The 72,089-nt window shown below is 39.1% G+C and overlaps 3 protein-coding genes across 3 annotated transcripts in view; all 3 read left to right on the forward strand.

The window, feature by feature from the left end:
* LOC140928481 (uncharacterized) overlaps nt 1–5,708 on the forward strand; it is a 35,950-nt gene extending 30,242 nt beyond the window's left edge. Inside the window, exons 3-4 of the mRNA XM_073378233.1 lie at nt 4,304–4,370; nt 5,096–5,708. Coding sequence (XP_073234334.1) covers nt 4,304–4,370; nt 5,096–5,445 — 417 coding nt within the window. The 3' untranslated portion in view covers nt 5,446–5,708. The remainder of the gene's footprint in view (nt 1–4,303; nt 4,371–5,095) is intronic.
* A 12,859-nt stretch (nt 5,709–18,567) lies between these two features.
* On the forward strand, nt 18,568–41,335 carry LOC140928477 (proto-oncogene tyrosine-protein kinase receptor Ret-like). Its single transcript, XM_073378230.1, has 7 exons — nt 18,568–18,743; nt 27,936–28,148; nt 28,459–28,673; nt 30,520–30,560; nt 31,100–31,196; nt 39,783–40,009; nt 40,099–41,335. Exons 1-7 carry the CDS (start codon nt 18,609–18,611, stop codon nt 40,278–40,280), a joined length of 1,110 nt encoding a protein of 369 aa, XP_073234331.1. The 5' UTR covers nt 18,568–18,608; the 3' UTR covers nt 40,281–41,335.
* Nucleotides 41,336–60,659: 19,324 nt separating this feature from the next.
* Nucleotides 60,660–64,801, forward strand: LOC140926109 (uncharacterized). Its single transcript, XM_073375905.1, has 4 exons — nt 60,660–60,713; nt 61,607–61,749; nt 62,353–63,281; nt 64,230–64,801. The coding sequence occupies exons 1-4, from the start codon at nt 60,660–60,662 to the stop codon at nt 64,799–64,801; spliced, it is 1,698 nt and encodes a 565-aa protein (XP_073232006.1).
* Nucleotides 64,802–72,089: the final 7,288 nt, after the last annotated feature.

Genomic DNA, 72,089 nt, shown 5'->3' on the forward strand with positions numbered 1-72,089 from the left:
GATAACTTTTAAAGGCAATTCAGCTTCCGCGAAGTTCAATACTGTCGATATTGCCAGGAGCCCTGCACCCCTCAAGCGCGACCCCAAGAAAAACCAGGTGACTTCGTGATGAGCCTTTCAAAATCCACTGTGTTAGAGGAATACAAGGATTGTTTTGACAAGATCGGCAGATTTCCAGACGACAAATATCACATCCAGACAACCCTGAGGCAGTAGTCCACCCCATCGCGTTCAGTACCGGTTCACAAATTACCACTGTATAAAGCCGAATTGGATAAGATGATCACAGAAGACATCACCACAGACGTGACAGAGCCCACCGATTGGGTTAACTCGATTGTCTGCAATGTCAAAGAAAAATCAGATGGAAAGGAGAAGGTCAGACTGTGCCTAGACCCCATGGACTTGGATAAGAAAATTTGGCGAGAGCATTACTACAGCAGGAGAATTGACGAATCCTCCTCCTGCTTCATGGAAAATAATTTTTCTCCGTAGTGAACACGACAAAAGGCTACTGGCACGTAGAGATTGCATTGACCACGATTCCAGTACGCTATGTACTTTCAATACGCCAGTTGGTCGTTACAGGTTCAGACGCCTACCGTTCGGCATAGTTGTGTCCCAAGACATCTTCCAACGACGATTGGATGACATTTACAGGACTATACCTGATGTCACGGGAATCACAGATGACATCATCGTTTTTGGTTCCACACAAGAAGAGCGTGACGAAGCCTTCCTAAACATGTTAACTGCCACTCGAGACAACAACTTCAGCCTCAACTCAGGGAAACTATAGTTCAAGCAGCAGAGTGTAGATTTAGAATCTTTTTCCACAGATTTATTTATAAGTACCTTCATTTAGCAAAAGTCAAACGAGATTGAATATTGACTTAACTTGTTATGAAGCTCCAATAATGTCTTGCAAGGTCACGGGAGTTTTTAACCTCAGAAATACTGATGTCTCGGATTTTCGCAGGTCGGAAACTCCATTTTTTACCCAGCAGATTTGTAATTAGATATGTTACTCTCTTGGAGAAGTTCCTGCAGTCCTTGAGTTAAGTGGTCGTAACCAACTAAAGTGTGTGACGTCCACACTGACTGGAAAATCCAATTCCGCTGCCGCTATGTTCGACGCTTCATTTCTTTTAGCCATGACCTTATCCTCAGCAATCCTTTAAACGAATTTACATATCACAGCGTTCGGTCTGTTGAAGCTGCGCGAGGAGGAACCCGATGAGCGATATCAAAATCATTTAATTTGCTGTAACATCCTCGACTCCCAGTGCAGAAAAAATTTTCCGGCAGATTTGCGTTGTTTGTTCGGAGGTTTCGTTCTCTGCTACGACCGGTAATCGAACGATTTTAACGTTGTATTGTTAACAGTAGTCTTCAAAGACGTCAAGAGATTTCGTACTTCGATCGCAAAGTATAGATATCTCATCAACTCTCTTTGTCAGCCGCTGGATTTGTTTAGTGGCAGCAATTTTAAAAGAAGTAAAGACGTCAAACTGATCAGACATGAATTATACAGAGTGTTTTTTGCCTGGTGACATTTCGTCATGCATCTTCTGTCCAGTATGCTCCCCGCTCTTAGTTGAAGCTTGCAGCTGCGCTTGCGAAATTTCTTCAGTAATTTTCTTCCATTGGTTCTTTATATCGAAAGTTTCTTTTCGTAACGCTTGGTTTTCTTTCCTTAGTTTTTCTGTCCCGGTAATAGTTGAAATATTTAATAAAGACCCTATAGCGATCTACAACTTAACACGTCTGAACAGTGCGCTCTCGGCACCAGTAATGCATTCCCTTGTTGAGACCGACCACTCACCACTAGCAGAGATCTTCAAGGAAAACATCGTCGACGCTCCTGCACAACTGCAAAGACTGCTCTTGAGATGCCTGGAATTTGAAATTGAAGTCAGGTACCGGCGCCAAGAGAACATCCCTGTCACTGATGCCCTGTCACTCGTGTGTCTGAAAAAAAGAAGAACGTACCTTTGCGAGTCAGAATAGTGAGTGGTGCAAACCTGACTTCAACATCCACGTCCTATCCTATGAGCATCGATTTGTTGAGGTCAGCGGTAGCAAAGGATCAGTCAATACACGTGTTAAAAAATCGCCTACAAATGGATGGCCAAGCCAAAGGATTGAGTGCCCAAAGGAATTATGGGAATACTGCAATCACAGGTGTGACCAAACCTAGGAGGATAGCCTGATTCTCAAAAGCGATAGAATAGATAGGATCTGCGAGGATGGGTTCTGGATTTAATTGACAACAGCCATCAAGGAGAAAGGAAATGCCTGCTTCTTGCTAGGCAGTCTGAATTCTGGACCAGCATCTCAAGTGACATCCGCGAGATAGTAAAGCGTGTGAGCCGTGTAACAAGTACCAACAAGCACAACAGAGACTACCAACAATCCAACCCAATCCAACTACCTACGAGATCATGATAGAAGCTGTGCAGTGATATCTTCGAGTTGAATGGGTCAAAATACATGACGATTGTGGACAATTACTCAAAGTGTCCTATCCTTACGCCCCTTAATTACATGTCAGCGTCCACCATATCAGATCATTTCACGAGCGTACTTGCAGAATACGGCCTACCATCTTTCATCGTGGCTGAATTTGGAAGCCAGTTCATTAGCAAGAAATTCAAGAATTAGTGCAAACAGAGTGGCATCATTCTAGCTTTTAGTTCTCCCTACCACCATGAAGCAAAGAGCCTAGCAGATCAGAATGATTATTAAGATTATTAAGTTATTATTAACTTCAAGTCCATATGGAAAAAAGCAATTGAAAGTAAGCAGTGTCCTCGTGCCGTCCTTTGGATGTACAAAATCACTCCCCTCGATGATCATTTGCCATCACGTTACGAGCTTCTGTTTGGCAGAGGTCCAAAGGCAGTCCTTCCAAGCAGTGATTCCAGTCTACAATCACAGAATCCTATCAAAGATCATCACCGAGAAGCCAGTTAGTGGAAACAAACAAAGCAGGCAGGTTTCTACAAGGGGCAACAAACTGTGATAAACAAGCCTTCAGCAGCAACGAGCCAGTGTACGTCTGAAACTCGCTCAAGCACATCTGGGAACTCGGCAAGGTCTTTAACTTCCCGAAGCCTAGCAGGGAACCAAGAACATGCATAGTTGAAATAAAAGGCAAACTTTACCAGCGAACAAGGGGATATTTGCGACCACGAGTCATCCAGACACCCCATACAACTTCTAGGGAGTACGCTGAATACGCCCCCGTATCATTCATTTCCCAAGAGACACCGAGAGTGGTGGTCAGTCAGCCCACAGCTGAAATGCAAGTGACTCCACACTCATTTGAGACAACTGCCTCAGCATCATCTGCAGTACCCGCGGTAGGACCCGAAACCGACAAGCTGCCTCAACACAGTCTGCGCTACCCGCCGTGGAACCCTATACCATTCAAGTCCCTATAGTTCACTCAAATCCGGGACAGACTCCGAATTAGTCTCACTTCCAACAGCGAAGCCACACGACAAGGTCTGGGCAAAAGACTCAGGTCCCAGCAAAGGTTAAGGAGTAATGATCACTCCTTGATCAACAATTTTATTCTTAGGGCTTGAATAATTTTTTTATTGAACAGTTTCACGCTACAATGATTACTAGCGAACATTTGACATTTTGTTTTAGACTTAAGCTTAAGCTTCGTTATTGTTGAATTTTAGCGTTTGCTTAGTTTTTTTGTACATCTGTACAAAACGGGGGATCGGCAGATGCCGTAATGGTACCGCGCGGGCCTGGCCAATATGGCAATCACGTTGTGTTGAATACGTAGGACAAATAGAACCCAAATAGAAACTATTTAAGGTTGAATCATGTTGAGGAGGGAATAAGAGCCAACTCGCCTTTGACTTAGAATCGCTCAGGCGGTTGTAACGTAATTATGCAAGTCATATTTCCTGCCGCTTTCATTGTCCAAACTATCAGAGGATACTAAGATTGAATCCTTTCCAGCTTTTTTGGGACACACGATCTGTGCGTTTCTCTAGACACTGATCGGGAAAAAAAAGGGACTCCTAGTTTGAAAAATTCATTTTCGGTTTTTTCGTTGTTTTTCTCAAAACAAAATCTTAAATTCCACTGATTTTCTTAAAATAACGTTTAAGGATCCCGTTATGTATTATTATTCTCATTATATATATAAATTATAATTGGCCCAAAGCTCACCTTTATTTTTATCATATATATATTTTTTTGAAAAGCTAGAGGATAAGGAATATTGAATCCCTAATAAGACTGTTTATCTTAGATAAAAACTTGTGTTGTCTTTCAGGTTACACCAATGTATGAAAACAGATATATCCAGAAGATAGAAAGTGAAGTAATGGAAACTGCACCAGGTTAGATAATAACGACCCTAGGAAAGCATTGATTGAGTTTGTGGAACAAGACCTGAACCTTGAGTGCACTGACCCTTTTCCGTTAAACCGAAAAAGACCGTACAAAACTTATTTACAAGTTTAATGACGACGGTTGGCACATATGAACGGAGACATAATTGTGTTCACTGTTACATACTGATCCAAGTATTGCAATAATCGATTCCACCATTTATTTCAGTCGTAAGTAGGAAAACTTGGCCTCGTACTACGAATTTACGTTTGCCCTATGACTTAAAAGCGGTTTTAAACGGAGACATTAAGACACGTTAAGGTGAACAGGTAGGGGTTACCCAGGCACACATCCAGGGTAGTTAACATTTACATGGGGAAACCAGAAAATGTGGTAAGAAAATCAAATGGTTCGCGCCATTCCGTTTGGGAATCTTCTCTTTTTCAGTCTGTTCAGCTGATCTGGAGATACTTTGTGGTAGGTCGTTCTCCCACCACCTCAAATTCTATAGTTTTATGTTTATGCACAAAATTCCAGTAGGTGGTTTGCGTAAATGGCAAGCACCCCTAGGTTACCTGGTAGAACGATTGGGGAGATCATGGTCTGCTTAAAAAAAAACCTACGTGGCAAACATGTTCTCCTACCCGTAGGCAAACGCGGTGAATCCTAAGGTTCCTAATTTCTATATTATCTTTCCCTAACTTTGAAATGCAATACAACACCACTTACCTAGCACCAAGGGCGGAGCTGTTAACAGTTCTTGGACTGAAGAACGAGGAACTAGTTCCCAGTTCCTCTGCCTCATTCAGCACGGTAGTAAAATGGGAGAAACCACTTTTTACACTAAGCAACGTCAGCTATTACGTATACGGTACTACCGAGGAAATCAAGGGGCAGATGAAACGAAGAGCTATTCGTCTCAGCAACAAGAATACAACGGTGAGTTACTTTTTTGTTGCTGCTGTCAGCAAGCCGACATATGAGAGCATTAACTGCGACGAAACTTTGAATAATTCAATTATAACAAATTCGATTACACGTTCATTCCAAATAGGAATTAAAGGCGCCTGTCCAAAAAATTAAACATATCGCGGCAAAGGTTGAAAATTCGATTTTATTTCATTTAGATAGGCTACGGTATAACTAAAATAATTGTATGTTTTATTTTTCGGTGAAATATGTTTTTATTTCAAAGGTAAATGGAAGTAACCAAAATCCGTTCAAATTGCCATTTGAGGCGCTCAACTATTACGCGGGTTTGATAGCCTCGCGTGCAAATTAAAACAAATCATTTTACCGAATTAAAATATTGTTACAGTCATCTTTTAAAACTTCTAAATATCCGTGAAAATGATTTTGGAAAACAGTTCGTTGTTCTTTGTATATAGAATAATTCAATTTTTAAGGCATACAGTTTGCTTCAACAAAAGTTAGGTGTGAAAAAAAAATTCACAATGTGCGAAACATTCAAATCGACTAAGCTTCTGCTGGTTGAATGTTAGAAGGACGATCTACAGACTACTGTAAAAAAAAAAAAAGAAAAATTGGGCAAATCATTACAAACGACGCGAGAGCTTTTCAAAATCCTTGAAAATACAGATATTTGACTTTTTGCGGTCAACTGACGCCGGCTTTGATGTTGCGAGTCAGACCGGCAAATACAAAACGCACATTAATAGGTAAAAATGAGCATATGGAAAAATAATAAAAACGTTTAAACCTTACAATCTGCTGTAAAAGATGGGTCCTAGGACATTTTCGCACAATTCTCGCGGTCGTTCGTCGCATAAAGTGCAACGTGCAATTTACACTGCGACAACTGTCAACGGGTCGCTAAAAACAATGATCATTCATTTTATTATTCACTCATTCATTACTGCGTCTATGATTGGTTTAATTCGCCTAGCAAATTCTTCGTAACCAGGTTGCAATGACCAAATCTGGAAGACGTTTGCCGACGGCAGTTGTACAGAAATCGAGAGAAAAGGGGAAGGCGGAACGCGCGGTAGTTCAGCTGTGTTGGCAGATCGTCAAAAATTCTGGAAGATTTAACTCACACGTTTGCGAAGACAAAATAGCCGTACTACCGGCTAAAAACCTATTAATGATAGCAAAAATACCAATGAACGGACGAAGAATGTCTGCTAAAATAAACATCTATTCATAAGTTAAAACTGCCAAGGAACAGACAAATATTTTGAAGACTGAAACTTTATAAATGGGTTGAGGTAAGCATGTTTTGTTGAAACTGGAAATGAAATAAACTAATTATTAGATTCAGCTCTACATGGTATGAAGAATTATGCAGATCGATGGGGGGGGGGGAAGGGTTGGGTGATGAGGGATTATCCGCCCATAATTAGGGCTAGGAGACAAAGGAAATTTAAAAATATACATAGATATTTACCTAGGTAAAAAAATTTCCCTGAAGTTAATTGTGACCTATTACATAAAGGAAGCAAAATAAAAACGGGTTTTTACAGCAGTTTTCGTTCCAATTTGTTTGTTTGTTTGTTTGTATATTCTTTACAGACAGAAACCAGTGTCATTATAGATGGAATTTACCAAAACGAGACGGTCGAATTTCAGGTGAGCGGATGAAGGGTGGCCTACTAAGTTTGAGTCTTTGCAAGTCTGCATTACCAACAACTTTTGTTTGATATCGTTAGGGCCGAAATTTTACATTGTTATTAACAGGTAGTCTGGTAACTCTAGGGGTTTGGCTATTGGGAAGAGGCGATTATTACTTAAATAAGCACCTGTTTAGGAGAGGGGGCCATTTAAAAGGCCCTTATTCTAGTATCTAACTAAAAAAACCCTTCTCTCCCAAACTTGGGTGCTGCCCGTGCAAATGACTTACTAAACGCTTCAGAGCACGCGGGCATCAAAATCAGAACGCATGGGCACCAATATCCGATTTGTCGTTGAGAAGGTGGTTCCTTAATATGCTTTGGTTTATCCAGTGCTAGTGGGCATTTACTGAGTTTTTATTTGTCCTTTTTGTTAAACGTATGAAAAAAATTTTCAGTTTCTTTATTTTGTGGTTTATCCATCTAGTTAATAAGTTTGTGAGTTAGTTTGCTATTAAGAGCCATTTTCTGAGGAAATCGAGAATCGCAAGACACTCGTCAAAAAATCGAATTTTTTATTATTTTGCCAAAACATCCCTTTTAGTGACCTAATTTAAGGAAAAATAGTTTTGGGTTCAAACGATTCATTTTAAAGGAGAAATTAAAAAAAGTTTAAAAAATCGATTTTATTCCTGTTTTTCGAACAAAACACGACAGGATGCAATGGCAACTTCGAGAGAAGGGTGAACGCGTAAGAAACATTCCCTGACACTGACACTTCACCGAATTATTATTTTGTTCTTACTCTTGAAAACCTTAGAAGAAAAATTGAAAAACAATGTCTTATATTTTTATAATCGACAAGTCTAAAGAGGTCATATTTGTGACGTTAGACATGCTAGAAAACGAAGGCCAACTTTGACTATTAAAAAAGGCCTCTGGTATATGCCGCTTGATCATAAAATCAATATAAAATGGAACCTTGGCTTTTGTACTAACTTACTGGAAAGTTTTAGCTCTGGAAATCAAATATCATCCTGACACTAAAGCAAGCGGTGAGAGCAATTGAATTGGGAAATTTATGCAAATTAGACGGCTTGCAGACGGTTGTCAAACTAAAAGAAAGGTTTTACATGAAAGGATTACTCACCATTGCTTGTAACACGTTTTTACGGCAAGGAAAGTTATTTCCAACTTCTGTTGCGTCGGTTTGAGTCACAAAATCCATAATTTTAAGCCAAAAGGTCCAAAAGACAAACGCACGTTTGCTCAGCGACTGCGCCAGAATCCGGCCGTGAATCGAAATGAAGTCACAACACGTCACTGCGGTCCTTTAGAAGCAAGAGTTGCAAGAGTTTTTACTTCAGTCAGGAGGCCAAAAGATTGAAAATTCATCGCAAACTAATGACTTCGATTTTGAAAACCTTTCATCACTTCAATCGTTCGCCGGCTGATAATAAACATCACACAAGATCGTATGACCTTTGGCGTGTGACCGGAAATCGGTCACACCCTCAAGTCACGTTAGCATACTGTCACGAATTTCGATTTTTCACGTTTGCTTTCGACAAAAAATAGACTCATCGAAATAAAATCAGGCCTGCTTTATTTATTTATTTATTTTTAAATTTCTTTTATAGCCTGCAGAACTTGTTCCCCATGCATCGCGCGTGTCTCGCGCCCCCAGTCCGCTTCGCAGTGCTAGCGTGAAAAGCGCAAAAAACTGAAATTGACTCCTGTTCTGCAGTTGATTTCTTTTATAGACACCTTCTAGGCATTGACAGGCTGTGAAAAAAGTGTATTTTTATTATTATTATTATTTTTTGAAGTGCTACATCATTTTCCTATAAATTTCAAACGTGACTGCTAAAAGACTGTTTGCAACCCATGGATGGAGAAAAGCTGTGCCGGAGAGAAGGTCAACCTCCCAGCCGAGCCAACTTTTGCGAGCGTTTATATGAGGAAAAAACTGACCACTTTGTCCGAGTCAACAGTGCTTGCGCATGCTGTCTTTGTCTAGCCTTGACCGTGTTGTCCCAACTACAATCGGCGACAAAATTGTTGAGACAAATAGGGATACTTCGGAGAACAAACGAATCCGCACCCTCCCCTGTCCCCTCCATTCAAAGTTGGGGTGTTTGTTGTTTTCTATAGGTAGCTAGAACAAGGGCACAACATTGTACGGAGGGGATGGGGGAGGAAAGCTATATTTCCTCCTTTTGAAGTTCATAAAACGTAAAAAAGCCTACTTTTGGGCGAAGTGTCTCAACTCATTTTGTCGCCGATTGTAGCTGGGCGAGCCAAAGTGGAGAAATATTAGCCGGGCTGGAAGGGTGAGGCCACCACTACCGGCTCAGTGGAGGGCTGACTTCCGGAAGCCCTCAACTCCGCCCACTACTGGTAGTAAGGCGTCTATCCGAACCAACCTTTTGTTTCTCATGTAAATGGTTTACCAAGTTTTGTAAGGAAATGGAGGAAAAGTTGGCTCGCCCAGGGTAGCTTGGGAGGTGAGTAAACACCAGATAACCCCAATAATAAGCACAAACTTTGATTGTCAGTTAGATGTCTACTATTTTAAGTAAGCGACCTGCATGTGATTGTCGCATCCATGCCCCCTTCCAGATCCCCTTTATTATCGGTAAGCCTCTGATAGGTCAAAGTTATACAGTCGTACCTCCCGTAAGCGACCACCAAAAATGCAAAGACTTAGTGGTCCCTAACGGGAGGTGGTCGTTTAGAAGAATCGGACCACATGGGGTCTATTCCGAGAAGAGGTCCAGGCACATTCTATTAAATGGCGGTGTAACAAATTCCTGGCAAAATATTATCTTTTACCTCTTTTGACAAATACAGCTTTTAAATCATGCTCAATTTAAAGAGGGATTCAGGTGAGTGAGATATAGAATAGTCTAGAATCACAACATAATCTTCACTTTGTTGGCTACATCTACTAAGTTAGGATATGTGTAGTTCCACGATGTCGCTAAAGGTCTTCAAATTTTCTAAGGAACATAGTGCACACAGCAAAAATAGAGAGCAGAGAATGCGTCAATTGGTCGCTTATGGAAAACAATTAACCGTGACGCCCAAAAAGTGGTCGCAGTCACTTACAGAAGGTGGTCGTTTACTGGAAGTTCCAACTGTAAGGCCTTGACTGGGAAAATTTGGTCTTTTGGATTGGCAGTCGAACATGGAGGTTGGACTGTGTAAGCCACCATCACCTCACTGTGAGTGACGAGAGCCAGGAAAGTATAGTATACACTCCCTTAGGATACACAGAATCGTTGTTTTGAGGTCCCGTTTAGCGAAATGGATCATTCAAGGGAGGTGTTGAAGTCCCATAGTGAAATTTATAAGGTTTATGGGTTTTTAGTGCAAGACGAAACACAATACTTAGGGCCCTGTTGTTCAAACGTTTAACAACAAGAAATCACTATCAAGCGAATAAGAAGAAGCAGGGTGAAAGCGTTAGTCCCGGGGGCGTTAGTCAACTTTTCGAACATACAGCCCCTCAGTCACTCTCCTCCGCAGACTTACCCTGGGCGACCAGGATAGGGGAATATAATACTCGACCTTCCTTGCATCATCGCGAGAGCCTATAGCCTTCACTTTCTTTTGGCTCGTCCTACAATCCTACCCAACGTTCGTGGGACAGGAAGGTCTGCTTGCGAGGCTTGGGAATCTAGGGAGACTATGGTAGCATGGTGCAAATAGCCAGGATGAGCTACTTTGTCCACACGAACCAAGAGGATTGGGTCTGCTAAAAGAAATCAGGTGTAGCTTTCTGTGATAAGTAATATTCCAACAGTATAGGATCATAGTTTGAAGCCATTTCACAATCACTAGTTTCCGCGCACCTCTACCGGCGAGTTGTGGACAAAAGCAGCTGATAGCTGTATGCGAACCTTTTTTCCACAAAATGGTTTCTGGGTTTTCGCATTCGACAGTGTCATGTATTGATTTTTTTTAATCGTAGTCGAGGTCTTTTTAATTATATACTGTCTATCTGACTGACTGTTTCTTTGTGTTTTTTTTTTCTGGTAATAACAGGTTTCATAATTTGGTCGTGGTTGGGGTTATAGGCTCCTGATCGTGAGCAAATAGCGAAAAAATCAACAAGCAAAACCAAAAGTAAACTGTAGCGTTGAATCCGTTGGCCGCGGAGAATTGGTATTATTCTGCAAGTTCTTTACTACAGCAAGAGAGTATACTCCCTTGACTATGGGACATTGGGCCGGGGGAACTTAGTATTTTGACCCGGCATAGGGGAGGAGGGGAGGGGGAGGGGGTACTCTGGCCAGATTCCAAGTCACGGGGATGATCGAAGTATGTTTTTTTCTTAGTTTGAAAATATTTTGAACAATTTTTTTTTTTTAGCTGTGGCTTTACTTAAGTATTCAAAATATTCGTTCTTTTTTGGTCTTAATTTTCGCTTCCACGGATCACTCACGACACTTGGAATCCGAGGTACCCCTCCTGTTTAGTACTTCGAAAGTAAAAAAGCTGTTTCAAAGCCTAGTAGGTAAATAAAAGAAAAATAAATATGCATGGCTGTTTCTACTGCGATGAGAGGATTTCTTGTCAAAAAATATGAAAACTGTATTAAAATTGCCGACAACAGCTACGAAAATTTCGTGACAGCATGATGACGTGACTAAAGCGTGTGACCAATTTCCGGTCACACCAAAGGTCATACGATCTTATGCGATGTTTATTATCAGCCGACGAACGATTGAAGTGATGAAAGGTTTTCAAAATCGAAGTCATTAGTTTGCGATGAATTTTATTCCTTTTGCCTCCTGACTGAAGTAAAAACTCTCGTAACTCTTGCTTCGACGTGTTGTGACTTTATTTCGATTCACGGCCGGATTCGGACGCAGTTGCTGAGCAAACGTACGTTTGTCTTTTGGCTAAAAATTATATATTTTGTGACTCAAAACGACGCAAAAGAAGTTGGAAATAACTTTCCTTGCCGTAAAAACGTGTTACAAGCAATGGTGAGTAATCCTTTCATGTAAAACCTTTCTTTTAGTTTGACAACCGTCCGCAAGCCGTCTAATTTGCATAAATTTCCCAATTCAATTGCTCTCACCGCTTGCTTTGGTGTCAGGATGATATTTTATTTCCAGAGCTAAAACTTTCCAGTAAGTTAGTACAGAAGCCAAGGTTCCATTTTATATTGATTTTATGATCAAGCGGCATATACCAGAGGCCTTTTTTAATAGTCAAAGTTGGCCTTCATTTTCTAGCACGTCTAACGTCACAAATATGACCTCTTTACACTTGTCGATTATAAAAATGTAAAGCATTGTTTATCAAATTTTCTTTTAGGATTTTCAAGAGTAAGAACAAAATAATAATTCGGTGAAGTTTCAATGTCAGGGAATGTTTCTTACGCGTTCACCCTTCTCTCGAAGTTGCCATTGCATCCTGCCGTGTTTTGTGCGAAAAACGAGCATAAAATCGATTTTTCAAACTTTTCCTAATTTCTCCTTTAAAATGAATCGTTTGAACCCAAAACTATTTTTCCTTAAATAAGGTCACTAAAAGGGATGTTTTGGCAAAATAAAAAAAAATTCGATTTTTTGACGAGTGTCGTGCGATTCTCGATTTTCTCAGATAATGGCTCTTAAGTATTGCAAATGTGATTAGAGTGTTATTATTAGAGTGGCTGTAGTCAAAATCCTGACCATGAAATGCCGTCTTTTTTCTTATCAGGTCACTCCTGTTTTCGACGCGTCCGTCGTAACGGGAGTTGCTGCTAAGATTTCCATTGTTGGAACAGAACCAAGTAAGAAATTTGTGGCGTATATATTGTATGTAACTGTCCTCCAACCATGAAAAAAAAAAAACAAAACAAAACAAAAAAGAAGGGAATGATAAAGTTGGTCAGAATCTTCAAGATTGTGATCTTGTTTCATCTTCACCGAGATTTAGGTCTTCAGTGAATTTTGGCAGTCTGGTTAGCAGTCTTCAATCGGCTTTAGCGGAATACTGCCAGTTTGAAACATTGAAGTTGTCGTGTTAAACCATAAACCAGCGACGACTTCTAACTTTAACAGTTCTATACAAATTTGAGCGGTACATGAGCTTGCTGACAAAGCTCAACACTGGAAAATGTACGAAGAATATTTAGACAGAGGTTCGTTGATAACTGTGAACTAGGCCTGTTTCCTTATTAGTCGGATATTTGTTGTTGTTCCTGGTCTTTGGTGTGACATTGAGTGAACATAAGGCGCCTATAGATCACTGTAAGGAAAGCCCTCAAAGACTATTTTCTTTCCTGTAAATTGGTTGGTTACCGAAATGTGCTTTAAGAAGATAATAAAACCAACTGGAAAAGATTTCTTCCAGTTACTTTCTTCTTTTGTTTTAAATAATAAATTTTGATAGTCTGATGATGAGTCTCAAAAGGATCATTTTTCCCGAAAACCAAAGCTTGGATCTAGATTATGTGATACATATCTTAAGTTTTTTTGTTGTTGATAATGGTCTATTAGGCCTGTTGCTTGCTCTCAATTAACCCTCGTCCTACAAAGTGGGGTCCAATGAGACCCCAGGTGATTATCAACATTTACCATGGCTCACATGGTTGGACAACGTGTTCGAGATTTAAGCAATTTGTCCTCATGTATCAATCTACTCTTTTTCATGTTCAATCAAAACCTCATTTTCTGAATGAAAAACAAACGAAAACATATTCACAATTCCCCCCACAAACATAGATTAGTTTGTCACTCAAAAGATGTCAGTCTCGAAGAGCCTTCGTGCAAGGAATGAAAATAACATTTGCAGTAAAACCTAAGTGTAAACTCGCGAGCCTAATCAATCAACAAAAAATCTCACCTTCTTCGACCTCGACAACAGTTATTTTATGAAATAAAAGAAGAAAAGCTTTCAATTTGACCAAAAAACTATAAACTTATAAAGCTCAAGGCGGTTAGCTTTCGCAGACAGTGCTTCAGCAAACAGCATGAGAAGATAAGGTCATCACGACTCTTCCTGGTCAAAACACACTATAGACAAGTCTTTTCGCTATTAATACGATCAATGCTGTTCATAATGTTACCTTTCCGGCAGTCCAAAAACGTGCGAAATACGAAAACCGGAAGTAAATTTCCACTTGCATAGTAACCGGGTAACCTAGCAACGAGATACGGTAATGGGCCCTTAACGTTTAATAAGCATTATTTTTATTATGGGGTCCGTTTTGACCTTAGTTGGCATGATTTGTATGCAAAATAGGTTGGTAAGATGTGGGTTAAAAATTACCAAACAATCTCTTGGCAGCTCCTTTTTGCTACTCTTTGAGCTATTTCACGGCGGTGGCTGCTGTTCCCAGTCTCAGATGCCGCGTTTCCCTTGTCTAGCGGAAGGAAACGAGATTTTACGGCAGTTAGAAAGCTAAAAAAGCAAAACGTTAGTAACGCCTGACACCTTGTACCTATATTCATTCGTTGTTACTGCTTGATTACGACACCGTCAAATTTTCTAATGCGACGTAGAAAAGGCGACAATCTTTGTCTCTCTGTCCGTGTTTATATTATCATCCCCTTATATGCCAGAGGATTTGGAATAATTCATTAAAGTTGAGACGAAAAAAAAAAAAACAAACAAACAAATTCACGTTTTCGCTATTTTCGCAGTAACATTTTTTTTGTAAACAAGCAATGCTGTATGTTTAACCGACTTAGGCTTGGGTCAAACGCCTTGCATAGGCCGAACTCAATTAATTTGTATTGCAAAGCCAGCAAAGAGAAAAACCTGCTTCTACATTTTTATGTAATTTTGTATTATTTTATTTTATTTTTTTATAGTTTCGGCTAAATTAGGTTTAGTCGCGTTTGAGCCCAACAGCCGAAATTAACATCTTTAGTCGACTCAAACTGTAAATATAAAGTAAGTTAGGCTCATACGAAGTGTGGGGTTTACCCAGGTTCTAAAAACTTTATTTGTACTGTTTTTGAAATGTTTTGACTACAAAAAAGGAAATTCACCAGGATCAAACCTCGGGATTTTGTATGGTTATCTCTCTCCATTACCAAACCCAAGTGCTTGAATTCCGAAAAATGTCTGCGCCTACTATAATTAAATGCCTTTCATAATTGATCCATCTATTATATGACACCTTAGCCCTCTCTTGAACTTTTAACGTAGACTCGGCTTTGGCATTTGGCTTGGTGCTTTGTAAGACTACTATTATGTATCTTTATTGTAGCTTGGCTTAGTTACCAACGATGGAATATTAATCGACCTTTATAACTCGCATCGCTTGTCTACAAAAGAGAAATATGACGTCGTGGTATCTAAAACTCCCTAGTTGCTGATACTCTATGTTATTTCATTACCAGAGGCAGACGAGGCACTTCTCACGGGTTTTTATACGTCTGGTTTAATTGCTGGACTTGTGATTGGTTTTCTGCTCGTGACCTTTATTTGTATGACCTTCATCTGGCGTTGCTGGAGAAAACAGAAGATGTTAAAGAAAAAAAGCCTTATTCCAGGGTAAAGAATACTACATGTCTTCATAATCTAAAATTAGACGTGCGAAAATGTTTCCAAGGAAATCGAAGGACGATAAAATTAAGAAATTCAAGTTTTTAAAACACGGCTGCATTGGGTAATGCGAACTAAAAACTGCTTCTAAGCCAGTCTAAACAGGTGATTTCTTAAATCGTTTTCTTACCAAGAACGAGCTCAAAAATTGGGCGATAGACCTCTTGAGAATCATTCCTAATTTTTGTTTTGTATGAACGAAAAATTAAAAATTGATTAAAGGGGCTTGTATGCCAGTTTAAACCGGGATCTTTAAAATAGGTTGTAATTAATCTTCTGATTTAAAATTATTTTTCTACATATACTTGGTCTCCATTCGTAACCTTTATAACTTTTGCAACAGTAAATTTGCAACAGTTAATTCTTACCTCCTTTTTTTTTTTCACAGGAAAAATAGGTTGATAACTGATAATTGGGAAGTAGATGGAGACCTTGTGACCCTTGAAGATGAGATTGGAGAGGGAGCCTTTGGTAAGGTGTACAAGGGAACTCTAGTTAAACCAACCAGCTCTTTACACCAGAGGTTCTGTTTGAAGCCGTGCAAGAAAACTTCGAAAACTATCAGTGGAAGTGAAACATACGTGGTTGCAGTAAAAATGCTTCATAGTGAGTAACAATTATTCCTGGTATTAAAATATATAAGATAAAGTGGATGAAAAATATCAAGTTCACCAACGAGAATGCCACTTGGGAGTAAGGATCCAAGAGGATTCAAGGATTTAAATACTACTCTTGAATGTCACTAAGAGATCTACTTCAATTTCTCATATGTCTTGCTGTTTATTTGCCGCACAAACGTTTTGCCCTTCGGGCTTCGTCAGTGTACAAAACAGGTTTAACCAGGTTTTCATGTTTTACTATTTTGTACACTGAAGAAGCCCGAAGTGCGACACGTTTGTGCGGTAAATAAACAGTAAGACATGTGAAAAAGTTTGGAGTAGGCCTCTTTTACATTCAAGATTATTTCATTATATATATAATTAATTCATTTGTAATCAGAAGGAGCAACTACTTTCATCATAGATCGCTTAAATGTCTTTCACTGAGGCATATGCTCTACGGTAAAGTGCTACACAAGCTCTTTCGAATAAGAAAGTAATTTTTTTATGAGGTCAAATTGAAGCCACACTCAAGAATGTGACTTAAGTCATTATAGATGTAAAGCAATGGTGCTGACTACAAACAGCAAAAATCCTTTTTACGGCTTAACAGTCCAGTGTAAGCCAAAGGTATTTCTGAAAGGCCTGATTTAATGATGAGCTGACGGCCGTTTTTAGGTCCTTGGTGGCAATTTACTCTAGACAGGGTCAGGAACCAATAAGATTTGTGTAACATATGTTTATTAATAAATCTGACTGGATTTGCTAAAACGTGGCTAAAGAAATTTCAAGAGCATTTTAACAATTTGACATCTAAGTCGAATAGAAGGCGGTTAAAAGTCCCTAGCTAAGGCTTTAGAATGGCAACTTTATTGCTAGCAATAGACGATAAAGTTCTCTCGCAGAAGCACAGGCGGCCCAAGCTCACTACACGAACGAACGTGACTCTTGCTTGCGAGCGGTGTGTTACAAACGGCTATTTACAAAGGATTGTATGGGATGTAAACTGTTTTTCTTAAAAGTGCGAAAAAATGTTATGTTTTTAAATAAAATCGACATACCTTATTGTTGTTTGCCGGCGTCTCAGGCCGTTTTGAAGTGTTTTCGGCGAGTTAGCGCTATTTTGGTGTGGAACACCAAAATAGTAGTGAGCTTGGGCCGCCTGTGGCAGAAGGTAACAGGATCTTGCGATGAAATAAACATTTGAAACGTCCAGAAATTATGACCTTTTGGTCAGTCTAACCATGAGGCCGGCATAGCTAAGTGTCTGCCGAAAACAGATTAAGAATCCACAATCTTCGAGCACAGAATAGGCTTTTAAGACAAAATCACCGAAACTAAACACTCACGAGCTCAACCACATACCTGATTTTTGTCTGCCAACGCCTTCGATAAAGCACACAAAAAATGACTTTCGCGGCAATCAAAACACTTCCGAAAACCACTCATAATATTTCCACATTTAAAACGGGCGAAACGTCGTCAAATTACTCCGAAAAATCCTCGTCTTCTCCACACACATCGGCGCATGGAAACTCTTCTCCACTCACACAGTCGATTTATTCAAGATCACGGATGTAAACCACCGGTTGAAAAGGAGACATACAGTATAACAATTTTTAACTACGTCTTTGGCCTGGTCAGAAATCGGCATCAATTTTCATCTCGCAGAATAGATTTCACCCCTAAAACCTACTTTCAGCCTGTACTTTGTCAACAACGGTTAGAGCGTCGACTTGAACATAGTTTTCGCATCGTAAAACAACTTCCATTTCACTTCGCACCACAGCAGATTCAAGAATAAAACAAAACAGGTAAGATTTTATCTCTTGTTTAGTTGCCATTAGCAAATTGCAAATAAGAGCGTGGGTTCCCTATGCTAGTTGTGAGAATTAATCCTTCATAAGGCTTAATGATGCCTTCCGGAAACCTTTGCTCAAGGCAGCCAAAAAAATTCCAAGACAACCCACTGCGAGAGCCGAGTTTAGTCTAATATGCGCGCTGATTTCAAATTGACATAGGGAGAATTATGGGAAGTTTTGAGAAACATTTTTTTTGGGGGGGGGGAGCGGGGGGGGGGGGAGGAAGAGGGGGTAGGTTAATAGCCAGTGAGAAACTCATCAAAGTCTATGTACTGCAGCCTATTCAGTAAATATTCGGTACAAATTAGATAAATAAAAAGTAACCGACAAAAAAAAAAAAAGAAACATGCTTCACTAAAAGACTCAGAGAAGGTATATGAGAGAGATTTCTATAGGCATGTTTTTGCAAATCCAGTCAGATATACATATATTATATATATATATATATCAAAGCTCGCAATATGATGCCTTTTCGTCTCAAGTCCGAGATTACTTTCCCCAAGCTTTGAATGCGGCCTTCAACTTTGTCTGAGCAAAAACCCTTGCCGATAAAACCGGACCAGAACCGAGCCAGAGAAAAACATCCATCATTTTCCCTTTTTCCATCAGGTATGCCAGATGAAAGTGTACAGCAAGAATTTCTCGACGAAATTCAGTTGATGAAGGCGGTGGGGTCGCACAAGAATATTGTTAACATGGTTGGCTGTTGCACTGTGGAGGAACCCATGTTTTTGTTAGTTGAATATGCCCCTTACGGTGATCTTCTGCATTACCTCAGAAATCATAGAAAAAAGGTATTTGTATCCTCTTTCAATTTATTCATGTTTTGAAGTTGCCTTACCTTTGTTAGGGCGATTCTGAGATAGGGGAGAGGGTACTCTCTTAACTGACAGGCACGATCCTAGAGATGTTTAACACAGTGATCTTGTCATAGCCGTAATCTGCTTATAACATTCAAAACGAACTCGAACCAAAAACGCTTTTAGTTTAGCATTAAGAATCGAGATTTCATAGAGTATATACTTCGCTTATTACAAATCGCTTGGTAATTGTTGTTTATTCAGATTTGCCTAGAAAACACTCTATGTTGTTAAGGTTAATGATCGGTATTGCTTTAGAAAATTGGAAAAGAAAGCTGCTTAAACATTTAAGTTTCTTGAAGCTTCAGTTCCTAACGAACTTAGTGTAAACACAATCTACACAATCTCATCAAGACACAGCACCATATGATGAGTTACCAACGAGTTCTCTACGAGCATTTACAGTGTGAAGATTGAACATATTTGAAGAGTTCCAGTTCTGTTGAAGTGATTTCTGCTTCGCTCTACGGACAAGTTATTAATATTGGAGACCTTAAGATCGAGGTTTGGTTATTTTACTGCAAACGTCAAACTGCGGTTTGCGGTTAACAGTTTCACGTTACCCGTCTGCCCATATTTGGGACTTAAGAATCACGAGTGGTAGCTTGCGGCTGCCATGTTTGTTTTTATTCATCCACTTACTTCTATTTTAGCTGAGAAATTGTCTTCAAAATTACTTTTTTGAAATAAAACTCGATAATCAATAAGCAAAAGAGTTCTAAAAAGTCGTATTTATTCTTAAACGTGGGATTGTGGTATTTTAGGGTACAAGAAACCTTGCGGTAAATCACTTGCCTCTGGAGCGTGGCCTAGCCGTACAAACGTGAACCTCAAACCGCAAACCTGACAGCAAGGCTCTGGTCACGTGACTTCCTGACGTTCGCGGTTCGCGGGAAATGTCGGGAAAACCTCAATCTTAAGGTCTCTGTTAAAGAATCTGTACCTCTGGCATTGTTTGTGACGTCGTCCACGCAGCTAGTGTTCTACGGATTCCTACTCCTATTCCATCCTTTAGTTATTTGAATTATCCCTTCTATTATCCGTCTACTTATCCAGCGCAACGCCGCGCATTTCGTGAGAGTTAACGTCCCAGAACACCCTAAAAACCTAACGTCACATTGTGAATAAAGTTTAATGAACCGTGTCTCATATATGAGGCTTTAGGAGAAGCAAAATAGACGGAATCAAATGCAAATTTCTAACAGTATTTTTCTTCTTACGTCTTGGCTTAAATGTCATAAGTTCTTTAAACTAGCTCCAGCATCAGAGATTATAGTGGAGCCTTTACACGTGAGAGCGGAGCACCATACCTAAGATAATTTGAGAATGTATCCATCCGAGAAAATTTGGTTATGACGTCAGTGTACGACCGAACGCTGACCGTACAGACTCTGGCAGAAGGAGAAGGGAGTTCGGAGTCAGCCCGTCGGGGGAGGATTATGTTTTAGCGTAGCCCCATGGCTAAGAAAATTTGGTTCTTTCTACTGGTAGTAAGCTAGTGCAAGGCTAGTGTGGGATGGCCTATTGCACATTCATGTGATAATCAAGTGACAGCTGTCAAAACAAGGTATCCGCTGACAAGTATCAAATGACCTTATCGCGGGCTCAAGATTTGACCCATTGAGGTTAAGTGTTTTGAAGACTTCCGCTGACAAGTTTTTGGGTGTCAACTGATCACAGGCTCAAGATTATTTTTTAACGCATACAGCACATGAAATAAGTTGTGCTTATGAGCAGGCCGTCGGACTTCAGGCGCGAAAAGTCAGCCTTTTTACAGGTAGGGAAGGCAGTTTCTATTCAATAATTTTTCTCCTGGACCTTACTACCGAAAAAAAAATTTGACTTTGTTTAGCATGGTCACGCGTTGGTCACTCTCTTCGTCCCATTCTTATCTCAGATTGGTCAAAATTTGACAGGTGAGCATTAGTTTACGTGGAAAATTTATGCAGCATCTGGAAACTTGTTTACTGATAGCTCAAGCTGACAAAGTTTTTTGTCGTCTGATCTCATTATGTTTTATCCGTCTTTTTGCACTGGAGCTACAAATGAAATACATCTGCTATCAAAAGTCTTTTGTTATTCATGGCTGACGTGTTTATTGTGTTTTTGGTTAAGAAATGCTCCGCTTGCGAAAAATGTAAGCGGAAATCATAGTTTTCAAAATTAACCTTCTCTTCGTACTTCACCTTGCTGGATGCGTGAGCGGGTTCAAAAATCTTGTAAAGCGATTCTGGCCTTACTTGATGCCGGGCTTTCAGAAGCTGCATCTCGACTGGTCAGCTTATGTAAATCTCATGTTTGTTTGTTTATTTGTTGTTTTTTTGGTTTTACGACCTTTCAAGAAGTCGAGCGTTGTTTATGCCGGCAACTTTGACACGTTTTTAAGATTTGAGACAATAATATGACATAGTACAGAACTTAAATAGTCTTAGACATTTTCTGGCCGAAAGAAAACGGTGTAAAGAATATTTGGTTATCTTATTGGTTATAAAAAGAGAGCTTTGAAAGATATTCTTGCCTCGAGTTCATCTTGAAAAATAGCAAACATGGCGAAGCCGGCTTAAAACTTGGCAGAAAATCTGTAAGGTTTCATTCATGACTCAGGATTTTCAGGGACACGACACTCTCAAATTATACATATCTTCGTGAATAAAGATTATTTTCCTTTTAAATGTTTCATTAAATTATATTATTTATCTTGATTGTTTGTCAAAATCTCTTTCTTATTGCTCTGTCGTTTGTTTTCAGTGGAACGTGAATCGCATGCAGGAGTACTCAAAATGCCACGCGTATCAAATAGTTTAAAAGATTATGGTGTTTCAGAAGTAAAATGCAAACGAAAATGATTCCGAGAACTCTTCCTGGAAGGTGTGTTCAATTTTTTGAAAAAACTATTTGTTTTATTTTGAACTCTATTGACGGGTTACAAGTGTGGCGCTTGGCAAAATTCAGAAATCGGAAGTGGCTGATCGGATGGGTTATTTTGGAAATTGAATTACATGTAAAATAAGATTTCTTTTCCGAACGTTTTTGCTTAAAGCCCATTATTACCCGTCTTAGTACATAATGGCAGATTGACCTGACTGAACAGTCCCTTCTAATAGTGAATTCTTTATATAAAAGAGGTTCAAGTTTTTGTTGTTTTTATAATTTGCTGTGCAAAGGAAGCGCGTGCTTCGGTCGTCCTGGATATTGGATGAGCGCAATTTGTCTTGTAAGGTTATTCTGTGAAAAACTGAAGAATTATAAGTAAAGCAATGCAAAAGGTGATATAATCTCTGTTCGAGGTCTGAACGATAAACAAACAACGCCTGATAGTGTTTATCTAAGAGGTGATGAAGGCTGGTTATTACGCGCTAAAGTAAACTCGTAGCGACCCACCCACAAAAAATCCGGCCTGAGTTTTCATGTTGGCCTTTCCTTTGGTCAGAGATAACACCGAGAAGTTATGACTAGTAAATTGGCTGCCACCGAGGAACCTAGTGTCTTAATGGCGTTTATAGCTTAAAATTATATTTCGCGGGGACTGTCCAATTAAAATAAAGTTGGTTTTATAGGTGGGAAAATAGGTTATTTTGCTTGGGAAGAATTTGTTTCCTCGCCTAATCTACTTTGATCAAATGTTGATTGCTCTTTTTTGGGTGTACATATAAGACTATTAACTCGATGCAAGACTTTTTTCACTCTCAGACTGTTTGAAAATTAGTTCCCGAAAATCACCCTGCTCCACCCTTTAAAGTCATATGAATCTCTGCAGTCTGATTTGTTGATAAATAGCAAGTTTATGGTTTGATTTTCAAATTTATTTACTGGAGCTACGCTTTTAGCCCTGGCTAAATGTATACATTATCGATTAATTGTATCCTCTTGGCGGCTACGCAATATTTGCAAAAGGGCAATGGGACGAGTAGCAGTGCTTACAACCTACGCCTCCCCTCTCGTTCCGGGGAATAAACAGGAGAAAATCCTAGAAACGAGGTTGTAGCACAGGTGAGCAAGACTTTGACACACATTCGCCATTCTCCACTTTCAAATTACCCATAATGCACATCAAGATTCACCCCTATGCTTTCAAGATGGCCAACTAATCCTTTTGGGATCGTCCTAAGTGACCCGATAACAACAGGTACAGTTTTCTCAGTTCTCTTGCCAGGTCTTTAAATTTATCAAAATTCTCTTTCTCCTTTAGTTCCACCCTAGCATCCCCTGGTACAACTGCATCAATAATTTGGAAAACTGCTTGTTGTTTGTCTACTACAACTAGGTCTGGCCTATTGTGTTCAAGCCATCGTGTCTACCTTTATGTTCTCTCGGACCCAACGCTGAGCATTCACAAACTGTGTGGCTTACTTATTCTTCCGCACTCTTGCACAACCTGCAGTATTTTGAGCTGACAGCCTGCTTGTCAATCTTTGCCTTTACTACACTGGTTTGCAGCGCTGGTCCTGGACTGCTGTTAACAATCCCTCTGTCTCCTTCTTGAATTCCCTCTTCTTCAACCACGTCCAAGAGAGATTTCTGTTCTTACCTTCTGTCTGTCTTAAAAACTGACCATGTAATGTTTTTCCCTTCCAGTCCTCCACTTTCTCATCATTCCTCTGTTGCTTATACTGCAAAGGGTCACTTTCAACTTTAGGCTTCAAAACAGGGCACGTAGCTTTAAGCAGCATTTCCTGACTCTGCTGGACATATTGATTAAAACTCATCTGCTGCACCAATCAGCTCACGTCCAGCTTCCTTCCTTGGCAAGTATATTCTACTTGTATTTGCTCGAGTGTTTAGAGCACCATAATTTGTGAACAACTTTTTTTGTCCTCCTGTCAATAGCTTCCACCTAAAGAGCGATACAGCTCTGTCATTAATAGCTGCCATAACATTGCCTCCGTTCAACTTCGACTTCAGATTCGATCATATCCTTTGAAAGTACTCCTCTGTCAGTTTTGCTTTCATTTCCTCCTGGAAAACATTTCCAGCCTCTAGCGTGCCCAGATACTTGTAACCCTCCCCCTGTTCCAATGCGGAAATTTCCCTGCCTTCCGGTAGCTTTAAATACCGTCAAAAAAAGTTGTTTCTCCTCTCTTCAAGATTACGCATGCACAATTTTGAATACCGAGCTCCATAGCAAAATCTTCATTATTAATTCAGACAGTCTGGACTAATGATTCAATCTCAAACTCGTTCTTTCCATACAAAGTTAGGTCATCCATAAATAGTAAGTGGTTAATCCGCATCTGGTCATTGCGTAAGACATACCCAGGCTTCACCTTTCGGAGTACCAATGTCAGCGGGATCATAGCAATGACGAAAAGCAATGCTGCCTCCTGATTGTGTTTTGTTGTTTGGTCCGAGATATTACTCCAAAATTCTACAGCTGCATCCGCATCAGGAGCCTCCGGTTCTTCCTGTACATCTCCATCCAGTTCCTTAAACACTTGATATCTGTTGTTGACAAACAATCTGTTCTGCTTATACTATTTAATACTCTTTCAGCCTTGGTCCATGCTGGGGAACGTTTAAGAAATTTATGAACTATCGATCGCGTGGCTAACGACTGAACCGTATGACCCCCCTTCTCGTAAGGTGCCATTTCATCGGTCAGGGAAAACATAACAACATTGTTCATCATTATTTTCATAGTTTTAGGTTAGGGTAGCAAACCATTTGGCGTTTAGGATTAGAAGAGTTGCTACATGGCCTCTCTCCGGAATGAAGAAAAATAATTGTTGGTTTTGACATGACGTCACTAAAATTTAAACTACAAAACTATCAATCCTACTGAGATTTTACTTTCATGATTTATGAGAGCAGCTGAAAACTAATATTCATACAAATTTTCGACCCCAAAGGGTTCTTGGTTTTGTGATAGAATATGCTGGAATTTCTAAGCTTTTGCGTGACGCGGCATTTACATGACGGCCGAGAGAGCTGTCTTTTAGGTTAAAAAAGTGACTTATTTAGAGGAATATTACTATCTGAATAGTTAATGTATTAGAAAAAGTATTGCTTTAATGTTTATGAGTTCCTCGAGAGATAAATTCTCGCTTTCGTTGCAAAACTCAGTAACAGATGCTTCTATTGACTTCCGGCCGCCATGTTGATGCCCATCCGGATGGGCACCAGCGTGGCGTATCCATATAAATTTCTTTAAATTTAGGTAAAACATTACTCCGAATATCTCGTATATGAAAAATTGCACTGGCCTGAATCTTGACGAGGGTCTTTGCATATTTAACTCCTTTTATTCCCAGATTCTGGACTTTATCTATTGAACGGTTTTGATTTTTATTTTGATCTATTTTAAGTGGCGTGCCACTAAAAACCAGCAATATGGCCGCCAAATACATCCTTTTAGTTTTCAAAGTTCTCCTTTATTAACAAACCTTGAACATTCTTTTCGGCAAATAAACAATTAAGTTGAAAAAGGATTTTACAAAAATCTCAAGAGTAGGTCTCATTTTCGATTTTAACTTGCAAAATCGGTCAATTTAACCAACTTTTAAATTTTTGGCTCAATTTGTTTGGTTCTGCTTTGAAAATGGAATAAAAATTACTCAGAGACAATACAGTGTAAAGAATTGTTGAGAAAAACAGCAAAATCTTGCCAATTTATGACAAAAAGGGACTTTAAAAACTAACTAAAACATTCAAAACGCTTTGATCACGTGACTGATGACGTCATGTCCCTCTTTTGGTCATGAAAATTATTATCAGGTAGAACATTACTTTCCTAGCCTGCGTGGAAGGCGTTTGAAGGGAAGGGAAGGGAAGGGAAAGGGAGTTTTAGGTGCGAGAGAAACGCGAGGGGCGCGCAAGAAGGGAGGGAGGGAAACGCCTGCCAGGAGACCATTGTTTTTCTCGTTTTTAACATCCATCAGGCGAATGTTAAAATCCTGATTGGTCCGTCTTCAAAACATGTCAATCACAGCCTTAATACCTTAATCCAATTGGCTGAAATCAACATCACGCTACTGAGTAACTTAGTCGATCTTTCAGTATCATTTAAAAATATGCTATCAGTAAGTGAGGCGTGATGAGATTTCAACTTACTAATAATGTTTGCAGAATTAGCCTTATTGTAGATCTTGAAGTTCAGCTCTTCTTTCCCTGTTACCAGCGTTCTTTTGCTGCTTTTGTATGCTCGGCTGGATCCAGTTCGAGAGTCGGCAAAGTGTTTGTAATTAATTTCTCCGACAAACATTGCATGCAAGTTGGGAAGTCCAACACGATACCTTCAGACAAAACGTAACAGATTTATGCTGGATTTTATTTTACAAGCCACGCATGGTTGCGACTTTCTTCCTTCAACAGACGACCGCATTTATACTTTTTTTAATAGTACCTTCACTTCAGATTTCTTGTTTTAGGAAAACAAAAGAAAAACAGTACGTGAAATACGACTTAAATAAGCACATCGCGGCCAGACTTATTTGACGGCTAGTCTTTCGCAGTTGCGTCATTTTTGCATACATAATTAGTAGGCGGGATGGCGAAAACAATGGTTTCCTGGCAGGCGTTTCTCTCCCTCCCTCCCTCCCTCCTGGTGCGCCCATCGCGTTACCCTGGCGCCTCAAACCCCCTTTCCCTTCCCTTTCAGACGCCTGCCACGCAGGCTATTACTTTCCCGCAAATTTTCTCTGCCGTGTGATAAAATGTTGACTCTCTACAGCCCTCGCGCTAGTCTCCCGACTTTTTCGCTCATGTTCAATACCCCCTTAAATTTCAAATGCCGGACGTCAAAAGGAGAGCTTGCTCGCAGGCTATGGTCTGGCAGTCTTCTACGTGTCAAATTGTCAAAGTTATAAGGTTTTTAAAAAATTGCCTTAAAGGATTCTGAGAGAGTTTTTGTGATAATGATAATTCACTTTTATAATAAGTATTATTGTTATTATTATTATTATTATTATTATTATTATTATTATTATTATTATTATTATTATTATAACGCAAGCCGAGTGTTAGAAGAAGAGCAAGCCACATTCAAGCCATTTGTTTTTAGCACGATGAGTGGAATGGTGGTCGAATGTAAATGATACCATAGTAGGCATACGGAGCTTGTTGCTACGAAAAAGGGTGAAAACTGTGTCATGAACTCGGGCAAAAGTATCCTTTGCGCTCCTGAAATCAGCATTGCTGGGCTTAAGAGGCTCCCGAGGATCTAAAAAAGTGAAATTAGAACTATTGGACGTTGACAGTATTTTAAGAGGACTCGCCAATATTCACTAAGATATTGAGAACACTGCGTCATTTATATTTTTCATTTTTCATTTTTGTTTTTGTTTTGTTTTGTTTTGTTGTTTTTTTTAACCACAAAAAGGAATATTATTGTAGCCCTTCTGGCGCGCGAATGTTTTTGCTCTACTCTCCCCAATCTTCCTCTGTCATAAAATCAAAGATGGCGGCTACAACAACACGAACATGAACAAGCTTTCGCCCACCCAAAATACGCCTGCTATGTAGCTCTAGGACTTTTTTTCTTTTCAAAAAACAACATTGGTGCTTGAAAATAGCTTTGTTGTGCTTGAAAATAATTTTTAATCGAAATAAATGTAAGTCGGTTTTAATAGTTAGTTTTGTTGTCGATAAAAAGTTATTTCATTATTATTATTATTATTATTATTATTATTATTATTATTTACTGTTTGCTATGAGGTATCCTTAAGGCCGCGGGGGCAAATTTTTGCTTGTTCCACATCTTTTAAAACGCTTATTTCTTGGCTGTTTTAGAGGCGATTTAAATAAAATTTTACAGACAGAACGTGAAATGGTTAAAGTTTAGGAAGGTTATTTTTTATTAGGTAGACCGCGCTTTACAGCGATTCTTTAAGCCACAGTTGTACCAAACTGGGAAATCGTGAATTTGTGCCCAAGCTTGTTTAAAGAATAGAAGACAGCGCTCTGAGATTTTATTAATGAATGATCGGTCAATCCCATAGTGTGTCATGTATTAAGCAGATTTCCCACCCTCCCAACATCCATAGTCTTTGTTTTTAATATCTTCAGGGTAATACAGTTGTCCCAAGAGAAATTGAAAACAATGCTTATGCTAACAAGGTGAATTATGGGATATCAAATGAAATGACGAATACGTTCACATTAGATTTCCTTTTTTGTTTTTACTTCTTGCAGGCTTGTAAAGATAAACGTGTATACGTTAATATTCCAATGTCAAACGAAGAGCTTGGACGGTCAAACACATTCATTACACCGGAAGATCAGATCAACACTGGCGGGGAAACCAAAACCTTGAATACTGAAGAGGAAGAAAAAGAAGACTGCAACGAGGAGATTTTGACTCCTGGAAATCTAATGGCGTTTGCTTGGCATGTCTGCCAAGGCATGGTAAGTAAGACAGCGGTCATTTCCAGTGAAGAAAAAGCGCCGAAATTCGCCCTCTTGTTAGCTCAAAAGGTTTGGTTCCGGAATGTTCTAGTCCAAGGACTTAGTGTGATTCCCGGCTAACCAGCACTCAGGGTATTTAAATAACTGAGGAGAAAGTGATGCTTTTGCTCTGACATCTGCAAATGGTTAAACTTAGTCCCCTCGGATAAGCTAGCACGATTAACTCAGGGCCCCTTCTAACGGTAGTTTTTCAGTTAATCTGACTTTGTAGGATGTTGAATTTCTATTTTTTTTTTCTTGCTTGCGTAAGGAATACCTAGCGAGAAAGGGTTACGTTCATCGTGATTTGGCTGCAAGAAATGTGCTTATTGGAGACAAGAAAATTGCAAAAGTGTCAGACTTTGGACTGAGTCGATACGTGTATGAAGAGAAAGTTTACCATGGCAAACGGAACAGGAAACTTCCCTTCAAATGGATGTCAACAGAAGCTATCTTTGATCAGACATTCACGACGAAGAGCGATGTGTAAGATTACTGATCTGTTGATTGATAACTGAAAAAAGGGCTTTTTCGACACATTCAAAGTTCATATGAATTGTAATTTTAATCATTATTCATTCAAAATATTTCGCTGTTTCTGATTGGATCCAGTCCCCCAATAAATTCTTCATTACCAACTGGCGCTTACTATATTTGGAAGATGCGACCAATATACCATCAATTCGATGGTATATCTCCTTGGAAATGAGGTTGATCGATGGTATATTTGCCTGGAAACGGGGCTGCTTAGGAAACAGTAAACTTAAAAAAAATAGCGTTCATGGCTATTCGAAGACGAAATACATGTAGCTGAATTTATAACTCAAAACTGAACGGAAGAAATGCGAGAATATATCCTGAAACCATGTGTATTTTAAAAAGTCTACGAGGAGGTCAACTTATTTAGGACTTAAAAGTATTTTGAATGAATAATAAAACAATCGCCCTTGGTGGATAACATTTTTCTTGATCTGCATAATACCACATCGTACTCACGGCCTCGTTAAATATTTGATAAATAGAGCGCGCTTAACTTTTTGATGCTTATAACACGCTAGTAAAAGAGGTTTCTTTCCGGAGGGGTTTTTAGCATTTACGAAGTCGTTCTCGTTGCCGACTGAACCGTGTGACCGTACAATTCTCTCCCTGCTCGTAAGGTGTCTTTTCATCGGTCGGGGAAAACATTAACACAACATTGTTCATCATTATTTCCCTTGTTTTAGGTTAGGGTAGCAAACCATTTGGCCTTTAGGGTTAGAAGAGCTGCTACATGACCTCTCTCCGCGGAATGAAGAAAAACAATATGACCGCCAAAGACACCCTTTTAGTTTTTAAAGTTGAACATTTTTTTTTTCGGTAAACAAACAGTGAAGTTGAAAAAAGATTTTACAAAAGTCTCAAGAATAGGTCTTCTTTTTCAATTTAACTCGCAATATCGGTCAATTTAACCATCTTTTAATCTTCTGGCTCAGTTTTCGTTTGCTTCTGCTTTGAAAATGAAATAATAATTACTCAGAGACAATACAGTGTAAAGAATTGTTGAGAAAAACAGCAAAATCTTGCCAATTTATGACAAAAATGTACTTTAAAAACGAACTAAAACATTCAAAACGCTTTGATCACGTGACTGATGACATCATGTCCCTCTTTTGGTCATGAAAAAAATTATCAGGTAAAACATTACTTTCCCGCAAATTTTCTCTGTTGTGTGATAAAAGGTTGACTCTTTACAGCCCTCGACCCAGTCTCCCGACTTTTTCGCTCGTGTTCATTACCCCCTTAAATTTAAAATGCCGGACGACAACTGGTTATTTTTAAATGCCCCACACAACTGAAACCTCAAAGATGCTATTTGCTTTTAACTCGTTAATAAAATCTTGTTACAGCAATAAACAGACCTAATTCGGAAATAGTCACCTGACTGAGACGTCATTACCTTAGATGTGCCATGGGAGGATAGTTTAGGGCAAATGTTATGTTGTTGTGGTCTAACAGTCTTCTAGGTATAAAATTGTCAAAGTTATAAAGCTTGTTAAGAAATTGCCTCAAAGGATTCTGGGAGATTTTTTATGATAATTATAATTTACTTTTGTAATTATTATTACTATTAAGGCAGTACCGGCGCATTATGATAGCCCTGTGATGGACTTTTAAATCATCCTAACTTAATTCACTTAAAGGATTCTGCAAGTAAAAAGAAATGCTCCGTCCATCTAAGTTATTATTAGCATCCGTGAGCGAAGTGCTCTTTTAACTCCTTGATCAGTTTCATTGATATTAACATACTGCTTTTTTCAATTACAAATCCTATTCTTTGTGGTATTTCTTACAGATGGGCCTTTGGAGTGGTACTTTGGGAAATAGTTACTCTAGGTACGATAATAGCCTAATATATCTCTACACAACTTTGAGTACACGATGACTTTAAATATCATTGATTGTGAAATGCGTTCGCGAATAATATGAAATTAAATTGACGGAGTTGTAGCTATTCAGCCCTTTTTTTTTCAAATAAACTTAGCATTAGCCTATTCAGCACATGATCAATTTATGGTTAGGCGCAATCGTTTAAACCATTTTTGGAGGAATTGCGTAGAGAGGAGACACTGCTGATAACAACTCTGTTGTGATGATATTAACCCTCCTTAAAATTATTATGTAATTGCATATGTGCCAGTTATAGTGCAAACCCTGAAAGATGGGAAAAAGTGACTTTTGAACATTTTTTTTAAAAGACTTTTTTCGCCTAATTAAACAGTAATCTGTGAAAATGCTTGGTGACCTTAGTTATCTTTTGCGATTGCAATAGTCCTACTTGTCTTACATAATCAGTATCGTAACCGAGAAAATACTTCCTATTATTGGGCACCGGCCGTCCCAAATACTGGTTCTTGTATATATCATCATATCAGGTGGAACACCATACCCTACCATACAGAGCAAAGAACTGCTGCAGTTTCTTAAGAATGGATACAGAATGGAAAAACCAGACACTTGCAATGAAGAGCTGTAAGTAATCAAAACTACTAATGATGAACAGAGATTAAAGCAGAATATTTTCTTCTGCTGTCTACTGAGCCCCTCTGATGACCTGTTACAAATGTTGAACTCGGAACTAAGGAAACAACAACAACAACAAAAAGAAACTGAAAACGCAAAACGTAACCAGACCAGGAGACTGTTAATGTTCTTAAGAGCCATTTTCTGAGGAAATCGAGAATCGCAAGACACTCGTCAAAAAATCGAATTTTTTATTATTTTGCCAAAACATCCCTTTTAGTGACCTAATTTAAGGAAAAATAGTTTTGGGTTCAAACGATTCATTTTAAAGGAGAAATTAAAAAAAGTTTAAAAAATCGATTTTATTCCTGTTTTTCGAACAAAACACGGCAGGATGCAATGGCAACTTCGAGAGAAGGGTGAACGCGTAAGAAACATTCCCTGACACTGACACTTCACCGAATTATTATTTTGTTCTTACTCTTGAAAACCTTAGAAGAAAAATTGAAAAACAATGTCTTATATTTTTATAATCGACAAGTCTAAAGAGGTCATATTTGTGACGTTAGACATGCTAGAAAACGAAGGCCAACTTTGACTATTAAAAAAGGCCTCTGGTATATGCCGCTTGATCATAAAATCAATATAAAATGGAACCTTGGCTTTTGTACTAACTTACTGGAAAGTTTTAGCTCTGGAAATCAAATATCATCCTGACACTAAAGCAAGCGGTGAGAGCAATTGAATTGGGAAATTTATGCAAATTAGACGGCTTGCAGACGGTTGTCAAACTAAAAGAAAGGTTTTACATGAAAGGATTACTCACCATTGCTTGTAACACGTTTTTACGGCAAGGAAAGTTATTTCCAACTTCTGTTGCGTCGGTTTGAGTCACAAAATCCATAATTTTAAGCCAAAAGGTCCAAAAGACAAACGCACGTTTGCTCAGCGACTGCGCCAGAATCCGGCCGTGAATCGAAATGAAGTCACAACACGTCACTGCGGTCCTTTAGAAGCAAGAGTTGCAAGAGTTTTTACTTCAGTCAGGAGGCCAAAAGATTGAAAATTCATCGCAAACTAATGACTTCGATTTTGAAAACCTTTCATCACTTCAATCGTTCGCCGGCTGATAATAAACATCACACAAGATCGTATGACCTTTGGCGTGTGACCGGAAATCGGTCACACCCTCAAGTCACGTTAGCATACTGTCACGAATTTCGATTTTTCACGTTTGCTTTCGACAAAAAATAGACTCATCGAAATAAAATCAGGCCTGCTTTATTTATTTATTTATTTTTAAATTTCTTTTATAGCCTGCAGAACTTGTTCCCCATGCATCGCGCGTGTCTCGCGCCCCCAGTCCGCTTCGCAGTGCTAGCGTGAAAAGCGCAAAAAACTGAAATTGACTCCTGTTCTGCAGTTGATTTCTTTTATAGACACCTTCTAGGCATTGACAGGCTGTGAAAAAAGTGTATTTTTATTATTATTATTATTTTTTGAAGTGCTACATCATTTTCCTATAAATTTCAAACGTGACTGCTAAAAGACTGTTTGCAACCCATGGATGGAGAAAAGCTGTGCCGGAGAGAAGGTCAACCTCCCAGCCGAGCCAACTTTTGCGAGCGTTTATATGAGGAAAAAACTGACCACTTTGTCCGAGTCAACAGTGCTTGCGCATGCTGTCTTTGTCTAGCCTTGACCGTGTTGTCCCAACTACAATCGGCGACAAAATTGTTGAGACAAATAGGGATACTTCGGAGAACAAACGAATCCGCACCCTCCCCTGTCCCCTCCATTCAAAGTTGGGGTGTTTGTTGTTTTCTATAGGTAGCTAGAACAAGGGCACAACATTGTACGGAGGGGATGGGGGAGGAAAGCTATATTTCCTCCTTTTGAAGTTCATAAAACGTAAAAAAGCCTACTTTTGGGCGAAGTGTCTCAACTCATTTTGTCGCCGATTGTAGCTGGGCGAGCCAAAGTGGAGAAATATTAGCCGGGCTGGAAGGGTGAGGCCACCACTACCGGCTCAGTGGAGGGCTGACTTCCGGAAGCCCTCAACTCCGCCCACTACTGGTAGTAAGGCGTCTATCCGAACCAACCTTTTGTTTCTCATGTAAATGGTTTACCAAGTTTTGTAAGGAAATGGAGGAAAAGTTGGCTCGCCCAGGGTAGCTTGGGAGGTGAGTAAACACCAGATAACCCCAATAATAAGCACAAACTTTGATTGTCAGTTAGATGTCTACTATTTTAAGTAAGCGACCTGCATGTGATTGTCGCATCCATGCCCCCTTCCAGATCCCCTTTATTATCGGTAAGCCTCTGATAGGTCAAAGTTATACAGTCGTACCTCCCGTAAGCGACCACCAAAAATGCAAAGACTTAGTGGTCCCTAACGGGAGGTGGTCGTTTAGAAGAATCGGACCACATGGGGTCTATTCCGAGAAGAGGTCCAGGCACATTCTATTAAATGGCGGTGTAACAAATTCCTGGCAAAATATTATCTTTTACCTCTTTTGACAAATACAGCTTTTAAATCATGCTCAATTTAAAGAGGGATTCAGGTGAGTGAGATATAGAATAGTCTAGCATCACAACATAATCTTCACTTTGTTGGCTACATCTACTAAGTTAGGATATGTGTAGTTCCACGATGTCGCTAAAGGTCTTCAAATTTTCTAAGGAACATAGTGCACACAGCAAAAATAGAGAGCAGAGAATGCGTCAATTGGTCGCTTATGGAAAACAATTAACCGTAGGCCTACTCTGGGACCTTAACTCGCCTTAACTCGCCTTAACTCGCAACTTGAGATTATGTTCAAATTTCCTTATCTCGCCTTAACTCGCCTAAACTCGCATTATCTCGCACAAACTCGCCCAATCTCGCCACTGCCAAGTGGATACCAATTTTAATATCTCATACTACTCTCAGTGTAATTTCACAGTTACTCCGTAAAGGGAAAACGCCAAAGAACACAAATTTCAAAAGTTTAACAGATAGTGATTTTTAAGGAAAACAGGGTTTTTACCTTTAAAAAAATATGTAATTGACCAATCCCATCCTTCTGGAATTTCCAATAGCCTCTGTGGTAAGGGTATTTCACCACTAGAGATTCGATGAGGTTTTTTCTTACTTAACATTGTCATGCCTTGGAGTCACAACTGGACTGTCAATGGAACTACCAGGAACAGCCTGAACATGCACTAACTCGTTGCCTAATGAAAAGGCTTCAATGCTAAGCATGGCAGAAATTCCAGAGGCATGGGGTCACAGGGTCTAACAAATCCCACATTCACTGTTTGTGTTTTGGTCCACAAAGTAAGTGACATTAACTAAAAGCACTAACAGTGAATCCACGAAAACGTTTTCATAAAATAGTTTAAGTTTTAGTCTTACACTTCTACGCAAGACAAAGAAACACTCTAATTTCAAGATTGCTTTGAATCTCTCAATTGAAGAAAAAAATATTCTCCTATGATTTGTTTCTAATTTTTGGGTTAAAATAAGAAATCTCGAATTTAGAGTGAAATACAAAAACATAACACCAGAATATCAAATTTTTAGTTTTAAGCTGGCTAATGATTTACAAAAAAAGTTTACTTGTAATGGAAAGTTTAATTACTTTGCAAATATAATGCATCCAAGCTGCTTATGACATATGAAGAGTAGTAGCTTACGTATCATCTTATAATCTGATGAAGCTTAATGAGGATTCCAGCTGACAATCATCAATGAAAGGCTAGGATGTAGCCATAATCGAGAATCCTTTAAATAGTCCACATACTGATTGCAGTCCATATTTCTTATAAATAATTCTTATAAATATTTACCTCGTAATAGAAGATCTGTACATTGGTTCAACGTGACATCCTGTATGGCCTACATTGCATTCAGACTGGCAACCATAACCCAGGCATGATTCAGAAGACTTGTTACATTTAGCCCTTAACTGAATAAAGGATTGCTAAAGGTACAATATTTTGCATCGATAGCCAACTTCGTTCGCCATCTTTGAAATTACCCAGAAGATACTGGTAACTCGTGTCTTCCCAGGCCCCTCTCGCTCAGCCTATTGTCCTCAATATGCTTTCTGGGTAATTTTCAAGATGGACGGGAAAACTTCTGAAGAAAAGGAGGAGAACTCGTGCAAAACTTTTGATGTTAAATCGAGAAGTTTCAAAATGTATCACATGCAGGTAAGCTAAGCTAAAGCTTTTACCCTTGCAACGTTAACTCTATAAAAGCCTTGTTGATCCCAGGCCACTGGCAAGTTTTAGGTTGGAAGCTTCAATGTGGCGTACGTGACATAAAAACACGCACAAAACGCCTGAGCCGGTGATCATTTTGTAAAAATGCGAAGCAGGAAAGTCAGGAAAGATTCATCAGTGACAACTCTTAAGAGTTTGGAAGACAAAGCCGATAGTAGAGAGTGTTTTCTTGTTAATCAAGTTAAATAAGGTATAGTCCTCTGCACAACTATTAACACTTTCTGACATTTTGTAAAAAATAAGTAAGCCAAAACAGAAAATATGGTCATTTATTTTTTTGCTGTTTTGCTAGGCTAAGAATGATCAAGAGTTTACTATCAAGTTAACTTGATCCTCCTTTCTTTTGTAGAAATCAAGGTGTCTCTCACAGGATTGTCCAAGTTTAAGGAGGGAGTTTCTAAAATATGGGAACTGCTGTCTTTGCGAAAAGGCATCAGGCTTCATTTGCAAGAAATTAGAATAGATTATCCGAGGAAACGAAAACGCAATCATTTCTGGCAGTGAAAACAAACAATTGAGCTGGACTCCAAGGGAAACCATCAGTGACGTGGAGAGAATGGATCAAATGGAAGACTTAAAGATAAGTCGTAATTTTCAAGGAGAAAGAAATTTCATTTCATTTCAGTAAAATTGATTGTGGCATAAAAATTTCCTCAGCTGAGTTGTAGTTCGTCAGCTTCCCCGGATTTTTATACTAGTTCTTTGAAGAACATTGACACAGACTGCAAAAACTTTTTTTTTTTTTCAATTCTGGAGTTAGTGATAACAATTGATGACATGTCATGTGATACCTATTATGCTCACCTGCCTATTAAAACATAGTGTTATTGATTTAAAAAAATAAATTAAATTAAATTAAATATCCTACCTGTGCTTATACTACAGCTACATTTTTTTTTATCAATTCATGATTGTTTTGTTTTCATTTTTTTTCCTCACTACTGGTAATTTATTACTCTGCCAAATAATTATATAGCTTTAATAAATGATATATGATGATGATGACAATGATTATTATTATGATACAGCCACCAAATGGTCTAGTTTGGAGTCTAAATGCTATATAATTAATAAAGAACAGGACTCCATATCACTAGCATATCCATACTTAAGCTTGTCCAATTAGGAAAATATTTCAGTTTATTAATTTAAACAAGATTTGGCTTCATTCAACTTTGGAGCTCATCTGAAATTTTTGGTTTAATTTTTTCGTAATTGGACAACATGGAGCCTACTATATATAATTATATAAGACATACTAAGATTCCAAGGCATCTTTATATGTATGTTACTAAAGCATATTATAAGTTTTAAGCCTTATAACCTCAACATAAGATGGATCATTTTCCCTTAACTCGCCTTAACTCGCCTTAACTCGCACAAACTCGCAACTAATAGGCGAGCTCAATTTTTCCTTATCTCGCCTTAACTCGCCTAAACTCGCATTAGCTCGCACAATCTCGCGGCGAGTTAAGGTCCCAGGGTAGGACTAACCGTGACGCCCAAAAAGTGGTCGCAGTCACTTACAGAAGGTGGTCGTTTACTGGAAGTTCCAACTGTAAGGCCTTGACTGGGAAAATTTGGTCTTTTGGATTGGCAGTCGAACATGGAGGTTGGACTGTGTAAGCCACCATCACCTCACTGTGAGTGACGAGAGCCAGGAAAGTATAGTATACACTCCCTTAGGATACACAGAATCGTTGTTTTGAGGTCCCGTTTAGCGAAATGGATCATTCAAGGGAGGTGTTGAAGTCCCATAGTGAAATTTATAAGGTTTATGGGTTTTTAGTGCAAGACGAAACACAATACTTAGGGCCCTGTTGTTCAAACGTTTAACAACAAGAAATCACTATCAAGCGAATAAGAAGAAGCAGGGTGAAAGCGTTAGTCCCGGGGGCGTTAGTCAACTTTTCGAACATACAGCCCCTCAGTCACTCTCCTCCGCAGACTTACCCTGGGCGACCAGGATAGGGGAATATAATACTCGACCTTCCTTGCATCATCGCGAGAGCCTATAGCCTTCACTTTCTTTTGGCTCGTCCTACAATCCTACCCAACGTTCGTGGGACAGGAAGGTCTGCTTGCGAGGCTTGGGAATCTAGGGAGACTATGGTAGCATGGTGCAAATAGCCAGGATGAGCTACTTTGTCCACACGAACCAAGAGGATTGGGTCTGCTAAAAGAAATCAGGTGTAGCTTTCTGTGATAAGTAATATTCCAACAGTATAGGATCATAGTTTGAAGCCATTTCACAATCACTAGTTTCCGCGCACCTCTACCGGCGAGTTGTGGACAAAAGCAGCTGATAGCTGTATGCGAACCTTTTTTCCACAAAATGGTTTCTGGGTTTTCGCATTCGACAGTGTCATGTATTGATTTTTTTTAATCGTAGTCGAGGTCTTTTTAATTATATACTGTCTATCTGACTGACTGTTTCTTTGTGTTTTTTTTTTCTGGTAATAACAGGTTTCATAATTTGGTCGTGGTTGGGGTTATAGGCTCCTGATCGTGAGCAAATAGCGAAAAAATCAACAAGCAAAACCAAAAGTAAACTGTAGCGTTGAATCCGTTGGCCGCGGAGAATTGGTATTATTCTGCAAGTTCTTTACTACAGCAAGAGAGTATACTCCCTTGACTATGGGACATTGGGCCGGGGGAACTTAGTATTTTGACCCGGCATAGGGGAGGAGGGGAGGGGGAGGGGGTACTCTGGCCAGATTCCAAGTCACGGGGATGATCGAAGTATGTTTTTTTCTTAGTTTGAAAATATTTTGAACAATTTTTTTTTTTTAGCTGTGGCTTTACTTAAGTATTCAAAATATTCGTTCTTTTTTGGTCTTAATTTTCGCTTCCACGGATCACTCACGACACTTGGAATCCGAGGTACCCCTCCTGTTTAGTACTTCGAAAGTAAAAAAGCTGTTTCAAAGCCTAGTAGGTAAATAAAAGAAAAATAAATATGCATGGCTGTTTCTACTGCGATGAGAGGATTTCTTGTCAAAAAATATGAAAACTGTATTAAAATTGCCGACAACAGCTACGAAAATTTCGTGACAGCATGATGACGTGACTAAAGCGTGTGACCAATTTCCGGTCACACCAAAGGTCATACGATCTTATGCGATGTTTATTATCAGCCGACGAACGATTGAAGTGATGAAAGGTTTTCAAAATCGAAGTCATTAGTTTGCGATGAATTTTTATTCCTTTTGCCTCCTGACTGAAGTAAAAACTCTCGTAACTCTTGCTTCGACGTGTTGTGACTTTATTTCGATTCACGGCCGGATTCGGACGCAGTTGCTGAGCAAACGTACGTTTGTCTTTTGGCTAAAAATTATATATTTTGTGACTCAAAACGACGCAAAAGAAGTTGGAAATAACTTTCCTTGCCGTAAAAACGTGTTACAAGCAATGGTGAGTAATCCTTTCATGTAAAACCTTTCTTTTAGTTTGACAACCGTCCGCAAGCCGTCTAATTTGCATAAATTTCCCAATTCAATTGCTCTCACCGCTTGCTTTGGTGTCAGGATGATATTTTATTTCCAGAGCTAAAACTTTCCAGTAAGTTAGTACAGAAGCCAAGGTTCCATTTTATATTGATTTTATGATCAAGCGGCATATACCAGAGGCCTTTTTTAATAGTCAAAGTTGGCCTTCATTTTCTAGCACGTCTAACGTCACAAATATGACCTCTTTACACTTGTCGATTATAAAAATGTAAAGCATTGTTTATCAAATTTTCTTTTAGGATTTTCAAGAGTAAGAACAAAATAATAATTCGGTGAAGTTTCAATGTCAGGGAATGTTTCTTACGCGTTCACCCTTCTCTCGAAGTTGCCATTGCATCCTGCCGTGTTTTGTGCGAAAAACGAGCATAAAATCGATTTTTCAAACTTTTCCTAATTTCTCCTTTAAAATGAATCGTTTGAACCCAAAACTATTTTTCCTTAAATAAGGTCACTAAAAGGGATGTTTTGGCAAAATAAAAAAAAATTCGATTTTTTGACGAGTGTCGTGCGATTCTCGATTTTCTCAGATAATGGCTCTTAAACTTTCTTGTGTCAGTGACTCTTTACCTCCCTGTAATGGGCCCCATATTATTTGGGAATGGGTGCCTTTTGAATTTTCTTTTTTTATATAAAAAAATGTGTAGCATTTTTCAGTATAGAAAAAAGGAGAGGTACGTGGATCTTTTCCTTTAAACCTTCGAGTTGAATGGAAAGCGTAAGTAATACAGTCAACGCGAAAGAGAGTTTTAATGTTACTCGTGGCCAAGCAGTTAGTTGAAACTTTCTTAACTTGGTTAATTTCTGTTAATTTTTACAGTTATAAAATGATGCAGGACTGTTGGCAGGATAACCCCGAAAATCGTCCCACCTTTACTCAGATTCGGGAGAACCTGGAGACCATAATGCAGAAGAACAATCCATATCTGGACCTGACTGCTGTGGACGAATCACAAGCCGAATACAATGTGCAGTCTTTCGACAGTATGGAGGAGGAGTCCAGTGATGATCAAGGTGACGACAATGTTGCAGTAGTGCTCCACGAGGGTATGCAACATTGATAAAAAATACTAAACGATTCGTTGGAACCGACATCATGCACTTAAGTAATAATCCATTGTTTTCCTTCTTTTCAGAGGCAGTTGAAAACGCAAAGGAGAACATTTCGGAAAAGGATCCAAAGTCCACTAATCAATCAGTGGCTATCAACACCAAAACTGAAACCCAGCCGGGAACAGGGAGTAATGATTGTGCAAAGAATCCTCAAGGTTCTGAAACCTGCGTGCTTAAATTGAATACACTGGAAACGCGTTTTTGAGGATCGGGTTCACAAGGATTAACCTTCTGGCCCCTATTGTTCAAAAGTTGGATAGTATTAAATTGACCCACAGGATAAACTACTATTCATTGGTTAAGTGTTAGAAAAACCATTACGGGATGTTATCCAGATAGTTATTCATCCAGTGGACAAGGGTATAATCCACCCCTGAAGAGCTACGGCCTGTTTAACAACTCGCTCCATGTAAGGTAATCCGGATTTCGAAATGTAGAAAATGTTTGTTTTTCGAATCCGAAATCCTGAACCCAGTAATTCAAAGCAGATTTATTGCTAATCCAGGCTTAAATTTTAATACGGTTTCTTTTTCTTTAATTTGTTCAAAAGCACTTTCTCGGTAAATTTTCTCTATTCTTTTCAGAGCAGCCAATAGTCAAATTGTGGAAAAGAAGAAGGTCACTGAATTTGCTTTTTAAGCTTTCATACCTTAGTCAAATTTGGCACTTACCTTGCGTTATCTTAACCTAGCTTTGAACAACCCGTCCCTGGGCTTTGGAATCCGTACAATGAAATTTCGCTCTAAGAATTAGGAAGCCCACTAACGATTGGAATCCTGATTCAAAGTTCTACTGACAAGGAATCTGGAATCCAGTACTTGGAATCCAGAATCCACAGACTGTCTTGGGTTACCTTAAACGGGATGGAGGGGCTAAAAGAACAGCGCTATATAAAGAAGATAGTTCTTACAAAAAATACTTAAAATTGCATGGATTAAAATTAAGTAGTATTAAGACTGAATATAGCCTTAATTATGTTTAGTCTATTTAGTTTATTCTAGGTGACGTTTATGAAGGACGTGTTAAGGAACACTTTAGTTAATAAATCATGACGAGACTGCAGGCATATCACAAATGCCTGCGGCTGATATGTTGTTAATTATGAAAGGCAAAATTTTAAATTTAAGTTAAGGTATTAGTAAGCGTGAAAGTGGAACTCGGAGTTAACATCAACTTCAGGTTCCTAGAGAAAATATGCAGTCTATTAACGTGAACTCTAATGTCAGGTGATATTTCAAGTAAAGTAGTAATTGAAATCTATTCGAGGCAAGTCTCTACTCTCATTGTTGCCTGAGGTAAAAAAGCTCGTTTTCTTACTTTGTATCCACTTTTTCTTTGGAAAGAAAGTTTTTAAAAGACAAACAATCAAGTTAAGCAGCCCTTGCCGTTTTGGAAGACTGAACATGGACTTCCCTTCGTAAACTTTCTCTGACTCCAAGGTGCCCCTGAACCAACTATTCTCATTTTTTTTGGCCCATTTAACCATTTAACCTCCAGCCAGAGACCCATGTTGTTACTTTTACTGCAATATTTCCGTAACTTGGCCTTGCTGACTTCTCTTTCTTGACGATCAGGAGATGAAAATGAGCGAGTAAGTGAAGTCGCCGACCTTCAAACACCAGATGATTAAGAGGCAGTCTCCCTAAAAGCGGTCCACTCGATTTCGCGACAAAAAATACTTTTCCTTTCTTTTTTGTCGGTGAAGAGGCTTTAATAGGTATATACTAAAATCGCTATTTTTGTTTTCAAATTCTTTTTCTTAGCTCTGCTACAAGCCAAAAACGAATTGAGTCCGTCTTGGCTTCTCAGAAAGTGTTTCAAAGACTAAAATTGATGGATTTTGAAAAGCGCGTTGCAAACAAACGAACGCCCGCACAAAAAATCTGTTCGATTCAGTTTTTTTAGTTAACCTTCGATAGTTCAAAGGCTAAATAAAAATATCCTCGATCAAAAAAAGTTACAGTGGTTCAAAGAATACCTACTTTGCAGGCTTAATCCAAACCCTGAAAGTAAAGAAATTTGAGGGAAAATATCTCAAAAGTTGCGGTCTAAATCTGGTTTAAAAATCATATCAAAGTAAAGTTTTAAGCTTATTTACTTGGTTTATAGGCTCAGACTTGCGGGTATCTTCTGAGATTGCAACCAACAGTAGATTATAATCTGCCATTTTGCGTATTTGCATAATTACTAGCCGTGTCAGATGGAGTCTATCTTTTTGTCGAGGGTCGACGGTACCATGTCGAGGGTAATTTTTTTTTTCAATTTTTTTATAAAGAAAATGTGTTGTTGTTGTTGTTTAATTAAAATAGTATGTGGACATTCGAATTTTCTTAAAAGCAAAGAACCTTCTCCCGTCCTGTGAAGTTAGACAGGTTATACCTAAAAAAATATCATAGAGCTTAGGCAGGGGCACCCAACGACTGTTTTCTGTAAATATCTGTTCGGAGAAGCAAAAATTGCCTACAATTTTCTATTACTTGAGGAAGGCTAAAAATTTCTAGATGGCCGTTCCATTCACGTACAGTTTTCGTAGCTTATATAATAAATTCCCTACGATTTTCTCAAGTTTAGTTTTTCGCATTTCGGTCCCCGAGTAAGCCTATTTTTCGTAGAAAAAGGAAATGTAAAATTTTCGGATTTGAAAATGCGATGGAGAGAGGAATCAGAAAAATTCTCGCTTTCGTAAAACCCAAAATTGAATCTAAAATTTTCGGGAAAACAATACTGAGGCCCTAAGTAATTTCGAAAAGATTCAAGTTGCCCAAGGACGACTAGTCTGCTACACAGCCGTTTTTAGTGTCGTCAATCAACGCTCCTCCCTACTTAGTGGGGAGGAGGATTGCGTGACGACACTAAAAACGGCCGTGTAGCAGACTATAGGACGACCGAACAGATACAACTTTTATAGCGCCGCTTAGAATGCATTTCTAGAGCTTTGAAAGTACTCTGGATAAGAGAAAAAGTGTTTTCAATGCATTTAGAAGGAGGCGTTTTTTAGGCTTATATTTCAGTCACGTCTGCCTGTTAGTTTGAATATGGATATTTCCACGGTTCTTGTTTTTTAAGCTATCCCAGTGTATGCGACCGAATTGTCGTGCTTTCAATTAAGTAGAAACGCGCCATAAAATTTTAAATTACAAGTCATCGATAATCACCGACACCGGAAATCGTGACCTAGGTACGTAGGTGCGTAGCTAGAGTGATAATTCGATGGTTGATGATGGGAAAAGTTGAAAGGGTTAGGTCAAGGGCAAAGCCTTTTATCGCTAATTTAGCCGCATATCCTTTATTTGTTATTTTTGTAGGGGGCCAGGCTCATTTTGACAGTAATATATCAGTTAAATCAGTTTCTTCTAAACTTTTTTACGCCTTTTTTTACGTGGCTCGTCAACAGAGCAGAAGACGTTCTTAGGTTATCAAGTAACATGTTCTGTCCCCCCCCCCCCCCCACCCCCCGCCCCCACCACCCAGCAATTAGAACTAATCTGGTTTGAGATGTCCACGCGCCATTTGTTTTTTAAATTCTTCTTATTTGTTTTCCATTTGTTTTTCGTTAAAAAAAAAAAATTAAAAACATTGTTACCCTCGACCCTCGACATGGGACCCTCGACCCTCGACCCTCGACCCTCGACATAAAGATGGACTCGTTTGCGGGCAAGCGTTTCCTTCTTTCCCCTCCCCCTCCCCCGTCATTAATTTTTTTTTTTTTTTTTTTTGCTCTTGTCCCAACATTCTCGACGAACTCGGGAGGAAACGCATGCTACGCAGGCTAATCTCATTTGGCTTTAGAACGTGTGTCCTACAGTTCTTATGAGTCGTCCTTTGTGTTTTGTTGTGTTAAATCAAGTATAGACAGCCTTAGCTTCGATGTGGCCAATCAGTAATAGAAAATTCACAACATGGGTGGACTTTAGAAGACAATTGTAATTAATATTCTGACAGAAAAGAATGCTCTATTTTAGCAGCTTTAAAGTTCAAGAAATATTTCGGCAAACATAATATTCAGTAAAATTTGTTCTTGTGCGGGATGGGAGACTGGATCCGAAAAAAAAATCGTTACCGTTATGCTCTTACTTCATAGCCAGATTGGTCTTTCAGAAGTGAATAGAGCTACCAGAATTGAGTGTCTACTTGGTGCATTGCGTAACTTATAGGCCCTTACAAATTTATTAGTAACAGTTTAAGAAGTTATTTTACTAATAAAGAAGTAACTTTAAAGTTCAGGAAAGATTTCAGCTAACATAATATTTGATTAGGGTATATATTTTTGCCGTCAAGCTCAAAACGGTTACAACTAACAAAATTTGTTCTTGCCCGGGATGGGAGACTGGATTCCAAGAAAATACATTACCTACGTTTGAGTGAACTTACAGTTACTTCATATTAGCCTTTCAATAGAGCCACCAGAATTGAGTGTCTGTAGGCCTTTTTAGTTATGAATTTATAGTATCAGTTTAACAAGTTATTTTACTAACAAAGAAGAGATAGATTTTACAGACACCGGACACTTAATTCGTCACTTGCAATTCCAGCTGATTTTGTTTGTTCCAGCGATTTAAGATGACGAAAGTATTATGTTTCGTCTTCCTTACACTTTCACGTTGGTCCTCAGCCATCAAGATGTGAATAAGAGAGGGGGCGCAGGTTCCAAAGAAAAACTTCAAGTCACTCCACAAAATACAAACTAAGCACTTGCTAATCTGATGACGGCAGGCTAGTTTCTCCATATTGTAATAGCGGGGACATGGCACCTCGCTGCAAACTTGATAAAGATGAGGGTTACTTTTGCAATTTCGGACACACGACCAGTTATGCTACTGGCGCGGTAGCTACAAATGAAGTGAAAGTGTATTCAAAAACTCATGAACTTAGCGTCCCAACTGGCAGCGATCAATGTGCTAACCGACCAGAATTTCAAGCCATCTTTCATCTTTTCGCCGAAAAGGGAGATACGTACACGTTCCTTAATCCGAGCGTGGCTCCTTGGTTCTTTACTGCCCCGCTTGCATTGGCGGATGCGACATGTTCGTGGCAACTGAAACAAACCACGGGGCTACACCCCTTGTTATACACTCAAATCGAAACAACATTCTTAACGCGGTAGACAATCTCAGGGCGAAGGAACAGTTTGTTGACCGCTTATTGGGTAGGCTGCAAAGAACTTACAAGGTGATTGCTCGGGTTTACTGGACGTCACGCAAGGTGGAAGAAAAGAGAGCGGTCGATCAACATTTGGATCAATACTTTCAAAGCCATCCGGAAGTTAAACTTTTAATTTCTTACAACGAAGTCTCACCATCTGGCGAACAGCTCTACCATTTTATTGGTCATTATAGATCTGACTTAACATCATGGGGATTTATTAGTAAGGGAGAGAAAAATGGTGATACAGCTGAATTTAGGGTTTCTCAACAAGGGAAAGTTGTGTAGATTCTAAAAATCAAGCAAAAATTGGCAAATTCTTTAATATATGAATAATTTCATCTGTATGCTCTCTAGCTGTTAAAATCTTATACTCAATAAAATCCTCGAATCTGATTGCCGAAATGGTATAGGTGTCAAAACAAAAATAAGGCTCTTCGTTTGAATTGACACGAAGTCAAAAGAATAATCAATTGATCGCGATTAGCAGGAGATGAAGTGACAAAGACATGGAATTCAAAATTATTTTTGGATATACCACAAAGAGTTAAGTAACAGTTAATTCAGGTCATTCGCTTTAACGCTTGCCTGTTCCAGGCTCTCAGATAGTCAGGTCCGAGAAATTGAGAATGCGCCACCTTTTTTTCCAGATCACGCACGATTGCCGCAATGTGATTGGATATTCCTATAATAGTGATGTATATAAATCATATAGGTACGTGCCGCCCCAAAATGGTATGGTTTTTGGGCCATTTTGGTCTAAAAAGGGGCATACACTTTGCCCTTTTTGGTCTAGCTGGAATCGGGTGTGGTTCTCGAGGGAACTATGGGTGTGTATGAACGTATTTATCATTTCAAAAATAGAAATATGCGAATTTGAAATGGCTTTGACTACTATTGTTTGAGTTCTAATCTAAGTCATGATGACATAATTTCTGCCTAAAGTTTAGGTCTAAAAACGGGTATGGATTTTAGAGGTCTGGTCTGGACACGAGTGAGGAAAAGGACATTTTTTGGTCTGAAATAGGCCGGATCAGGATTTGGAGAACCGGGCGTTTTACCCCCACTAAGAATTTTCAGGAGTACCCCTCTCCCGGGAGGCAAATGCAGAAGTGCGCTAAAAACGTTCCGGAGATCTTTCAATTCGAAATGATGTATACAACCATAGATAAAGAACTGTTGTGGAATATATATAATAAGTCCTAAGGTGGGGTTAAAAATACCCTATTCAATGCTTAAAAAAAACGTGCCTACTTTTATACTTTTCCGATCACATTTGTGATTTCTGCCCCGCTAATGTCGGTGTTTTACCATCATCATCAAGTCTCATCCGACCAACACTTTCTGTCTTGTGCAACCGCTTTGGCTACTTCCCAGTTCTTCCACCCAGCTTTGTTTCGCTCTTTCTCCATTGTCCCTCTCCAAGTAGTTTTTTGGCTCTTCCTCTCGTCCTCCGACCTTCAGGAATCCATCCTAATGCTGTAAAGCAGTCGTTCGCTCCCTCCTTCCTTAGTATTTGACCTAGCCAGTTCCACCTTCTTCGTCGCACCTCATAGCTTATCTCATTGATCTCAGCCACTCTCTTGTTTGTCATTCTCTGCTACCATCTAATCCGCAGTATCCGTCTCAAGTACTGGCACTGGAAGCTATTTATCTTCCGTTCATCGTTCTTGGTGCTCTTCCAAGTTTCACAACCATTAGCAGGACTGGTCAAACTAAAGTCTTGAATAGCCGTATCTTGGTTCTCCTTCCTATTCCTCTAGCTGCCCAGACCACATGTTTTCTGTGCATAATGTCTTTGCTACCTCTACCCCCCTTGAGGTTGTGAATGAAGGGTCAACTTGTCGGTTGTCTGTTAAAATTCAGTTACTTTGTCGGTAATCGGTTAAAATTCTCGATCTTTGACGGTTGTAAATAAAATGCATGTTAATTATTAATATTTGTCATTTATTTCCCCAGTTTTAAGACTTTGATTCCTATTAAACATGTAAAACTTGTAAGGATGCATCATTTAATTGCACTTAAACTTCATTAACTCTGCTTTGTTTAATATGCAACATGATCGTTTATTTCACCCTTGTTTACCAATATAGTATTGATAAAATCACTAAACTTTTATTGTAAATGCGAACTTGGTTTCCCTGTTGATTACAGGGCTCAATAAAAAAGTAATCAAGAAAGGCTAAGACACAGAGGAAAACGCCCACTTTAACCTTTTGGATACATAAATTGTTTCTAGTGAAAAACTACAAAGGCTGACAGGCTGCACATCTAGACCTGCGTGAAAAACTATGTATTGACCTTTAATATTTTGGCTCTAACAAGCATGTCCTTTGCCATGATTTTCCTTTCTTGTAGGAAATAATAGGTGGTTCTTTTAAAAATTTGGCAAAGTAGTGGCTGTTTTTTTATGAGATTCCAATTTTTCATTGAAGCTTCTTTTATAGTAGACGTAAAGGGCTGGTATGTGTCATGAAAAAGGCATTATTTCTTTTTCTTCCTTGTTGTTTTTTTTCAGAAGGGCGGACTTCCTTTCTGTGGAGCTGTTCACACTTGGTGCACGGGAACCAGTGCTTGGGTATCGGCACATAGAGTTGTGTTCACACTTTGAGTACCCTATACTGTGTGACTGTGTAGAATAGTTACGCCCTGTCAGACGCGATATTGAAACATGAGCTTAGCAGCGAGAACAAAGCAGTGGACTGCCAGGAACTTACAAAAATTGTGTGCACAGAGGGATCCGGTACCCATTTTTGTGCCCGAATTCTATCGTGGGTACCTGAAAAAAGGGTGTGTTCACGTTAGTGCTCAGCGAGTACCGTACCTGGGCCGACCGTGCTTGGGCACCAAGTGCAGTGAAAGCTGCAAAATGGATCGATCTTCTGACTTATTACGTAATACTTGGCCCGCATACACTTTTAAGTTTGTTATCACTGAAAAAACCTTAAAGCGACAGGAGTATCTTGTGGCCAGTGTTAACAGTTTACAATCTATTCAAGCGTGGCAAGAAACAATGTTAATTTTTCTAAGTACATTTTTTCTACAATGTTATTTTGCTTTCCCATGAACGTTTTTGATTTGGCAAACTTCGATTTCAAATGCGGCCCTTTGGTCTAAAATTAAGGTAATTCCGCCCTCCAACCCCCCCCCCTCCCCCCGGCCCCCTTTCCTGGATCCGTCATTGCATTCTACAGTAAAGGCATGGAAGCCATTAATAAAGACTCTTAAGTAAACGGACTTCTCGGGATATCGTGACAAATCTTTCGTCATTAAAAATAACTTGTCTAAAATTTACAATATCTAAAGTGAGCGTGTTCCTGTCTGTTCCATTATTCTTGATAAAACTGAAAAACATCACAAGGCTTTCAACATGTGTACCGATATCAACTGAATAGAATATAACATCAATCCGTAAAAAGCAGAGTGAGGGAGTCAAGATTCATGTTCTTTTGCTTCGATTTCTCGGTTGCTTTTCCCTAACCGAAACAGGAGGCCAAAAAAGACTGAAATTAAACAGAAGAACCGAAATAGACCAGATGTCGGACGCCTGCAACCAGCTTACACTACTGCGGCCACAAGAGATACTGGCTTTAGGAGTGTGCAAAAAAGTCTCATAAACCAACTTCCGAGTTTTTGTCAGAGCTAATCTGATCAATAATTGATCAAGCACGAACAGAGAAACTGGTTTGGGCACGAATTCATTTCATTATAGACATTAGAAATGACACTTTTCATGTTTTCTTTCCTAGTTTTTTCCTTTTTCCCTTTCCCCTTTTTTTCTAAACAATACGAAGATTTTTGTTTAAATTAAACTTTTTCTCTTTTAAAAGTGAAACACGCTTCCTCCTAGTTGTCTGGCTGAAAGGCGTTTTAAGGTTTTTTCAGTCGACTCTCTCTCTTAACCGACATTTACTCCCTATACACTGTATTTGACTCTCTGTAATCCTTTCACCGCCAAATTTGGCCAAAAGCATTTTTGTGAAATTTTGAATAACAAATAGCACCATGTGTAAGTACAGGCAGAGAGCTTTCATTTGAATGGTCCAATCATAGGATTTCGCCCTCAGACTCAAAAGTTGAGTCATCTTACAAAACTCCATCAAACACTCTGGCAGTAAAAGGTTTATAAGAAGCCGACACGCAGTGCTGGCCCCAAAGCTGTCCGTGATAGAGAGAGTGACTGTATTATTATAATAATAATATATATTTTGTTTTCGGCAATTGTGTTTTAATTCATTCAAAAGTTTCGCCAGTACATAACTATTTACCATGGCTTCAAGATGGTGATGAAATCGTCTAAACCAGGTGGCTTGAACTTCACTGCCACACAGCAACAGTACTATTTTTTTTTCTCCCTTTTCGATTTATGCAGGGTGCAAAATGGAAAAAAAGAGGGCTTTTAAAAGGTTTCAAACAGGCGAAAAATTGTAAAAAGGGTCGGAATGACCATTTTAATAATTAAAAACATAATTTCACGAGGATCGTCTTTCACCATTTTTATTGTTAAATGCCATTAGCGGAAACACAATGGTTCGAGTTTTACCTGGCCCTTTATTGAGCAGCGGAGCTCTACTTAGAGACAATGCTTAACATTCCTTCCCTTTTGATAGAATTTGCGTTGATTCTAAATCACTGGCTTTACTCGAATTGCAAGGGTTTTTTTTTTTATGAAAATCCATAATTCACCGAACTTAACCGGAAGAATAGCTATGGATAGAAATAAATGCTTGAACAGGTTACTGAAAAATAGTCACATTTGCCACAAGATAATCAAACCTTACGTCACCTAACGCATGCTGCTAATTTTAAATAGATTACCGAGTTACCTGACTCATAAAGAAGCTATATACCGCGGTGTTAGCAAGATTTTTTCACCAAGAGGGCAAGGGACCCGTTTGTATTCGTCAGTTTTCCTCAGATCTGTCGAATTCTAAGATGAAGAACGTTTCTTGTTTGATAATCTTCTCTTTCGCATTTCTGGCATACGTCATGGGTAACCAACATCTCAATAGGAGATGGCTATTTAGTAAGCCAACTTGCCCAAAATACAAACTAAAACTTAACACAGATAGCTTGAAAAACTGATGGCGCCAAAAGAACCTATCAACTCAACACCAGTCTCTATGGAATGTTTGGGTGATGATATGACGGCAAAATGTAAACCGCCAATAGTACCCAAACTCGCGGTGCGAAACAGAAACAAGTCGATTTTTTCTGCAATTTAGTTTCGATTTCCCACGATTTAAATTTGGCTACAAAAGCCAAAAATGGAATTTACAAAAAAAAAAAAAGCCGTTGCAAGCGGGTGCGGTGCTAAAGAATCAAGAAATCTCTATGCAACCATAGATAAAGAACTGTTGTGGAATATATGTAAATGTCAAAGGCTGGGGTTAAAAGTATTCTATACAACGCTTAAAAAAAACGTGCCCACTTTACTTTTCCGATCAAATTTGTGATTGTCAGTACAGTGTAAAAGGAAATTCCCTTGTTTTGCACTGTGCACCCTCTACTGCGCATAATATTGCGACACCCGAGAAGGCGGCGGTTCTTTCCTGCGAAAAGAACAAACAAGGGCCGCTTTTGCAGAGCTAAAGCTTTTATTCGCAATAATAATGTCACATATTGGCTGACAGCCTCCAGGTATGCTATCGAAAAACAAGAAATGAGAAAAATGTGCGTGATCCCAAAGTCTGCAGTGGTTTTTCACTTCCCGGCCGTCGAGTTATAGAATTAAATGTCCTGGCTGAGGCTTTGAATGGGGGCTGTGAAGCCTGTGGGACAGCTCTCTCCAACTGTATTAACGAAACAGTGTCTGGCCCGGGATCGCTACTTTATATATGTTATTCAAACTCCGAGTGTGAAGAGACAAATATTTGTCGAACAAAAGAGACCCCGGCATCGTAACACCGGAACCACGCGAGGTCACGGGAGACCATTCTTTGATGTAAACACGAAGTTTGCTGCTGAATTTAGATTTTTCTGTGTATAGAAACCAAACAAGAGAATATATGAAGAATAGGAATCAACAGTCTTTTCTTCAAGTTTCTTTGTCAACCATTATTGCGCAAAAGCAAAAAAATCGGATCCTAGCTCAGAACGCAAGCGCTCCAAAATAGTCCAAAATAAAGATTCATAACTCCAAAATCTCATCAAATCTTGACTTACCTCATTCCTTGGTGTTTGTTGTACTCTTTCCAAGTATGAATTTCTGTGTTGGCGATATCAAACACATAAAAACAACCGAAAACAAGCATCTCGAGTGCACACTAACACGATAGGCGCTATTTTGTATCTCGTCCCAGTCTCCGCCGCGAAAATTCTCCACCCTGTGCCATCTCAAAACCATGTCCATGTCCACTCCACCTTTCACGACATTTTTTGAGGAAACAAAAATAATGGGGAATAATGGGGCGGGAGGCTTATGGTACTGGCTGGCAGATGGGATATGTAGATTTCACTGAATTTATTTAAGGGCATCGGTTGTCAGATTAAGAATCAGACTTTTTTATTTTTTGCACTTTTTCCAAAAAAACCCCCGAAAGATACCTTGGAATTACTGCAGCAATTCCTGAGTTGTCTTACTGAATTCACCCGAAATTTACGCCAATACATAACTATTTGCCATAGCTTCAAAATGGTGACGGAATCGTCTAAACTAAACCAGTTCACAAGAAAGTATTTATTATTTTAAAGTTTATGAGTTAAGCATTTGGCTACATTGTCACACAGCAAGAGTATGTTTTTCTCTACCTTTCCATTCATTCAGAGTGAGAAACTGAAAATAAAAAGGGCTTTTAAAAACACTCAAACATGCGCAATAAAGTAGGCCGGAAATAGCCGTATTTATACCGGAGGACGTTTAAGACGTCTTAGACGACTTAGACGTCTAGCATAAATACGGGAAATAAGGCAGACGCATTAACATCAGACGAATAAAACGTCTGAAGTTAATTGCGTCCCATCGACGCACTTAACAGACAAATTAGTCGTCTCAGCCGTATAAGTCGTCTAGTACAAAAACGGGACGCACTTAACAGTCAGACGTTTAATGCATCTGGACGTCTAAGACGTCTTCTAGTATAAATACGGCTAACGACCATTTTAATAGAACATAATTTCACGAGTATCTTCTTACCGGCCATTTTCATTTTTTAAATTCCATCAGCAGAAACACAACGGTTCGGGTTTTATCTAGCCCCTTTATTGAACAGCAGAGCTCTACCTAGATACAATAGGATATCCTTGGCCTTCTTCCTTCTTATTTGACCGAATTTGCGTTGATTAAAAAATCATCGGCTTTTCGGGGTATTCTAGCATTGCAATGTTTTTGATGAAAATTCATAGTTTACTTATATTTGTTCGAATAGTAGCTATGGCTAGAAATTAAAATGTTCGAGCAGGTTAGTGAAAAATAGTCACAGTTGCCACAAGGTATATAATTTTAAAATCTTTACGTCATATAACAAATAGGGAGTCGGCTAGTTAGTTTCTATAGATAATAGTTTTGCAAGTTGCGAAGGACGCTCTATGGTGTTAGCAGCATTTCTTCAGTCAGAGAGCAAGGGAACAAATGTTTTAATATATAATTATATAACTACTGAAATATTGTGTAAACGCTAAAAACACTTGGAACATCTTTTAAAATTAAAGAACACCTCGAGCTAATCGAAAATGTTGTTAACGAATAACCAATATACTGTCGAACCTTCCTTTCACCTCTGCGTAAGCCTCTACCTTCGTAATTCACATTAACGACCGCCTTTCCAAAATGCCAAAAGTTTCCAAATGAAATGTTCATAGAGCTTTTAAAGCTCTACGAAAATTTTTTCTTGTTTTAGCTTATCGTGAGCGACCTTCCTCAAGCGAAAATTAGAAAACTAGCTGTTACCTGAGATTATCATATTGCAAAGGAACAGTTATCACTTCAGTTGGTACTCAATGTAAACTTTACAACGTCTAGAATGCCGATAGAATGCTTTTAGCTATAATAGTGTTAATGAGATAGATACTGTCCAACCTTCCTGTTCCAGCACCTCTCTAGCGTAAAAGTTTACTCGAGTTTACCCTCCTAATTCGTGTACTAAGCTAGCATCTTTTAAAATACCAGAAGTTTGCAAATGAAACCACTTTCGTCGAAACCTCTCGTGAGTGAGTGCTTTAAGAGTTACTAAACTTCAGAAATTTTGTATTTTTCAGCTTCCTCTATCAAGAGCGACCTCTTGACAAATATAAGACTTGCTATCGGCTGATTATCATTTAATCAACGTTATTCAGGGCTAGCTGAGAACAGAAGGCCATCGGGTAGTTATGTGTTGGTAATCAATGGACCGTTACAACGTCTAGGAATGCTTTTAGCTCAGTGATGCATTTCATCAACTTGCACGCAACTTTATAAATTATACAGGGCTCGAGGATTCTTCAAATTTTTCAAAGTTGCGATACTATCAGGGGCGTAACCAGCTTTTCGACTAGTTGTAGGCCTAACTGACTTTCATTACCACATATCCTGAAAATTGCACGCATGACCAGTAGTCACTGACCTCACCAACACTTTGAGCTCTTAAGCCTTTTACCTCACCCTAACAACGTATAATTTATTAAACGCGGTAGAGTGATCAAACCAAAAATTTCTAGGCCCGAGCCTACAGGTCTATGGGCTGGCTACTCCCCTGACTATCATTAAAATAGTGCCCTTACCCTCTGAGTGAAGAAATGTTGCTAAACCGCAAAGCTTCTTTATGAGTCAAGTAACTCGGAAAATTATTTTCTATAGAAAACAAGCACTCCCTGTTTGTTATATGACGTAAGGTTTAATTATCTTGTGGCAAATGTGACTAATTTCAGTAACCTGTTCAAGCATTTTACTTTCTAGCCATAGCTATTCTTCCAACAAAGTTCAGTTAAATATGAATTTTCATCAAAAACATTGCAATGCGAGTAAAGCCAGTGATTTAGAATCAACGCAAATTCAGTCAAATAAGAAGGAAGGCCAAGCATTGTCTCTAGCTAGAGCTCTGCTGCTCAGTAAGGGGCAAGAGTTTCAAAAGTTTCTGCTGATGGAATTTAACAATAAAAATGGCCTTATTAGAAGATACTTGTGAAATTATGTCTTATTAATATGGTCCGGCCTTCTTTAGACTTTATTTCGTGTGTCTGTTTTGTTATTAGCAACTCCATAAATTATGCAGGGCACAAAGGGTTTAAATCAGCGCAAGGTTCATCACTTACTTAGTCAGTTCTCGAGGAAAGTATTCTGTCCTAGGTGAGCTCTCAGATCAATCATCAATCACAAGTTTCAAGAAAAAGGTATGTTTTAATGCAGCGAGTTTATGTAGTCATCAAGTAGACCTTCCTCTACAAAGATTTTCAAGGGCCGAAGAATCAATCAATCATGAATGTAACCCTCTGATGAAAGCTTTTCTTAGTTACTTTTCTACGTTGTATAGTTTAATTCTTTAACCGGGCCAATTCTGTATCCTGGGATAGTAGACTGCGAACAATCTCTTATTTTTCTTTTGAGTCACAGTAGATCGAGAGCACACGTGGAGGAAAAAAGGACGACCGCTTGCGGTCTAAGGGGATAGATTAGGGACCTTAAGATCCGATGACGGCGACGGCAACGGGAACGCCACAAAAGCAATAGGATTAATTAGCAAAACAACAATTTTGCACGTGCGTCACGCTTTTTTGTACATTTCTTTGCCGTCACTGCACGACTACGACGTGAAAATGCCTAATTTCACGTTGACAGAGGAAGTACACAAGCGACGACGAAACTTCCTCTCTCTTTCTGAACTTGAATATGGTTCTTAGGAATTTAACTTTAGGAGGGTTAACCTACATTTGACAAAGTTAGTCACTTGGAGTAATCGCGATGAAGATTGAAAGAACGCGAATTCACTTCAGTTTCAGTGACGTTTTCCCTGCCGTCGCCGTCCTCGGATCTTTTAAGGGGTCCCTGAGAAAGAACTTCCTCCTATCCAAGACCACCGCTCCCTTTTTTTTTACATGTGGTATGATATATTTTGTTCTCTCTACTTTAGTCACTGAGTTGATAAAGGATACACACCAGTTTTTCCATTAGGATCATAGAGTATTTGAAACAAACCAGCTATAAGCGGCCAAAGTGCAATCGTCCTGGCACCCACGCTGCTAGATTATAACATTCCCCAAAAAGTTGAATGAAATGTAACTAAGAGCTAAAACCGTGACGCTCTGGCACTTTTCAAAAATAAAGATGGGCTATTTGTTTGGAATCAATTTTCCATTCTCAGGGATAACATGACTGAAAGTAAAAACATAACTACAGGAATTTACTTCAAAAATCTTCAAGTAGTGAAAAGACTTCTTTCCGGTCTCATCGAAATTATTGTTTTAACTTACCTTGAACTCGGTGGAATAAGTTTCGCTTAAATTCAACGCTTCGTGCGTTTTTCCTGTTTGCATAGCCTGATATAAACACGAGAGGGTGTTAGAGAGGGGATTCTAGTTAAAGAAGGTTTTATACTTCGTTTTCCGCAGTTTTTCGTTACTTTTACGGTCTGAATGATGTTGTGTTGCCCATACAATGTATTCCTATTCGGTAATTTCTCTTGTTCCTCCATCTTCCGACCACCTCCCCAAAACAGAACTGAATTAAATTAAACGAGCACAGCTGTCCCACAATTCGTATGAGTCCCTTGTGTTTTGATCTATTTCAATAGACACACTTAGCTTCTATCTGGCTAGCCTCCCCACAGACGTCCTTTGGGGTTCGTTGGTCTGAATGCGTGACGAACAAACCCCAAAGGACGTCTGCGGGGAGGCTACTATCTGGCGAATTAGTAATAGAACATTCACAACATGCAGTGGACCTCGAAAGGACAAGTAATACTCTGACCTAAAAAAACTCTATTTTAGCAGCTTTAGAGTTCAGAAAAAATTTCGGCAGACATAATATTTTATTATCATGGTATATTTTTTACCAACGAGCCGAAATCGGTAACAACTAAGAAAAATTATTTTTTTCGTATGTTGGATGGGAGACTGGATACGAAGGAAATACATTACTCAAGTTTGAGTGAAATTACTTACTTCATAGCGACATTAGTCTTTCAAAAGGGAATTTATAGATCGACCAGAATTGAAAGTCATATGATCATTTTTCGTTCATTGTGTATCTTATAGGCCTGTATAAATAAATATATCAGTATTAGTCAGGGCCCATTAACGTATCTCGTTGCTAGGTAACCTTGTTACTGAATTTTGAATTTTGTTAAATACATACACGCGCAGTTACAGTTTGAAGACTTTTCCCTATCAATGGCCTCAAAAGAAATAATGGGCCCTATAATAATGGGCCCTAAAGATGTTATTTTACTTGTGTTTAGGCAAAATACATGACGTTGTAAATGCTTATAATGTAAAGTTGGCCGCTGCACTTGCTACAGGCGTAACCATAAAATCACCGTAGAAAAGAAGAAAAAAACCTTTCAAAATTAGCAAATGAATTGGCAATAATGATGTGCCGCACTAAAGAAAAATAATACCATTATAATGACGTTTATTTAACCTCCTACGCAGTTATGCATATTAACCATATATTAACCATATGGTCATATAAAATGGTCTTCTACCGTTTATATACCTTTTACGAGGCAAATCCAATAAAAAAATGATAATATTAATCACAACAAAATGTTTATCCATGTTACTGTGGACACTTTGTAACTCTTGAAGCAGGAAAAAGTGTAGAATATTAGTAAAATTACATATCAAAAGTTTATTAAAACGGATTTGATAATTCACAAATACTTTCAAACTCAAGACCCGTTAAATCTTTTCCTTGCTTCTCGAATAATTTTTTTGTAAAGGTTTGTTAATGAACGGTGAAAAAGAGGAAAGAAAAGACTTTAACTGTTAGGCTTTACTTTTATTTGATTTACCACAAAATACAAATAACGATAAAACAAGGCAGTTACACAAATGCAAAAGAGAGTGGCGAGGAAGCCCAAAAAGAAACCATGAGGCTTATAGACTTTGGGCTCCCTCAGAGTAAAAATAAAGTTAACAGTAACAGTAAGGCCAGGATCGAAAGTAAAATACAATGAAGGTAAGTATAAATTAACTAATTACATAGACTGAGTTCACAAAATATAAAGTATGGTACATGTAACAATAAGTATAAAAATAATATCAGACGTGTGAAGAAAGATGTCTACTTACTACCAGAGTTATAACTAATAATTCATACATAATTTTTTTTTCAATTTCGTTTTGAATAAGTGGAGAGAATTAGATTCTTTAATATCATTTTCTATAGAGTTATAATAAGTAGGTCCTTGGAAACTGACAGAAAATTTACGAAGGTTTGTTCTACAAAACGGAAGTTGAAAATCGTTCGCGTATCTAGTGGCATAGCTATGACCTTGTTTGTTTAAAGAAAAATAGTTGTTGAACTTTGAAGGCAAAAGAGAATGGTTAAGAGAAAACATAAGTTTACCCAATTCTAGTTGTCTAATATCGGAAAGTTTTAGTTGCTCTAATTCTTTGAAAATAGGGTCTGAATGAGAATCGAAAGTTGATTTAGAAATAATTCTGATAACTCGCTTTTGCAAAGAGACAAGACGGCGAAGATTGGTTTTGTACGTAGATCCCCAGACAATAATACAATAATGAAGATAAGGATAAACTAAACAATAATAAAGAGTTTTTAGACAGGGTTTAGAAAAAAATCTTGCTCTATTAATGACTCCTATTGATTTCGAGATTTTAAGAGCTACTTGAGAAATGTGCGGTTTCCAAGACAGATGTTCATCAAGGACTACACCGAGGAAGACTGTTTCCTTAACAAAGAGGAACTTTTTTTTCTTTCTGGGTTACTGAGAAAATTCAAACTGTACTTAATGAAAACAATCCACCGTGTGAATTCCGACATGGTCATTAGTTAAGAACCACTAAACTTGATGAGAAAAACTACAAAATTTTAACAATAAGCTTGCAGGAAGATTTAGTTACCTGCTAATTTTTTGCTGAAGAGATAAAGCTATTCAACTGTATGGGAACTTTCCCAGCAAAAAAACTGTAAGCTACTTAAGCAAATTCTAGCTCGGATCATCGCGAGTTTTGGCAGCCTGAAACCTTTCCTCGTTTGAAAAATGTATTGTGCAGTGTGTCATAGTTTTGGGTTTGTCTGAGTAAACTCGCACTAAGCTTTTTAAAGGATTTACTATTACAGTGTAAACCTCGGTTAAAAAAGAAAAGAAAAGAATAAGGTATATATGAGAAGAATAAAATTAAAAAAAATTAAAAGGAGAAACCGTGCAAGGGACGTCAGTACACACGCGAGGCACTTCGTTACCCTTAAATATATACAGGCTGGCAAATTAGAGAGTATAACTTTGGTAAAAAAGAAAAAAATAGACCAGACTATTGAAAAAAAGGTTCAAAGACTGTTTACAAAGTATAACATTCATATACCTTCATCCTCTCTGCTGAAAATAAAAATAATTAAAAAAGGTTTTTGAACAACTTATTCAAAATTTATTAAGTGCTTTCTTTGAGAAGGTCACAACAAAGCATTTAACATTGCTTTTCCAGCTTCATTTGGTTAATGGGTGGCCAGTCTTTATTGGCCTTGCACTACCCGCTAACTTTCAATTGACGAGTGAATAGTCTCAGTGAACTGGTTAAAACTAAGTTATTATCAGGTGAAAAAGCGATAAAAATCTTGAAACTTGATTCAAGAGGTCATTAAGTATGGCGCAAAACAGTTCTCTTTCTATTTTGGATGTTAGTGCAACTTAAGAAATTTGTTCACTATAAGATACCTTGTGTTGAGATATTTCTTTTACATAATGGTGCATTGTGGCCATGTTTCATTTTACACGGATATAAAATACCCCCGCCACCTCCTGTTGGAAATGTCCTCATTTAAAGGTTAGCAAACGCTAAGTGCAGAGCATGACAACATGCCTTCAAAAGGCTTTCATAGCCGGAGTCGCTTCTGCTTCTGTGGGCTGGCCAATTCAATTCAATTCAATTTTATTGACACTGTTATAAAATATTTACATTATACATAGTAAGGTAGGAATACACTAATAAAAAAGAAGAAGAAAATGGAAAAAAGAAACTTAATGGCTTGGATAGAAGTGTGGGGTGGTCAGAGAAGCTTAGCTTTCGAGCAACCTCGTTCCCAGGGTTCTCTCCTACCCGCCCTACGGAGCTCAATAGGGCGGGTAGGAGAGAACCCTGGGAACGAGGTTGGCTTTCGAGCTATTGACTCCGCAGGATTGAATCACTAATTAAAGTTTGACAAGGGGGTAAACTTGTTAAACTGGGGACGGGTCAATTCAATAAAATTTTTGCAAGTGTAATTTACAAGTGTAGCTATTGTTTTCAGACGCTAAAAACAATCGCTACACTTGTAAATCAATTACACTTGTAAATGTTTTGTTATATTGATCCGTGGTAGAAAGAACAAAAACATTAAAAAAAGCTTAAGGAAATGTTATTTTTCTCTCTATTTTGAGAGCTAGTGTGAAGAAATTAGGTCTCCATGAAATATTTTATGTTGAGAAATTGCATTTTCCTATGGCGTATTGTGGCTACGATAAGCTAATGACTTTATTGCTTGTGGTCAGTCTATCTAAGTAGCCGTTATGAACCAAAAAAAATTTTTTGTTCGGTTAGAAATTTCTTAAATAAAAAGACAACGACAAGCGCTTTACTGAATACCGCGTGGCCTTTCCTGATTGAAGATAATTCTCAGATTTGTTCTTCAATCAATCGCAGATTTGTTCTTCACTTAGAAAGGTATGTGACCCCTTTTTTGCGTAGTGACACCTAAATTGGTAGTGCTAGATTTAGAAACGATGTCATTTCGTTGGGGGTTCTGAATTTGAACTCAATGTTCATGCATGAAAATATCAATTAACGAAATCATTTGGCAATTTAATGTTAGTCTTGAGAAGCATTAGCAAACTTGTTACCCAATTGAATATAGTTATCAGTCTTGAAGCAGTGAAACAGATTTTATTGCTGGCCTCCAGATCGGTCGTGAGACAAATTCCACGAGCGATATTGAATCACTTGCGGATGGCCTGATCTTGCCCGGCATTTGCCGATAAGAGAATAAACTGTTTTTAAAAAGTCTAGCTTAGTTATTTCCAAACATCTGGATATTAGTTGCTTCTCTTTTAAACGCTGTGTTTTCTACAGATAATTTTCTTTTGTTCAGATGGGATAGTGTTTTGTTTGAATATTCTTGGCATTAAAATGAGTAAAACGGTCAGTTCATAAAACTGTTGTTTGAGACCCTGTTCTTTTGGGAAGGACTACTTTTGATACTTCCGAAAAGTTAGAGATGAATGGCTTTAGTGATGATTAAAAAACTGCGAAAAAGGGGATAAACGATCTTTATTTAAGCTTCTTCTGCATGGTCAGTTTTCAGGAAATTAACGATATGGTGAATATTCTGAGTACCTTGTTTGTCATATTGCTGGTTGGAGGAAGTGTGGTAAGAGACATTGTGATTCCATTTATTTTTATGAGCTTAAATTACAATTTTGTTTACCCATGAAACAGTTAGGGGGAATTTCCACTGTCGCGTAATTTTTATGTGCGCGCCCACGTAAATTTTACGCTCATAAATTAAAGGCAATGTGCGAAAGGCCGCGCGTAACCGTAAAACTCGCTCAACTTTTACGTTTTCGCGTGGCCTTCCGTCCATTGCCTCTATTTTTAGGCGAGTAAAAATAACGTACGTGTGCACATAAAAACTACGCGACAGTAGAAATCCATCTTTCGGACATTTTAAGAACTCATTTAAACGTGTCCGTGCGTCTAGAACGAATTGAAATTTGGAGGTGTTGTTCTTTTGAGGAGGGGGCTGAAAATTAGAATTAGAGTACCCGGAGAAAATCCTCTAGGTACAAAGGAGAGAACCAACAACAAACTCAACCAGATTCAGTATTTGTCGTTGACGTCGGGATTTAGTTGGGGGCGCGAAGGGCTTTCACCACTGCCTCACCGTTGCTCCTCTTGAGACACTAAGTTCTAATCGTAGAGGCTGTCAAAAGACAGTCCATGAACACCTCTGAGGCGTGCTAATGTCTATGAGTGGCCATGGTACAACGCACTGTGTCTTTCTTCTGCTGGTATTATTTTTTCATTTGAAAGTATATTTTGATTGATTTATGCATCTGTTTGCACACGAAATAATTTTACAGGGTCTTTTAAGACTTGCTTGTGACTTACACGAGCTTGCTGACTTTAAAATGAACTCGAAATTCACCCGGCGCATTCTTCCTTTGTTGACTAGTTACAACTGGGCGAATTCATAAAGTTTTTCCTTTCTTCTTCATCAAAGTTTGTATTTTAAAAAGCTGATGTTTTTGCTTTTCATACTAGGTCTGCGACAGCGAACTATTCCCTGTTTCCATGTTCAAGGATGCTACCGAGACTGCTGAGGGGGATCCGGAATGGACCTCAGATAACAAGGACACCGAACCTCCCATGGGGAAATCAGCTACCACGTATGCTATGTATCGGTGGTATTTTGCAGAAATTATTGTATGACGTCCTGAACGCTGTTTAATTCCCAGTAGAGAAAGAAAGGATTTTCGCCCATCAACAAAAGGAGCTTTTTCCTCTCTGCTATCTCGTATTATCTTCCATGCTTCCCTTGGGTTAAATTTCACGGCCCCAGTTTAATCATTCATGAACGATATTTCCTGGGAAGGGAGGGTTGTACGGCTCCCGCACCACGGGGTTCAACCTCCCACCTTCTTTTTATCTCGTTTCTGACAAAAGGGATCCCCTCTCTTATACCACCTATTGAAAAATGTGACCTCTTCGAGTCATACTTCCTTAGCCCAAAGAATGAAATAAATGGACGCCATCACGGGAGGACCTCTAGCATTACAAGTAGAGATGTTAACGATGAAATATTTTTATGATAGGTTATTTTCAATATGTGAATAACTACCCTTTTTATGTAGTTTAAATCGTGTATAAATCACTAACTCTTTCGTATACCTGAACTTTGAAAAAGCTAGATACTCCCTTTGGGTGGAGTCTTTATTTATACCCGGTGTTATTGTTCATCTAAATATTTTTTAAACAGCGTAAATTACTTTTTCTTTCGTTTTTTTAAGTTCACCAGCGTCAACTCGACAATTGAACCTGGATCCAGACATCCTCTGGATAGAGAATGAAATTGTCAAAAACTACGAGTTCAAGAAAGACCCGCAAAAAGATGAGTGGGTCCAGCAACCGAGTTTTGAAAAATCCCTAATTGCAAAAACCAAAGAATTAACCGCATTTAAATCACGTGCTGGAAAGGCTCAGGAATTTTTTACTCAAACAAAAAACAACGATTGGGATCGCTCCAAGAAGAATAGGAGCTGCATCAACCTCCTCTACATAACAGCCGCTAGATATCTCTTGGTAACCTATATTCTGTACGAAAAGAGCGGCACACGTTTGACTGCTTGTCAAGAAGTCAGAGATGATTACGGCAAACTGATAAGCTTTGTGATCCCTGATTCTGGAGTGTGTTTTCCTAAGCCTTACGGAAGCGCCACTTGTAAATCAGACTACGACGTTGGGTTGATTGGTAAAGATGCTGGTTTTCTGACGAAGAAGTTTAACGACTTTTTTGAAATTACTTTTGGAAAACCGTCAGAGCTTGTTTTTGATACAAATGTTTACGCGTTCACACTGGAGTTTGCAATGCCCTCCATATTTCAAAAGCTCTCACCTGAGTTTACTAAGTCTCTAGCACAAAAGGAGAAAACAGTGAATTTCAAAATGCAGGACTTGGCCAGTGCTTACTACAAGGTCTTCAAGTATAACGAAGGATTCTTCGACGCCTTGACGAGTGGAGCTATTAATGAAATGGGTCAAAGATTCAAAGACTCGCTGAACTCTTGGCTGGCGGCATTCCAGAATTTGGATAATCAAAGCCGAATGAGACACCTTGAAGGCAAATCCCTCAAAGACTTTAGAAAAACTCATAACGAACAGTACCAATTGCGCGTGGAAACAATGTCAAACAATGGCGGATACAAAGCAAAAAATTTAGGTAATTTTTAAAAGTATACAGTCGAACCTCCAATAACGGCCACCTCTCTACAACGGCCTCTTTCTCCTGTCCTCAAGGTTGCAGTTGTGGAGAGGTTTCCACTGTCATTGCATTCTTTTACCAATGTGCTCGTCAGGATACGTGGGGGAGGGGAGGGTAGAGTTTTCCTCCGCGGTCTCGCTTCAGAGATGATTGGTTATTGAGCAGGTTATTTCCTTGTTTAAAAAATCGCGGACAAGATAAACTGATTATAATAAACATAAACATAACTTTATTTAAGTGTCGATGTCTTTAGCTTATAAAAGCTAATTGGAGACACTAAAATAATAGGAAAAAATAAACAAATATATATCTAAATGAGTTTATATATGTTATCATTAGGTAAATTTATGATTCTCTAAAATTTAAAATTTATAAAAAGTTAAAAGTTAAAATATTACAGAATTATCCCCACTAAAATATACAGAAAATGCTAAAAATATTTCTAAAAATTTCCAAGAACTACATTGCACAAATAAGGCAAGAGCCACAGTTGTCACTTATAAGATCCACAAGGTTAATACGCCATATGCTGGACTTAAAGGATTGTAGCTATGGTAGGTTTGTCCTTGATTTTGCTGTCTTATCTAGACAAAATATCTGGTCCAAAGTACCTTATAGAATGTTTCCCGTAATTAACGTACACTATTAAATCTGGGTAAATGAAAATCCACATTTCTTACGTGCTATTTGGATGACTTAACACCAAACCATATTCAACTTTATACTTAAGGTAGCAAGATCTTGTAAACGCCTATTTTGTAGGCCAGGTAGATTGGCGCAGTTAAGACGATGAGAGTTCTCTACTAAGTGTGTTACACACAATCCTAAGGGCCCGCTCCTGCGGGCCACTATTCACCTCCCCTTCGGGGGATAGTTGAATATTATTCATGAAGTTTCGTATCCTAGGTCTTCTCGCTGAGGCCTTACTCTACGCAGCAGAGGCATATCACACCCGCGGCGCCATACGACATGTAGTGGGAGGAATGCAGCTAAAAGTAATGGGTAGACTTGTACAACACAACAATCCACTCTCAACTCACGACTTGTGGGTGTCAATGATTGAAAACTGGGGAGAATCCAACAAAGAATACAACCACTGCAATCAGGACCCTGTTCCCACTCTGAACAAATGCTTCCTCAAGATGAGTAAATACCTTTCAAGGATGTTCAACGCGATGAGACTGCTCCGTACCCGCGTACCACCCAACGACAGATTTACACTGTTAGATTTTGGTGATCCTAAGGACCCTGAATACGCTTCGCTCATGTGGCTGCGATACAAAAAGGAAGGAAAGACGGAGATTCCTGAAGACACAAACAACAGGATCCGACTCTTCTTGGACAAGTTTAAATGTCAAGTAGCAGCTAAAACACAAAATTTGGGATCCATAAAACTCTCCCCGGAGTGTTTAGGCAATATACAAAAGAATGTAAATCTTTACAATGTGAAGTTGGCAGGTGCACTTACGCAGGGCTGAATTAAGGGCGACGTCACCATGCAGTTGCCGTGAAAAGGGAACAAAACCAGTTCAGTTAAAATTCTGTTCAAAATCAGCAAATCAATTGGCAATAATGATGTGCCACAGAAGAAATGATTATATAGACCTATATTTAACCTGGTACGCATAAATGCATATTGATCGTTCTACTAATGATGAGTTAATAGTATTTTAGTGTCGGAATATTTACTTTTGGTCAGTGACTGTGGACTCTATTTAACTGGTAGCATAAAAAATAGAAAATGTATAAAATATATATATATATCATGTCACGAAATTTTATTTATCCGTGTTACATAATGAAGTAAAGCTTTCAAAATGAAGACCTATTTTGTCTCGTTCATGTGTACATTAGGATAACTAGCGAAATATGTGCTCGTAAAATAGTCTCCCAAGTACCTTGAATACCCTGGTTTTGCAGTAGCCGCTTTAGGAGTAATAACCAATGACTAGGTTCTACCAGAAACTCATGGTTCTACTTAGATCTTAGACTGAATTTCAGACATTCATTTGAATCGCTTACTCCTCTTTGCTGAGAGGAGCATGCGACTCGAAGGAATGTCTGAAATTCACGCTACTTACACCTGCTTCGAAATCTGCTAAGCTTATTTAAATTTTTGCGCACATCGTTATTGGCCAGACTACGAGCAGTCTCTCTTTTTTCTGTAGTCCGTCGAGCAAAACGCGAGACGCGCAAAGGGCCACGCGCGTGACTGATGGCGCGAGATGGGAGAGGCACGAAAAAAGAGATGATTTTCTTCTCGGGCTACCGCCCTCGTTTCGCGCGTGCACTCCCCTTACTAAACCGGAAGAAAAAGAGAGACTGCTCGCAGTCCATTATTGGCCAATTGTATGATCAATTGATAACTGCTCCATCAGATATATTTACATTTGCGCGCGTTAATGCTCGATCTTGACGCAGGAATTAACCATTGATTATGACTATGACATCACTTATGGACGAAGAGACTGACCCAACAAAAAGATGTCGAAGAACAATTTTCTGTTGCCTCTTATATTGCCTCAAAATGACGCAGTTGCAGCTTAGCTTTGTAACGCTGCTGATATTTTGCTCTTCTTCAGCGATGTCTGAAACTCACAGCGTTGATTGACAAAAACTGCTTATGAGGTCAGACGTTCCTTTTACTTTCTAAAAGAATATTTTTCCTGGTAGAACTTATTTCAGACTTGTGAAGTTTAAAGCGTTTTCTGGCTTTTCCCCACGAACCCCCCCTCTATAGATGCATTCTTTTCCTTTCAATAGAAAATTACCGTATTTATTCGAATAGGCGCCCAACCTCGAATTAGCGCCCATCTCGAATAAACGCCCTTCCTAAAGGCAGAAAACGTTAATAAGCGCCCAGCCCAGCCCACCCCGCTCCCTCTCCCACTCAAACTCAAATAAGCGCCCACCTCCCTTGCCCCTACCACCCCCGAAAAAAATTGAATAACTACTAGAAGAGACTTTCCCCGAAGAAGGAGTTTTCTTCAGAGTATTTTACAGAAACCTTGCCTTGTTACATCTTTGCGTTTTGTTGCAAAATAAACATGCTACTCTTGCTGAAAATGGTGAAAAATTAATAAGCGCCCACCTGGAATAAGCGCCCCGGGCGGTTAATCGAATAAATACGGTATTTGTCTACAGGGAAATCATATTGTGACTGTCAAATCTGGGAATTGATTGACTATGTAACGATAATAATATCTGTGAGTGAGAGGCTTCATTTATGAGAGTCGTCTCCCCAGTGGACAATTCATTTCAGTCGTTTAGAAGATTAATTACTTCTCAATATTTTATATCAAGCAGAGATTGCAATGCAATGAGCGCCATAGCAAGCGGTTTATAAAGTTTATTTCATTCATTTTTATTCTGGAATATGGCCGGAATAAAATATTGCTCGCTCCCCAACTATGTTAACGGGCAGGTTTAGCCTCAAACTCACTCGACAATCTTGTCAAGAGCTGCGTGTGCCGAGTTTTCGATGCTAAGGGTTAACAATTTGTATAGTTTTTTGTGCCGACACCAAAAGCTACCTGGTGGAACATGAACACCTGTCCGATATGTGACTGTCCACTTTAGAGATCGGCGCAACGCAGCCTTGTCCCGTTACAGAAGTCGCGCAGAAATCACCGTTCTTAGTGTGAACAGAAGCCGTTACCGGTATGGTTTTCGTGCCGGCGCAAAGCCTATCCGTTATAGTGTAAACACAACCTTAATTCCATCATGCCACTCGTTTCAGCAAATATCATTGCGGAATAATGTTACCCACCTGATAGAGGTCAGGCCTGCATTTTAAAGACTACCGTATTTATTCGAATAAGCGCCCAACCTTGAATTAGCGCCCACCTCGAATAAGCGCCTATCCTAAAGGCAGAAAAAGTTAATAAGCGCCCAGCCTCGAATAAGCGCCCAACCCCTCCTCCTCCCAATCAAACTCAAATAAGAGCTCACCCCCACCCCACCCACTTGAGTGAATAAATTCTAATAAGAGACTTTCCCGAGGACGGAACTTTCTTCAGACTATTTTAGAGAAACCTTGCTTTGTTACTTCTTCGCGTTTTGTTATTAGCTTTTATTGTTTTGTTGCAAAATAAACATACTTCCTTGCTGAAAATCGTGAAAATTTAATAAGCGCCCACTCTCAAGGTCCAAAAATTTAATAAGCGCCCAGGGCGGTTAATCGAATAAATACGGTATTGTAGTATTTCGTGAAAAAGCCAGTCATAATCCGACCGGTAAACATCCTAGTAGCCGATTAGCAGTTGACATACAAATCGGGGGTTTTTAAGCCTGACCACTTCAAGTTGTGAACAATACCGGACAATCACGGATTTGTCATCAGAATAGCCTGGGCGCTCGATATATATACATAAGAAATTACCCAATTTACTATTATCAATTCTCCAACTGAATGGAACTGATTAATTCTATCGTAGTAAACATAAACATGCTGAACTACTTTGGATGACAACGAATTGCACGTTAAACTTCGAGTGTGGGTCTCCCTTACTGATGAATTATTCAGGAACAGTCGACATCTACAGCGTTGATCACCATGGATACAAAACGTGCGACGCAACCCAGGGAAAAATCCTCGCCTCTTTAAAATGTGGGGAGTACCATGCTAACGAGGCTATCAGAGCTCTGGATTTTATTAGAAAGGATGTAGAAACTTATTACTTCATTGGTAAGTTTGAATTCAGGACAATTATTCTGACCCAAAACAGAAAAGCCTGGACTGGAAAATCTCAAACTATTTTATATACTTGAGTAAGCGCTTCGAATAAAGAGTGCACACATTCGTTTTTCTCATGTAGGCCATCGAGCGACATAAGAGCTGCATGTAAAATTGATATTTCAGACGAAACGCATACATTATTAGTTTTCCTTTTTGTGTTTATTAACTGAAAGCAATCCTCGGAAACCCACGGGCAGTCAGTCGAGTGAGAAAGGTCACGACAAAAGTCTTCAAGACCAGGCGAAAGAGCCCCTGTGTACCCACTCTCACCGGACCATTTCCAAATGGTAAAGAAAATGTTGGCTTATAATTGGGCACAAAAAATACTTTGTATTATTGTTCGTTCACCAAGGTTGTGCGTGCAAGGAAAACTTTCATTTTCTACTTCCCTAACAAGAAACGAAGGAACTACCGATGACTCAGGAAAACGTTTCGGATGATATCAGCAGGACCACTCCAATTTGCCCCGAGAAAGTTCTGTTTCTGACCGATTACAAGGTATGGTAAGAGATATTTACGAAGGTGTGATCGATGCAAGCTAGTTGTAAGCTCAAGTTTGTATTTTTGGAAAAGCGTCTTTAAAATACCGTTACATACGGTTCCATGTTTTAGTTTTCGGCTAGACAGTATTTTGAAATGGACGGTGTCTTTATCAAACTGAAAGTTTCCTGACTGCGTGCATTTCTTTGCAAGTATGGCGAAAAAAATAGCCGTCGTGTACGAACACACGAAAATAACTCGGGGGATACTGTTGGCCGATTGGGAGCAATAATACCGGCAAAGGATTTTTTTGTGCCCAATCAGGAGCCAGCATTTGCTTGACCGTTTGGAAATGGTCTGGTGACCGAGTCGGTACTCAGGGCCTGCCTCTTCGGCCGGTGCTTGAAAACTTTTTTCGCGCCTTTTCTCCCGACCCTACTGAATGCACCTGGCTCTCCGAGGATGAGGATGACTGAAACTACGTCGCCTTAAATGACGGTGTGCCCAGAAAGAATATTAAGCGGTCAGACATTTTTGGGCCTAGCAGGGTTCAAGTATAAGACGGTATAACTGAGAGACCAACAATATCGCGAATAAATTGACCAATAACTAGAGTTTAATAGCATCAACTGACGTGATACAACCCACTTTGACTCTGAAGATGACTACCACACAGGTTGTCGAAACGTCAGTGATTGTCAACAAAAACAGTCCTATTCAGGACAACGTTCACCCGGACGATCATACTCAACCTACTTATAGTGTTTATATGTGTTAATCGGAGGGCTGCATTTGAAAACGAGATAAAATTTAGCTTAGCATGGTTTTTCTTTTTCTTTTAGGTTTTGCTCGAATGAAAACTAAACCAGAGAAACCAGTTCTAGTAGGAGGAACATGCAAGTCACATAAATCCAATTTGAAGATTCACATTTGCGCTCTTGTTCGAAAATCACATGGAAAATTCTGCGCCATGAAATGTATGATTTAAAAAGAGGTGTAGGCCCAGGAGGGTGACTATGAAAGTCAGTCTATGAATGTAATTTACCCCCTAAATGAGGCCAAACTGATTGTGGATCAGGCTATTATCTAATGCATACCATACAGTACGGTACGCCTTTGTTGCAAAACCATTTTTCCAAAAAAATATTGAAATACGCAATTCGTGTTGTGAAATGCCTTTCTCTATAAAATTCAAGAGAGTATTAAGTCCGCAGCTGGCTTCTTCTTGTCCCTGTACATTCTTGTCCCCACTGCTTCCGTTTCTGACTCCGCGATCATGCGCAGAAGAGATCTGGGTCTAGCCTCCCACGCAGACGTTCTTAGGGGTTAGTTACGCGTTCCTATCCCACGAACATGGGGCAGGAACGCGTGACGAGCCCCTAAGAACGTCTGCGTGGGAAGCTAATCTGGGTCGAGATTGGTCCCGACAGACAATAGCTTCATAATACCAAGACAGAGACAACTTTCACTCCGTTCAATGGTAACTTTTTTGTTTTCTCTCTGCCTTAAGCACTTCCTAAAGTCCTCGCCAGCAAGCAAATAAAACAGAAAGACAAAGAAGAGAAGCCCAAAGGTTCCTTGAAGACTTTTTACATCTCCATGATTATCGTCGGCATTCTTGGTGTGCTCATAGCTTTGGCAATGTGCATTTTCCAACCGCTTAAGAGGTAATCCGAGAGGGGTTACATGCACACACGTTTGGGTATGAGATTGTCATTAAGGGTTTGAAATCCTGAAAACTCCGCAAGTGTGGCTCTGTATGGCTGCCGGTACCTTGCCCACGCGCAAAGTTTTATCATCGTGACCTTGGCAGACAAGGACGTAAACAAACTGTAATAAAACAAAACTCAATGCAGGGCAGGCACTACGGCAAAGGGCTGATTTATTATAGGGCAATATTTCGGCTATCAAAATTGACCTTCTCAGGGCCAGAACTATACCGAGAGAAAATATAACTACTGACTTAAAAACCGACAACGAAAGTCACTATTAATATATGTTCATGTAAAGGACTTTTGTATAGGTAATAGCATGATTTGTAGTGATATTTGGCATAAATACCACGAGTGATATTTCAAAATTGTAATGCGTAATTTGGACAATTTTGAAATATCACGAGTGGTATTTATGCCAAATATCACTACAAATTATGCTATTATTTGTTTATACTACTACCCACAAAAGGTTTGTAATTTTCACATGTAGGTATTTCAAATTAAGCTGAATTACCACTGCTCTAAACCAATCAAATTGCAGAAATTTCTCATGTGGTAGTATAATAATCCTAATAGATATCCCTACTCAACAATGCAACCAACAATGCAACCAACAGGCACGCATCCAGTTTAAAAGTGTAATTCCACTACTCCTCTAAAATTTAATTCACACATCCCCAGGTCAAATATTTTCTGAAAGTAAACTCCATTTCTTCATTTAGCCAACAGGTCAGTGGTCGAAGGAACGTGTCAAACCGAAAATCAAACAAGGACACAGCTTTCCAGCGTCTTCATGACAAGTACCGCGTTGAAGACATGGAGGAGGGAAACAAATAATTCATAGATTGCTGTGAGACCTGTGAGCACGCTACTCATTCCTACATGTTCGTTGGTTTTCATTGACAGGAGAATGTAAAGAGAATAAATCGATCTTTGGTGATAAAATTGTATCTTGTTGGTGTGTGCAGCGAGTCAACGTAAATCAGGGCTCGAAAAAAGTGCCTTCCAGTAGTCCGGGACAGGTAGATTTCCTTGCTAGGCTAGTAATTAGTTTTAAAGCTTACTTACCATGGGCGGATCCAGGAATTTTTGATTGGGGGGGGGGGGGGGAGATCCAAACATTCAATTCTACTCGTTAAGGATGCACCCTTGAAACATCCTCCTCTTGTGCTTGGTAAAAAAGTTTGTACAGATCTCGTTAACATCAATGTTAAGATCATGAATTAAGTGCATGAGTGCAAGTCCTGACAACCGGTCATCTGAGATATGACTTGATTCGTCCTAATCCAGAGAATGAACGCTCAGCTTCGGCAGCACTAACAGGAAGGGTATAACCAATTATAAGCCGGCAAAACTTGTAATTTGGGATACATACAGTTTAGAGGCAAAATGCCACGCGCGTTTCATGAAAAAAACCAGCCAGTTAAAAAGTGATATACCATCCCGTCGATGTACGAATTTTAGTCTCAAACAAACGTCAGGTCTGATAAGGGGGTCAGGACCCCCCCGGACCCCTCACTACTTACTCAGTGGGCAGGGGTCCAGGCAAGTCATCCTCTGACAAATCATTAACTAAGACGAGCAAGAAGTGGCCTCGGACACGACAACAAGACAAGCCCCGGGAATCCAGGTTTATTTTTCCAGCTCTGATTTAGTGATGTTTTACTTTAGTAAGCCTTTATACTTACAAGCCACCGAGAAAACTATTCTTCTCATTACAAATTAAACTAGAGACCACCTAAGGAATGTTTGAGCCAGGAACCATGTAGTCTCCTTCGCACTCGCTCGGGCCAGAGTCACGCTTTGCTCCCTGGGAATACGCGACTGTCGAGA

Source organism: Porites lutea, chromosome 2, assembly GCF_958299795.1.
Source record: "Porites lutea chromosome 2, jaPorLute2.1, whole genome shotgun sequence".
Classification (NCBI taxonomy): Eukaryota; Metazoa; Cnidaria; class Anthozoa; order Scleractinia; family Poritidae; genus Porites; species Porites lutea.

Excerpts from the sequence above, each read along its gene's own strand:
- LOC140928477 (XM_073378230.1), top strand. The coding sequence starts at position 18,609 with ATGAAGGCGGTGGGGTCGCACAAGAATATTGTTAACATGGTTGGCTGT. Across the intron at positions 28,674-30,519 it reads TTCACGACGAAGAGCGATGT|ATGGGCCTTTGGAGTGGTAC; the intron begins GTAAGATTACTG and ends TATTTCTTACAG. Across the intron at positions 30,561-31,099 it reads TTGGGAAATAGTTACTCTAG|GTGGAACACCATACCCTACC; the intron begins GTACGATAATAG and ends TCATCATATCAG.
- LOC140926109 (XM_073375905.1), top strand. The coding sequence starts at position 60,660 with ATGGTGAATATTCTGAGTACCTTGTTTGTCATATTGCTGGTTGGAGGA. Across the intron at positions 60,714-61,606 it reads TGCTGGTTGGAGGAAGTGTG|GTCTGCGACAGCGAACTATT; the intron begins GTAAGAGACATT and ends TTTTCATACTAG. Across the intron at positions 63,282-64,229 it reads ATACAAAGCAAAAAATTTAG|GTCTTCTCGCTGAGGCCTTA; the intron begins GTAATTTTTAAA and ends TTCGTATCCTAG.